General features: G+C 48.9%; 4 protein-coding genes, 1 long non-coding RNA gene and 1 pseudogene across 22 annotated transcripts in view; 3 read left to right on the top strand and 3 right to left on the bottom strand.

Annotated features, from left to right (window-relative positions):
- LOC147377811 (tubulin alpha-1D chain) overlaps nucleotides 1–4,286 on the top strand; it is a 6,017-nt gene extending 1,731 nt beyond the window's left edge. The window contains exons 2-4 of one of the 3 annotated variants that reach the window (XM_086338571.1): nucleotides 1,834–2,056; nucleotides 2,364–2,512; nucleotides 3,255–4,286. In XM_086338571.1, the coding sequence (XP_086194697.1) occupies nucleotides 1,834–2,056; nucleotides 2,364–2,512; nucleotides 3,255–4,238 (1,356 nt within the window). In that variant the 3' untranslated portion in view covers nucleotides 4,239–4,286. Of the gene's footprint in view, nucleotides 1–1,833; nucleotides 2,057–2,093; nucleotides 2,513–3,254 lie in introns of all 3 variants that reach the window. The other 2 variants (XM_086338583.1, XM_086338594.1) reach the window with 2 other exon arrangements.
- A 1,762-nt stretch (nucleotides 4,287–6,048) lies between these two features.
- LOC147377810 (uncharacterized) lies at nucleotides 6,049–8,618 on the top strand. Its single transcript, XR_015141697.1, has 3 exons — nucleotides 6,049–6,188; nucleotides 6,548–6,665; nucleotides 6,797–8,618. It is a non-coding gene; the product is annotated as an uncharacterized LOC147377810 (long non-coding RNA).
- A 2,674-nt stretch (nucleotides 8,619–11,292) lies between these two features.
- On the top strand, nucleotides 11,293–18,791 carry DNAJB2 (DnaJ heat shock protein family (Hsp40) member B2). Of its 15 annotated transcripts, none has more exons than XR_015141625.1 (10): nucleotides 11,293–11,407; nucleotides 11,844–11,945; nucleotides 12,623–12,732; nucleotides 13,807–13,860; nucleotides 14,043–14,165; nucleotides 15,032–15,124; nucleotides 15,331–15,433; nucleotides 15,622–15,692; nucleotides 16,538–17,636; nucleotides 17,845–18,791. XR_015141625.1 is itself a non-coding variant. In XM_086338672.1 (10 exons), the coding sequence occupies exons 2-10, from the start codon at nucleotides 11,881–11,883 to the stop codon at nucleotides 17,853–17,855; spliced, it is 837 nt and encodes a 278-aa protein (XP_086194798.1). In that variant the 5' UTR covers nucleotides 11,293–11,407; nucleotides 11,844–11,880; the 3' UTR covers nucleotides 17,856–18,791. The 15 variants fall into 15 exon arrangements, 11 of the variants coding, with proteins under 11 accessions (XP_086194798.1, XP_086194812.1, XP_086194743.1 ...); XM_086338672.1 differs by having other exon boundaries at nucleotides 16,538–16,744; XR_015141622.1 differs by lacking the exon at nucleotides 11,293–11,407 and adding an exon at nucleotides 11,475–11,524.
- Nucleotides 18,792–20,665: 1,874 nt separating this feature from the next.
- PTPRN (protein tyrosine phosphatase receptor type N) lies at nucleotides 20,666–40,091 on the bottom strand. The gene is made up of 23 exons (XM_086338560.1): nucleotides 39,857–40,091; nucleotides 38,363–38,413; nucleotides 37,984–38,097; nucleotides 35,093–35,189; nucleotides 33,847–34,108; nucleotides 33,410–33,764; nucleotides 32,853–32,984; nucleotides 31,602–31,636; nucleotides 30,654–30,928; nucleotides 30,355–30,441; nucleotides 29,967–30,046; nucleotides 29,708–29,772; nucleotides 28,837–29,055; nucleotides 28,226–28,426; nucleotides 27,978–28,125; nucleotides 27,754–27,827; nucleotides 27,467–27,544; nucleotides 27,225–27,344; nucleotides 25,818–25,984; nucleotides 22,531–22,584; nucleotides 21,806–21,870; nucleotides 21,524–21,597; nucleotides 20,666–21,315 (listed from the first exon to the last, which is right to left on the bottom strand). Exons 1-23 carry the CDS (start codon nucleotides 39,969–39,971, stop codon nucleotides 21,244–21,246), a joined length of 2,940 nt encoding a protein of 979 aa, XP_086194686.1. The 5' UTR covers nucleotides 39,972–40,091; the 3' UTR covers nucleotides 20,666–21,243.
- Nucleotides 40,092–43,008: 2,917 nt separating this feature from the next.
- LOC147377807 (glyceraldehyde-3-phosphate dehydrogenase pseudogene) lies at nucleotides 43,009–44,080 on the bottom strand (annotated as a pseudogene).
- Nucleotides 44,081–54,667: 10,587 nt separating this feature from the next.
- RESP18 (regulated endocrine specific protein 18) lies at nucleotides 54,668–64,615 on the bottom strand. Of its 2 annotated transcripts, XM_086338556.1 has the most exons (7): nucleotides 64,559–64,615; nucleotides 60,039–60,174; nucleotides 58,033–58,137; nucleotides 56,864–56,996; nucleotides 56,597–56,636; nucleotides 56,386–56,475; nucleotides 54,668–54,823 (listed from the first exon to the last, which is right to left on the bottom strand). In XM_086338556.1, exons 1-7 carry the CDS (start codon nucleotides 64,613–64,615, stop codon nucleotides 54,773–54,775), a joined length of 612 nt encoding a protein of 203 aa, XP_086194682.1. In that variant the 3' UTR covers nucleotides 54,668–54,772. The 2 variants fall into 2 exon arrangements, with proteins under 2 accessions (XP_086194682.1, XP_086194672.1); XM_086338546.1 differs by lacking the exon at nucleotides 64,559–64,615 and having other exon boundaries at nucleotides 60,039–60,284.
- Nucleotides 64,616–66,640: the final 2,025 nt, after the last annotated feature.

The following is a 66,640-nucleotide window of genomic DNA, read 5'->3' as shown; positions in this document are numbered from 1 at the left end:
ATTCTAGGAGGGGGCTCTTATTATTGTCATTTCTCATGGAAGATGCCCTCAGAAGACTCTTGCTTGAGGCAAGTGGGGAAGTTATGGGGCTGGGATACAGATGGTCTCTGTATTAATCCCAGTCATCCAAAAAAATCACAAGAAGTTAAGGCCCTTGTATCATATTTACAAAATCAGAGAAGTGTTCAATTTGTGAAGAAAGCATCTTCTTTAAAAAAAATTCTGAAATATTTCAGATATGCAAAAAGGTATAAAGGATAATATGATGAACACCTGCTACCCAGCTTAAGCAATAGAATCCTCTGACTGCATTCACTTCCCTCCTGTACCAAACAAAACCATTATTCCAAATTGGGTGTTAATATTTCCTTTGCTTTTTTTATTTTTGTAACACATTCCAAGAATATATAGCAAACATAAAAATGTATCTGTAGATGATGCATACAAGTTGAAGATTCACATAAATAGTATCATGTCATGATTCCTCTTAATTTTCTTCTTTTCTGGTAAGAATGTTTTGGAGTAAGATTCTTTCTTGTATTCACCCATGCCCACTTCTGAATCATTCTTTATCTACTTTCTCCTGTTGAGGGCCTTCTAATTGGCTTCCGTCGCTATGGTGCTATGACTGTTCCTGCACCTGTTTTCTTGTGTACCTGTGTGAGAATTTCTCTAGAGCAAGAGCATCTTCAGCTTTTCTGATATTGCTAAATCACTTTCCAAGACAGATGCATCACTTTGGGCTTCTAGCAGCAGTGTGAGAATTCTCATGTCTCCACAACTGCCACATGATTAAGCCTTAAAGCTTGGGGAAATTTGGTGGGTGTGCTTGAGTTTTCTGTTTTTCTTTTTTTATTTTATGGCTATCCAATGGGACTGGCAGGAACTTAGTTCCCCATCATGGACTGAACCCTGACCCTCATCAGTGAAAGTACAGAGTCCTAATTACCGGATGGCCAGGGAATTCCTTCATTTTGTTTTTAAGGTCTGCCATAAACACTTCTCAAAGGGAGCAGGAAGAAACACTCTGGGATCCCACTTCCCACACTGTCACATATCTTAATCATATAAAAGTCTCCCTTTCCTAGACAGTGAGCTTCTTAAGCACAGGGACCAGGTGTTAAGTGTTATGAATTTCCAGTATCTGCACAACATCAGGCACATAATGGAGGCTCAATACAAGATGAAGTAAGTGAGTCAAGTCTCTCTGATGCTCATGGGTGCTCCCCAGAGCAGAGACCTTTCTCTTTTCTAGGACCAAGCGGGTTACCCCAGTCCTGCTTCAGGGGCAAGAGTTCTTTGACCACCAGCCTTGAACCATGTGAGGAAGAACTTTCCTCCCAGACTCTCTTCACTCCAGAACCACACATAGCCAAGAGGAAAGAACAGCACACACACATCCATTCCAGGCCCACGTTCCCCTTCTTCACTGGCATTTCTAACTGTAAAGTGAATCCAGAGTTCTTTCTGCTCTTATAAACCTCATCCTTGTCTCTCAGCCCTGAAACCTCACTTGGTTCTTGCTTTTCTTATTAATGGATGCTACTTTCTTTCTGGATGTGAGTCGGTTGACTGTTGTGCTCTGGCAGACTCATCTGAGCCCCTCAATGTTCCTTAAGATGCTTAGTCACTGAGAAGGACTCTATAATCTTAGAAATGGTCACATCTTCTGCTTCCCCTGAGGGTTTTATCCGCACCCTACATCCCCCGGGAGATGGGGCACAGAGAGCAAAGTCTAGGAACTTCTGCTCTCAGCTGGAGAACCACTCAAGGAAGGAAGGCAGGAATCATGTCCAGACATGATACCCTTCTCTCTGCCCTTTGCCCACTCAGCGTGAGTGCATCTCAGTCCACGTGGGGCAGGCCGGCGTGCAGATTGGCAATGCCTGCTGGGAGCTCTACTGCTTGGAACATGGGATCCAACCAGATGGGCAGATGCCCAGTGACAAGACCATCGGGGGAGGGGACGACTCCTTCAACACCTTCTTTAGTGAAACTGGGGCTGGAAAACATGTGCCGAGGGCGGTGTTTGTGGATCTGGAGCCCACTGTGATCGGTGAGTGATGATCAGGCCCTGTCACGCCTTGTCCCAGGTACCCCGGCAAGTCATTCTCCATAACTGGAGAGCCCTGGAGTTGTGGTTTCCAGTTGCTGCAGCCAATCAGAACTCCAGATCTGCTATCACTCAGCTCCAGAGTCTCAAGGTCACCACACATCCCTTTCCTTTTTATTGACGTACCCTTAAAGCCAAGAGCAATAGCGACTGCCTGAATGGGCCTGGTGACCCCACCCCTTCTGTGTACCCTGGGGCTCTGGGAGCCAGGCTGCAAGGGGCAGGGCACCTACAATTCTGTCCATTGCAGATGAGGTTCGGACGGGCACGTACCGCCAGCTCTTCCATCCAGAGCAGCTCATCACTGGCAAAGAGGACGCTGCCAATAACTATGCCCGAGGCCACTACACCATCGGAAAAGAGCTCATTGACCTGGTGCTGGACCGGATTCGGAAGCTGGTGAGAGAAGGGTTGAGGGCTGGGAAGGGAAATTTGCATTCCTGTCGTGAAGTGATCTGGAGGCCAGATGAAGAAGGGCAGTTTCCATCCTTGGGAGAGTCTCCCAGACAAGAATTAAACACACAGGATCAGGACTAGTAAGGAGGGGAGGCAAAGGGTGGGTTCCAGTCCATAACTGGGTGTCCCCTTTATCTCCTACAGTAACTGGCCCAATGCTGTGCAGAGTGGCCACCAGTCGATTGGCTGCCTGGCCAAGCTATGAACGCCCATACGCAGTCCCAGATTGTCAGCCTGTATTGTAGGGATGTGGACAGAAGGCCCTGTGAAAAACAGGGATCCAAGTAACACCAGCCCAAGGCTCTCTGATCAACTTGGGCCTTCAGCAAGGATGTGGACCAGGTTTCTAGGTTGCTGATCTCAGTAAAGAAGCCCTCCAGAGACATCAGAAGTTAGATCAGGAGGCGGGCATGGGTAGGAAACCAGGTGGAATTGGAAAGTTATGATAATAAATGACTGTTGGCACAAGAGTAAAGAGAAATGTCTGTGGAAGGTCTCGGGAGGTTTGAGAGAGGAGGAGGGGGAAGGAGAGGAGAGTGGGACTGCCATATCAGAGCCTATATTTTGCCCCTGGAAAAGTCTTCCAAGGATTTTATGAAACTTTTGGGGAAATCGCAAAGAGCACAAGCTGGTTCTTTGCTGTTGGTCAGTAGTGCTTCAGATCCCACGTTTCTCTTCGCTCTAGGCTGACCAGTGCACGGGACTCCAAGGGTTCCTCATCTTCCACAGCTTTGGAGGGGGCACTGGCTCTGGCTTCACCTCACTGCTGATGGAGCGGCTCTCTGTTGACTATGGCAAGAAATCCAAGCTGGAGTTCTCCATCTACCCAGCCCCCCAGGTGTCCACGGCCGTGGTTGAGCCCTACAACTCCATCCTGACCACCCACACCACCCTGGAGCACTCAGATTGTGCCTTCATGGTGGACAACGAGGCCATCTATGACATCTGTCGCCGCAACCTGGACATCGAGCGTCCAACTTACACCAACCTCAACCGCCTCATCGGCCAGATTGTCTCCTCCATCACAGCCTCCCTGCGCTTTGACGGTGCCCTCAACGTGGACCTGACCGAGTTCCAGACCAACCTGGTGCCCTACCCTCGCATCCACTTCCCCCTGGCCACCTATGCACCAGTCATCTCTGCAGAGAAGGCCTACCATGAGCAGCTGTCAGTGGCAGAGATCACCAACGCCTGCTTCGAGCCTGCCAACCAGATGGTGAAGTGTGATCCCCGCCACGGCAAGTACATGGCCTGCTGCCTGCTGTACCGTGGAGATGTGGTGCCCAAGGACGTCAACGCCGCAATTGCTACCATCAAGACCAAGCGTACAATCCAGTTTGTGGACTGGTGCCCCACGGGCTTCAAGGTCGGTATCAACTACCAGCCCCCCACTGTGGTGCCCGGGGGAGACCTGGCCAAGGTGCAGCGTGCCGTGTGCATGCTGAGCAACACGACCGCCATCGCTGAGGCCTGGGCCCGCCTGGACCACAAGTTCGACCTGATGTATGCCAAGAGGGCGTTTGTGCACTGGTACGTGGGCGAGGGCATGGAGGAGGGTGAGTTCTCCGAGGCCCGGGAGGACATGGCTGCCCTGGAGAAGGATTATGAGGAGGTGGGCATGGATAGTGTGGAGGGGGAGGGAGAAGAGGAGGAGGGGGATGAATACTAGCAGAATCCTTTGTGTCTGTCCTAAATAAAGTGCTGTGGCCTCATTGTCTCCCAAATGTCTTTTTCTCTTGGGAAAACCACTGGGGGTGGGTTCCTTCATAAGAGATAAGAAGGCTAGTATCTTAGCCTGGGTTCCCCAGAAAGCAGATCTGACTTCAGATTTCATTCCAGGGAGCAGAATGAAGGCTGAGGTGGGTAAAGCAGAGAAGGAGGGAGAATTCATCCTGGAGAGGATGTAGCGGGATAAATGGCATCTTAGAACCATTCCTTGGGAGATTGGGCAGGAGAGGAGGTGAGGGTGGGGAATTTCTACACTGGCTCCATTCTCGCCTTGGTTAAACCTTCCCCGCATCAAGCTTTAACTCGCCTGTACTTCCAGGTTGCACACACTTGGGCGGCAGGGTCAACAGGGAAGACCTGGGGGCAGGAGGTGAGGCGCTGTTAAGTTGTGAAGCTGGTCTGAGCCACACAGGGCTGCAACAAGAGCCTGGTTGAGGCCAGGAGATTCGACATGGTGTCTGACAGAGGTGTCTGACAGAGCTGGTGCTCACTAGCGCCCCTTCTGTCCTCTTCAGGCAGGAGGTTTGAGTGAAGAGAGGTAGAGAGTCCAGAAGCTGGCATTAAGGAAGAATGGTGGCACAGTGGCAGCAACCGTGGAGCAATGGCTGGGGGTCAAGAGGGAGCCTACCTCCCTGAAATCATCATCTAACTCATCACTTTTAGATAAAGACAAACGACCTGTCTTCAAACCTATGCCACAAGCACAACTTCCAACCGGACGACTGCCCCCAAATCCTTGTGTGTAGATTTTCTGTAATGCCTTCTGGGCTGGAGGGATGGTTTGATCACTGGAGGTCTAAAACTAGGGCAACCCCCACCCCTACTGCAGCCCCAGAGATGCAGTGCCTAGTGTTGTCCTTGGCACTGTCCTCCCTGCAGCCTCCCTTTCCCAGGCTTGGATGCTGGCAAGGAAATCCCAAAATCAGCAAAGCCAGGAAGCTGCTATCACCCTTAGGGCTGGAAGAATCAAGGTATGAGATGATGATGCCAGAGCTTTGGAGCCAAGATCACCAGGTGACATCTGGAGCCACAGTAGAGCTACTCAGAGGGACCAGGAGCGGGGAGGAGGGTGGGTGTTTGTCAGGGTCTTCCCTGGTGGACTTAGACAGTAAAGAATCCACCTGCAATGCAGGAGACATGGGTTTGATCCCTGGGTCAGGAAGATACCCTGGAGAAGGGAATGGCTACCCACTCCAGTATTCCTGCCTGGAGAATTCCATGGACAGAGGAGCCTGGCGGGCTACAATCCATGGGGTTGCGAACAGTAGGACTGCTGCTGCTGCTGCTAAGTCGCTTCAGTCGTGTCCGACTCTGTGCGACCCCATAGACCATGACTGAGCAAATAACACTATACTATACCAGAGCCATGCAGGAGACGCAGCATCACCTGAGTTACTTTCTGATTTTGACGGGAAGAGAAACAGACTGGCTTCGCCTTTCCTTACACCCTCAATCGCCAGCCAGTGGTTCCCACTGGGTGAACCGAGACACGCACTAGTTGGTAAGAGAAGACCTAGGAAAAAGGGGGTGCAGCCTATGAGATACAAACCAGGGCAGGAAAGGTGGGTGATTCTCAGAACGGGGTGAATAAAACACATACCTCCACACACCTGCACCTGGGCCTAGCCCAGGAGGCCACTCAGGTAAAACTGGAAAGGCAGTGACTCCTCCCCTTCCCCATATGGTCCCCCTCACCTGTCCCTGTCACTCTTGTCTCTTGTCTCAATAATTATTTTGTAATTAGAGGATGGAGTGGTGGCACCACGATGGTGAGAAGTTTAGAGCAGAAAACAGGCACACCCGGCCCAACAGTTTCCTCCCTCTATTTTGCAATGATTTTCTCAGAGACAGAAAGGATTCTCAATGCCTCTCTGAGGATTTCAGCTGACAGGTAAGCTCTGTCCTGGGAAGACAGAGGCCTGCAATTGTGTGTCTACTTGTGCGATGGGCTTCGGAGAATCATTTAATTATTCTGAAACCCATTTTGGCTGAATAGCTAGCTCAGCTGTATCCTCCAGTCTGCTTTTATTGATTTTTTTTCCCCTCTAAAAGGGCTGAATTTCAAATCTCTATCCTGTGTCTTTCTATCGACTGGATTCAAACTTGGGGAGGGAAGAGGGGTTATTTGAGGAGCTTTTAAAACCCAAGAAAAATTGTTGTTTATTAAGCACCTATTATATACTAGGCCCCACATTCATACTATCTTTTTGATTTTTTTAATTAATGATTTTTTATTGGTCACCCCTCAAGGCTTACGGGATCTTAGTTCCCTGACCAGGGATCAAACCTGTGCCCCTGCAGTAGAAGCATGGAATTCTAACCATGGGATCACCAGGGAATGCCCAATACTACCTTCTTTAATCCTGAGGTAAATATAATTATTGTACCCACTGGACTGGAAGGTCCATGGGAACAAGGCCTATTCTTCTCTCAGGATCTAGAATGCTGCCTGACACATATTAGATTCTCAAATCTGTTTAATGAATGCCTCTTTTATAGATGTGGTGACAGAGGCCTGGAGAAGTCACGTGACTTGCACAAGGCTACTCAGCGAGGAAGTGGAGAAGTGGGGATTGAAACCTGGGTCAGTCTGGCCAAAACTGCTGCCTCCTCTTCCTCGGTGTTCTCTCCTCCCACCTGCAATAGATCGGGGCACCACTCCAGAGGTCACCTCGTCTAGACCTGCCAGGTCCCCGGTGCCCAGACGGTGACTCAGCTGCCTCGAAGGCAGGGAGGGGGTGACGCTTGACACTCCCTTGCCCAGGCACCGTGGGAGAGGGCGCGGGGGGCTGGTGCAGGGACCCAGCTTCCAGGGCTGAACAAGGGCCAAGGCGTCTCTGGGGCCAAGCTTCAAAAGCTCCCCACAACTGACATCCAATAGGTGAGGGAAGGCCCTGAGAAAGGTGAGGTCTTCACCTGCCAACATGGCTGGGCATCCACAGAGGTGGCCAGGCTCCCCTCCTGATGGCTGTACCAGCCAGCCCACTCTGGGCAGTTGGAGGACCACCTCCTCTCGGATCTGGTGAGGCCTCCCAGTTAGTAACTCTGTCGGCAAGTTCTGGCAGGCTTAGGTTGGGCTGGGTGTGGGTGTGGGAGGTGGCAACCCAGATCTCCATGGGGTAGCTGGGAGTGCCCATCTAGCCTGGCTCCTGAGGACTCCCTCAGTGTAGGGGAATGCTTTCATCCCCGAGGCTTCTAAAGCCAGGGTACAATTACCTCCTGAAAGCAGACACAAGAGACAGAGCCCCAACTTTGGATTCCACCCAACACATTTCCTCCCTTACCTCTGATGTGTCAGGAACATGCCTGCCTCCAAAGTTGCATTCCCTTCTAGCCTCCCTCCCCCTGCTTGCCTCACTGTTGCCATTCCTTCCAGTTTAGGTCACAGTCACCCAGAACCCATCCAGCTCCGAGACCTCTCCTTCCTCTAGAGTCTCTCTCTTCTGTCTCTATTGCTCATTTGATACTTGGCATGGATCGCCTTGTAGCGTAACACTCAGCTTCTTTCTGATATCCCATTTCCCCAACTAGATTTTAAAAGATTACATGTGTATTTGACCAGTTATTATGTACACACACTTCAGAATTCAAAAGGTACCAAAGAGATTTACAAACAGCAAAAATAAGTCCCCTTCATTTATTCCCCTCTTGGCAGCCATCATTGTTCATGCTTTTTGTTATTATGGTATTTCCTTCCAGACTGCTGAAGTGTGCACACTAATGTATACTAATGTGTGCACACATTTAAATATACTTTGTTCTACATCTTGTTTTTTCACTTAACAATAACATAGCATTACATATAGATATGCCTCATTCTTTTTGGTGACAATATAGTATTCCATAGTGCATTGTATCATTACTTATTTAACCAGTCTGCTATTAATGGTGTAGTATTTAGGTTATTTCTAATTCTTTGCTATTGAAAAGAATGCTGCAACACTTGCACATACTTTTTTGCATATATGTACAACTACAGATTACTACAATTGGCATTACTGGGTCAAAGGGCACACACCTTTAATTTAGATATATACCTCATACTGCTCTCTTTAAAACTTATATCCAAATTACCCCTCCCACTACCAATATATGAGACCTCCTGTGCTCACAGCCTTTCCCATATAATGTACACTTTTTGATCTGCATCAATCATCTGAGGAGTGAAAGTATTTTCTTGCAGCTTTCCTTTATAATTCTCTTACTATGAATGAGTTTGAACAGCTTTCCATATTTAAAAATCAGTACTTTCTCTTCTGTGAACTGTCTTTGCTGTGCCCGTTGCCCATTTAAAAATTACATTGCTCGTCTTTGCTCATAAGTTTGTTGGAATCCTTTGTGAACAAAGGAAATTAACCCTTTGCTTGCTACTCGTGTTCCACATAATTCCCTTCAGCTGTCGTTTGTCTGTGCCCCAACAAGGTTTTCATCTCCCTCAGTACAGGGACTGAAACTTAAATCTCTTTATATTCCTAGTCTTAACATAATACCACATACATGGTAAGTGCTAGACAAAAGTCTGTTGAGATAAGAGAAGTAAAAAGAAAGAGATTTGGAAGACTTTGGAGTGACCTAATCAAGAAAAGCTATGACAAACTTAGACAGCATGTTAAAAAGCAGAGACATTACTTTGCCATCAAAGGTCCGTCTAGTCAAAACTATGGTTTTTCCAGTAGTCATGTGTGGATGTGAGAGTTGGACTATAAAGAAAGCTTAGCACCGAAGAACTGATGCCTTTGAACTGTGGAGAAGACTCTTGCGAGTCCATTGGACTGCAAGGAAATCAAACCAGTCAATCCTAAAGGAAATGAGTCCTGAATATTCACTGGAAAGACTGATGCTGAAGCTGAAACTACAATACTTTGGCCACCTGATGTGAAGAACTGACACATTGGAAAAGACCCTGATGCTGGGAGGGATTGGAGGCAGGAAGAGAAGGGGATGACAGAGGATGAGATGGCTGGATGGCATCACCGACTCGATGGACCTGAGTTTGAGCAAGCTTTGGGAGTTGGTGATGGACAGGGAAGCCTGGCATGCTGCAGTCCATAGGGTCGCAAAGAGTCGGACATGACTGAATGACTGAACTGATTGAACCTAATTGATTCCTTCCTCTTATACCAAGGTCAGTCAAGACTGGAAACAGTAGAAACTCTGGCAAAAAAAAACAACAACAGGAAATCATCCACCCAATCCCACCCCCATCCAACACACACACACACACACACATATAACTGGAGAGATACTGGGTAGCATACAGTATCGATACAAGGGCTGCCAAATAAGACTCTGCAAACAGGTAGCCATCAAGGGAAGTTGGGCAGTCTGTACCACAGTCAAGGTCAGGGCATGGGACAGACTGCCTAAAAGACCCCTGTCCCCTCCATTCACTGCAGAGAGGCCTCCTCCCACCCAGGCATTGAGGTTGACATTCCCTCCTCCAGACACTAGAGGCCACTGCTGGCTCTACTGCCACCGCTGTAGAAATGAATTCTCAACTGCCCCTGCTTCTCTGTGACTTGTTCCAGATTGCAGATTCCCAGTTGGCCCTCCCGACTGGCAGAGTGTCTGGCTTTTGCCTGCGCCCTTGGAGCCAGGGAGTCTGGGAGAGAAAGTGTCAGGTTTTGTGGCAAGTAGTGGCCTGCTTCCCATCAAAGCCTACACAGTGGGAATTCACCAGGTGTAGGTAGGTAGGAGGCTCAGAGACTGTGAGCAGCCAGCAAAACTGGACAAATGCACTCCAGGCTCTGCTTTCATGTCTGGCTCAAGCCCTTCTCTTTGATGAAAGTATTTCTGGGTCACCCAGCTTAAAATACTGGATTCACATAACCATTATTGTTCAGCCTGTAATGATGCCAGAGTTTTTGTACTAAGAGCCTGTGCTGTGTGCCTAGTAGTGTCTGACTCTTTGCGACCCCATGGACTGTAACCTGCCAGCTCCTCTGTTTATGGAATTTTCCAGGCAAGAATACTGGAGTGGGTTGCCATTTCCTACTCCAGAGGATCTTCCCAACCCAGGGATCAAACCTGCATCTCTTGTGTCTCCTGCATTTGAAGGTGGATTCTTTCCCACCTGTACCACCTATTCACTATACCTCATGTGACTTTCAAAGAGCCCTAGGCATTACCTGTATTAAGGGAGAAAAAAAACGAGTCCTTAGAAGTTTTCCTGTCACACAGTAGCACCAGGTTGCAAAACCAGGTCTGTCTGTTTCCAAAGCCTTGGGTTTTCCTAGTGGTTTATACTGCTGGGCTGGTATCTTAGGTTGGAGCTCTGTTAAGTTAGGGACTGGGCCACAGTCTTCTTTTTACATCCTGGCAGCATCTACAATATATAAGATACTCAATTAATGTTTGTGCATTGGCCTGGATAGCAAGTGGAAGCCAGTTCTAGAAGGTTCTCTCAATTTCCCATGAGGCCATGGGCTAGAAATCACTTTAAAATGGAAGAGGTCTACTCAGGATCAGTTTGGAAAGAAAAACCTCGAATCTGGGGAATTTCCTCTCTTTCTGCCCCCCCCCCCAAATGTGTCAAAACCGTTAACAACATGTTCCCATCTGTTCATTATTTAATCATCCAACGGATTATTTTTGAATCCCACTAACTGTCCTTAATACTCTAGTGAGAGAGAGAAAAAAAAAAAAGGACATAATCTCTACCCTCCGAAATTGACATCCTAGTTAGGGAGGTGAATGTCAGTCAAATAAACAAATGCTAATCTGTATCTCTGACCAGTGTGAGGAAATATGCCAAGAACAGCTATGAGAGGCAGGTCTGACCTACTCAGGAAAATTGGGCGGCCTCTTTTGACGATGGGGCTGGAGCAGGGATCTGAAGAAAGGGGAGGATTTAGGCCCCGAGGGGAGTCTATGGGCCCTTGAGGTGGCGATTTTCCCCGAGTCACCGAGCCTGTCTGTAGGAAGGCCACAGAGGGGCCAGGGACTGGGAGGCTTGTTTGTTGGCGAATGCGTCACGCTTGAATGGAACCTGCCGCTGTCTCCCAGGTCCCATCTGGGGATGACGTTGTTCTGGTGCAAGCCCAAAATAGCCGGCTCCGCCTCCATCTCCCGGCAGCCCCTGCAGCAGCACGGCCCCAGTCCACCCCCCAGGTGACAGGCCGAGCCGGCCTCCTCTGGGTCTCTAGTAGTTTCCGTGCCGCTGACGCACGCTTGCGCGCACAGCTGGGCCGGCCGCGTCCTACGCAGCAGCCGCGAGCCGGGCAGCCGGTGCCAGACGGTTCCCGGAGGGGGGCAGGGGCGGGGCGCTGCAGGAGGCCAGGAACTCCTGGCGGAGGAGGTGCGGGCGGGGGGCCCCGGTTAGGCTGGGGGGCCCTTGGCGTTTGCGGGCTGCGATAGGGCGCCCCGGCTCTGAGTCCCGAGATAGCCGGTGGCACCCGCCTGCCAGGGCCGATAAGGCTGCCGGAGGGAGTCTAGTCACCGGCCGCGAGGAGAGCCAGCGGGCTCTGCAGCCCCCTGAGGGGGTCTTCAGCCCCAGGGAGGGGCTCTCGGTTCTTTCGGGTCTGACTCTACCTTCTCTACCCCGCAGCCCTCAAGGAGACCCGCCTGACGACTAACGAGTTGCCATGGCATCCTACTACGAGATCCTAGACGTACCGCGAAGTGCGTCCGCTGATGACATCAAAAAGGCGTAAGTGCCTCCGCCGTGCATCAGAAAGCCACTCACCCCACCCCACCCCCCCAGCCACCACCCCCGGGCCCTTCAGAGGCAGTGCGGAGAGAGCCAGGTCCTTAGAAAGGACTGGGGTGGGGTTGGAGGCTTCCTCAGAGAGTGACCCCCTGTAGGGAGGAAGGAAACCCCTGGATGAATAGGGGAAAATGTGTAGGCAGAAGTTCTGTTTAGGAGCTGCAGTGTGGGCTTTTTTTCCAGTGCACCCTCCCGTCCTTTCCCTCAGTCTTCACTCCTACCCCATCCCCCAGCGTCTTAAGTGTGGGCTTTCTGAGCATGCAGTGCAGACATGCTCAAGCACTGAGACCAGGAGGGACCAGCGGCCTCTGTACCCTCCATGGACACGTGTAGCAACCCCAGACCAAGCTAGCCCCAGGGAAGGGTTAGGGCTGGGACTTTCTCCCTCTCAGGTTATCATCTGCTGATGCAAGTATGTAGTCCTAGCACTGGCTGCAGAGGGGAGAGAGAGGGACTCCATTAAAACACTGCTGCAGAGGCAGCCCTAGCAGCTGGGACTGACCTGGATCTGAGTGGTGGAAGGGCCATGGTGCGCTAACAGGAAATGGGTCATTGTGTTTCCGTGTGGGAAGTGCCTGCCTTTGTCCCCTGACCTTCCCCTCTGAACCCACTTCCTGCAGGTATAGGAAGAAGGCATTACAGTGGCACCCAGACAAGAACCCAGATAATAAAGAGTTTGCTGAGAAGAAGTTCAAGGAGGTGGCCGAGGCGTATGAAGTGCTGTCCGACAGTAAGGGCCAGGGTCAGGGGTCAGGGCAGGCCAGCACCTGTCACTCCCACTTCATGCCCATCACATTGCTTCCCAAAGCCATGCTGCCACCACCCTCGTCACCTCCATGCCTCTTTCAACCTGGCAATTAAGTGCTCCTCTATCACAGGGACTCTGGAATTCTTTGTTTCAGTTGAGAGGAGCACCTACTCTGTGCCAAGCACCCTTTTATTTTTCCCCTGATCCCCTGTCTCAGTGTCTGTTCCCCAGGGTCTGATAGTTGCGGCATACGTCCTGATAAGGGGAAGGAAGCAAGGCAGGGAACCAAGGTATGCTGAGCCTTCTCTGAGCCAGGCCTTAGGGGGTGTAATCTCCATGAGTCTTCATAGCCATTCTTCAAGACAGGATTTATCATCCCATTTGGCAGGCAAGAAAACTGAGGCTGAGAGAAGTGGGGTAACTTGCTCAAGGAATATGACTCCAGGTCTTTCATTCATTAATTCAAAAAATATTCACTGAGTGCTCAAGGTACCAGGCTCTTGTTGGGCAGAGGAACAATGAAGGACAAATAGGCTATGTCCTTGCCCTGATGGGTTTATCACAGTCTGGTCAGGAAAGATGGACATTAACCAAGTAAATGCAGAGACAAGGTTATTCTAAAGGAATAATAGGGTGATGTGATAGGGAATAGGGAATCACAGGCACCAACTTTTGTTAGGTAGTCACGGAAGGTCTCTGTGACATTTAGGTTAAAGCCCTGATTAATGATAACATAGTGATCATTAGTTAACATTTATGAAGCACTGAGTGTCAGGGACTGTGCTAGGCAGTTTAGGTGGATTATCTCATTTAATCCTTGCAGCTATGAGATCGGTGCTGTTATTGTGTCCATTTTACAGATGGGAAGGATCCCTTGTGTGAAGGGCTGAGCTGCTGCTAAAACCATGGCCATGTTCATGTCCCCTGTTCACCCTCCTGCCCCCCAAGTGTCAGTCTCTGGACAGTCTTCAGACGGGCCTAGCCTGGAATTTGGGGGTGGGGGGAGGTGGCCGTCATCCCAGAGGAAGGGAGAAATGATCCAGTCTCTCTTTTCAGAGCATAAGCGTGAGATCTACGACCTCTATGGCCGGGAAGGGCTGACTGGGGCAGGTAGGTGGAGCGGGGACACCCCGGGACAGAAGTGGGTCAGGGAGAAACAGGGAGGCCAGTCTTCTGCAGTGGATTCTTGCTCTCACTCCAGGCTCCTGGAGTCTCCGAGCCTCGGGTGGGGTTCCCTCACTCAGGGCAGGGTGCCTGCCCTGAGCCCTCTCCCCATGCTGCCTTTCCTCCAGGAACCGGCCCGTCTCGCGAGGAAGCTGGTAGTGGCGGACCTGGCTTCACCTTCACCTTCCGCAGCCCAGAGGAGGTCTTCCGGGAATTCTTCGGGAGTGGAGACCCTTTTGCAGAGCTCTTTGGTGAGTGGACTTGGTGGGCGTCTGACGAGCTGGACGTCTCCCTCCAGGCCCACCCTCCATCAGCCGGGAGGCCTTAGGCAGGAGCTGAGAGGGAAACAGAATTCCACAGACAGAAGACTTTGTGGGGGTGGATCCAAGTGAGCGCTGGGACAGAATCTCACACATGCCAGAACCCTCGTGACCTTATAGTGACACTTCAGAGACTCGCCTTACGTAAATGATAACAACAGTAATTCATTGTTAAACCTCCACAGTGACAGCCATGCAAGCAAGACTCAGAACATCATGGGACAGTGATAATGCCATTACAAACAACAATAGACGCTACCTATTTGAATGGTTAAATGAACCCTGGGAGATAGATAACTTTATCCCCACTTAGAGATGAGAGAACTGAGGCACATTCAGATAACTTGCTTAGAGTCCCACAGCAGATGGCAGAGCGTCTGCCTGACATCACACCAGGCTTATGCCTAAAACTGAAGGAGATGTTCCTTCTGCCCGCCTTCCTGTATTAACGGTGGCCGCAATTGACCAGGGAACTTTTTCATATATAACACTAAAAATGAATTTGATTTATAAATCAGTCCAAGCTGAAATGTACCCAGTTGCTTAGCAGCTTCTATTTCAAGACTAAGATTAAGCAGGGTTCAGGGTCTTCTTTGGTGGTCCAGTGACTTAAGACTCTGTGCTCCCAATGCAGGGGACTGGGGTTCAGTCCCTGGTCAGGGAACTAGATCCCACATGCCATAACTTACACCCAGTGCAGACAAATAAATGTTTAAAAAAAAAAGAAAGGTTCACACAGTGGGGGGCGGGGGAGGATCTTTTCACCAGATGATGGTTCATCTGCTTACTCATTGCAGATGACCTGGGCCCCTTCTCAGAGCTTCAGAACCGGGGTTCCCGACACTCGGGCCCTTTCTTCACCTTCTCTTCCTCCTTTCCTGGGCACTCTGGTAAGTGCCATTCTTTCCCATGCATGCAAGCGTTTGGAGTCCTGGAGCCCCTTACCTCAGCTTGTTGTTCTCCCACGCCTTCTCTCTCATGTCTCCAGAGCCCTGCCTCACAGAGGTTCTCGGCCCTTTGTGAGCACAGCCTGCCTGCCGAGTGCAGCCTCTGTCTAATGCCCCCTCCTCCCCCACCCCCCTTGTCCCGATGCCAGATTTCTCCTCCTCGTCTTTCTCCTTCAGTCCTGGGGCTGGTGCTTTTCGCTCCGTCTCTACGTCCACCACCTTTGTCCAAGGACGCCGCATCACCACACGCAGGTGAGGGCTGCTTCTGGGACCATGCCAGGGCTGGAGGGTGAAGTGGCAGTGGGGGGGCTGCAGACAACTCGAGAGGCAGCTCCCTGAGGGCAGAGTCCAGTACGTCTTGTCCAGTGCAGCGCAGAGCCCGGACAGACTCCCGCAGGATTCAGGCCCGCCTGCCCAGTGAACCGTGCTGTCTCCCACAGGATCATGGAGAACGGGCAGGAGCGGGTAGAAGTGGAGGAGGATGGGCAGCTGAAGTCCGTCACAATCAATGGTGAGGAAGGGCCCAGCCACTGATCCCTGGCAGGAAGCCCGAGGCCCCAGAGCCCCCTCCCCAACCTACTCCTCTCTGTACTCCCCTAGGCCAGGGAGGCCAGACTGGCACGATCGGAGATGGTGATCCAGGGAAGGGGTAGGGGGGCCGGGACACAGAATCGTGGGCTCTCAGAGTGCCCGCTAGTCACCATTGTCATGAGTTGGGATGTCTGGAGTTTGCAGAGCACATGACTAGTTTCAAAGCCCTTGTACACACACCACCATATCCCCAATATTCTTACAGGAACCAGGGGAAAGCAGGGCAGTTTGCACTCGCCCTACTTTTCATTTGCAGAGATGGAGCCTGAGCATAGCTAAACGGTCCTAACTCCTGGGCAGCCCCACGCCCGAGGCTTTGACCTACTTAGTGAAGGGTGAAGCCAGGAATGAAACTACAGGATGCAGGGTTCCTGGGGCTGACCTCTTCTTCCCACAATGCCATGCGGTACAGGATGGTCACCTTTTGGTGCCCGCTGACTCTGGGAGCTCTGTGTGCTAATAAGGGCACTTCACAAGCTGTCTTATTTAATCACTGGAACCATTTGACAGTGTAGGCACTCTTGTCATTCCCATTTTATGGATGAGGAAAGGGAGGCTTAGTGAGATTGAATAATTTGCCCAAAGAGACAGCTTGTACCTGCTGAAGCTGAATAACTGGCCATGCTCATAACCATGCTAGGTTTCAAAATGCATGCACCCCCACTTCCAGAGGAGGGGCTGAGAGTGGCCAGAGTGCATGAGGCCACCTGGCAGGCTTCCTGCGGCCTGGATCAAAGGGCCTCATGGTGGCTGTGACTCCTGCAGGTATCCCAGACGACCTGGCCCTGGGCTTGGAGCTGAGCCGTCGTGAGCAGCAGCAGTCTGTCACCTCCAGGTCAGGGGCCACGCAGGTCCGGCAGACCCCTGTGTCACGACCCCTTGACGGCAGCCTCTCTGAAGAGGACGAGGACCTGCAGCTTGCCATGGCCTACAGCCTGTCAGAGATGGAGGCAGCTGGGAAGAAACCAGCAGGTGGGCGGGGGGCACAGCGGCGACGGCAGGGGCAGCCCAAGGCCCAGAACCACGATCCAGGCGTACGGGAGCCCCATGAGGGTGCAAGGGGTGACACAGCCAAGCCCAGCCCCTCTCCGGAGGAGAAGGCCACACGCTGCCTCATCCTCTGATCACCAGGCCCAGCCCACCCAATTCAGGGGCACTGGGAGTCCTGGTCAGAGAAGGGCATGGCCTGAGTTGCAGGAGACCCTCTCCACCTCGGTGCCCCCTCCCAGGTCCACCCCTCCCTCCAGCGTGGATTTGCTGTGCTCAGCCCACGGCTGAAAGGTCCCTGGTGAAGTCCAGGGTGGGGGGACCTCAGGGCAGCGGGAGGGCCTGAGGAGCCAGGATGAACTTAATTCTTATTAGACGGGGAGTTTCTAAGGGGCATTAGTGGCTTGGGTCGGGCCTTCATGCCCAGGCCTTCTGCCACCTGTGTTGCTGAGTGATGTCAAGGAAGGAGGACTTGGCCTGAGGTTCTCTGAGCCAGAGTGGGCAGCCACAGCTCTCCTGGTCTGCTGCAGACACCCCTACCCCGGTTTCCGCGCGCAGTGTTGAGCTCTGACGTCTCTGTTGCTTCCCTCCTGGTGCTGCTTCTCCTCCCTTGCACTCTTCTCTCTGCAATTCCCCGCGAGCTACATCGCTTGCTTTCACTGCCTCCTGCCTGGCTGGGACTCCCTTCTTCCTTTTCCCCAGAAGGCCTCTTTGTGGCGAGGAAGATGCTGTGGCCCGTAGGGCCATAAGGTCTTCCGGGGAGGCTAGCTGGGTGGGGCGGGAGCCTCTCGGCCCGTCCAGATTCAGAACCGGAGCCTACTCCTCCTCCCTTCCTCTTGCTGCCTCAGCCTGCCCCCAGCCTCCGGACTAGCCAGAGGTGAGGCTGGCTAACCCTGGAGAGGGGGGATAGGGCCAGGGTGCCCCAGGAGGGAGGTCTAGGAGGGACCACACCCCATCCTCCCGCACCATGCATCAGGGCTCAGGGAGAGGCCACAGGGCTAGCCCAGGGCTGCATGCTTAGCTCTGCCCTCCACAGCTTGCGGCTGATCCTCTCTCCTGTCACCCCACCCCTGCTCTCTCCCCAGATGTGTTCTGAGCTGGATGTCCGGGACCCAGAGTTGCTGCACAGTTCCAACAGGACAGCGCCCAACCCTGTGCACTGGGAGGGGATCCTCCATCCCTCTCCCTCACCCGTGCTGAGCATAGAGCCGGGCCTGGGCGGTGGGCGGGGGCCGGGTGGGAGGTAGGCTTAGCCTGTAAACGCTTCCCAGGGTGTTTGGTGCTGTTTCCTAGGGACTACAAGTCCCAGAATGCAATGCACCTCGCCTCCTTTCTGTTAGATCATGCTTGGGGGAAGTGGTGTGCAGTTAACTGAGCTGTGCATCTTGGGATATGTAGTTCCAGCTCTGGTCGGCCTGTTAACTCATTGTGAGATGGGGACATCTTGTCATTTGATTTGTCCCTGGCAGGGGTGGCAAGAATGTGGATGAAGGGGGAATGGTCTGAGCTTCGTTTCCCCTGATACATCTTGCTAGCGCTGGGGTTAGAGTGTACAAATCAAAGCCCTGAGGCATCTGGGAGAGGTTATTTTCCTGTGGGCAGTCCTGGGGTCTGAGAATGAGCCAGGGCGGATTGGCTGAGCAGGGCATGGTCTCAAGAGGGCTGATGGGCATGGGCTGGTGAGAGCTTGGAAGGTGGAAGGCCACCCTAGCGCTCTGGGGTGTGTGTGTGTGTGTGTGTGTGTGTGTGTGTGTGTGTGGCTGGAATCAGCATGCGATGGGTGCTCCGGGCATGCTGCTGCTTGTATGGCTCCTTTGGCCTCTGACCCTGCTGCCCATTCTTTCTCTCCAACACCACAGAAGCTGCCTCTCCTCCTCCCTCCCTGGGGAGCCCAGTGGCCGGGGAGGGAAGTGGTGGAGCCGGGGTGTTGCCAGCCCCTGTGCCGTTGAGTCTCAGTGACCTATCAAAGCCAGCTGGGCTGAGCTCAGACCAAGAGGGAAACACTGGAAGTCAATAAAGCTGAGTTTCGAGAGCTTGGTGGTGTGCTGTGTCCTGTGTGCTTCCTTCCCACCGGCCAACCCTGTGGGGCCAGCGGGTGACACACCTCCCTTTATTTCTCAGGCATCCAGAGGTCGCAAGCCTTCCCGGCTGACAGCAGAAGTCCCCTCTTTGACTAGGCGGCCCTCCCCTAATATGGTGTGGAATCCCAGGCCGTGCTCACATGCCTCACCTCTGGGGGCCCCACAGCGGGCTTTCACAGGCAGCTGTTGTTCTCCGAATGCAGGACCCCACCACCCAACTACTGCAGGGTCTGCAAGCACAGCTAGGACCAGATCTGACTGGACTGAAAGCTGAGGCCAACAGAAAGCCAGAGACATGTGGTGAAACACCTCTCCAAACCTCCTCCCGAGGCCCAGAGACTGAGCACCCCCTCCACAGGTCCTCTTAGCTTATGGCTAGCATCCAGTGTCAGAAGCCTGCCTCTCTTGCATGGAGTGGCGTAAGTCTGCCCCATGCAGGGTCCAGGGCCCAGGGAGGTGAAAACTAGGTACCTCCCCCATCCTGTCTCTTCAGACACCTGCAGAGATGCCCTCCCAGCCACAGGACAAGCACTTTTCCATCCTCATGCAGGGCAGTGTGGTTCGCCTCCAACTCTCTCTTCCATTTGGGGGTAAGCACTGGGCTTCATCCTCAATGGCCAAAGGACCTATATTGTATTTTCCTCCAAACAAGGAAGCGGCATGCCCTGAAAGGAATTTCAGGCCTCTGTCTTGAGAGAGAGAGAATCTGTTGGAAGTTTCTGCCCACTTCCAGCCTTTTTGATGACCAACAGTGGTGTTGAGCTGCAGCAGAGCACAGGTGAGGGGTGGGGGCCAGAGGTCCACTCACTGTCCCTTCTCTCTCTGAGCAGGACAGGTGGTACTTGCCCATCTTTCATGTGGGGGCCTGAGCCTTGGGCTTCCCTGGAGGCTCAGATGGTAAATAATTTTGCCTGCAATGCAGGAGACACAGGTTTGATCCCCGGGTCAGGAAGATCCCCTGGAGAAAGAAATGGCAACCCACTCCAGTATTCTTGCCTGGAAAATTCCATGAACAGAGGAGCCTGGTGGGCTACAGTCCATGGGGTCGTGAAGAGCTGGAAAGGACTGAGTGACCAACACTTTGACTTTCTGAGCCTTGGCAAGGTGAGGTGGCCCTAATTCCTGAGTAGCTCCAGGCTCAAGGCTGTTTTTGCCTCATTTCTGTGTGTACCACTGTTGTCCAAGGAACACGCGGATGGAGTCTCCTCTGAGGCCATACAGAGTGGGGGCATTCCAGGGGAATGGGGAGAAAGTGCCCTTTGCCCCGAGGTGAATGAATGTTGTGACATCTCACAGGCCTAGTCTGTGAGTCGTTACCAGAGTTTAGCTAATTCTGCTTAAGCTGTGGTGAGCACTTGGCCTGTATCACCTCATTTAGTCCTAACCTCCATCCTGCATGATGTATATTATTCCTGAGGCCGAAGGGTGCGAAGCTGCTGCCCTAGAACTGAGAGGAGATGCAGCAAAGAGGCCAAGCATGCCTGTGTTGGAATCCCAACTCCACCACTTAACTAGTTGTGGTACCTCAGGCAAGTTCTGTGCAGTCTGTCTGTCTGTAAAATGGGGCTAATTGGTAGCGTGTCCTGAAGATTAAACCAGTTAATGGTTGTCAAGCACCTTGGAGGCTATCAGACATGTAGGAAGTACAGCATAAAAACTACTGCCCGATTGTCATTTGCTTCCATGCAAGCCTTGAAGAGCCTGACTCCACCGCCCGGCTCTCCCATAATTGTCTGCACCTCCTGAAATGCAGCAGGGCCTGCTCCAGGCTGAGGCTGGGACTGAAGCCTGGAAGCAAAGCAGAGAAATGCGTAGGAGGTCTGGGTTGCAGCTGCACACACGACACACTAACTTTATTCACATTGATACAAAAGTAGATTTTTCCAGAAATGTTCTCTTGTGCCAGGGGGAGCGAGTTGAGTGGCACGTGGCAGAAGGGTGAGGGGAGGGGGCAGGAGGGGCAAGGGCCACAGTGTGGGTCATGGAGGCAGGACAGCGGGCAGCAGGGGCTAGGGGAGGAGGATGATCTGGGCATGGTGGCCCCTCTGCCCCATTCTAGCCACACTGGAGGGCGGAGGGCGTCCACACAGACATATTGGGAGCATCCAGAGTGGCGGGAAATGGGGGTCAGGGAACTTGGACAGGAGGAAATTGTGGGTAGAATTTGGTGCCCATGACTTTCCTCTCCTTCTGACTGGCTGCCAGCTCCCCCAGGGGACACCAGGGGTTCCTGTATGCCCCATCTTGCTTCCCCTTCCTTACACGCTCCTCTTGGAAGGGCTGGACATGCCCAGGAGGGGCCAAGGTGGCGGGTGTGGTGGTGAGAGCGAGTGCACAGATAGATGCTCACACAGGCAAGGAGGGAGTGGAGGCTGGGCTGCCCACCGAGGGGCTCCAGGGGTCTCACTGGGGCAAGGCCTTGAGGATGGCATTTACCTCCTCCGCCACAGCTGTCAGGGCAAACTCAAACTGGTCCTGGGGAAGGGTAGAGGGAGGAGGGTTATGGGGAGGCCCGGCCTCTGCTCCTGCCCTGGGATGGGGGGGTGGGCTTTGGGGCGGTTACTTGGGGGAGAAGGAGGGAGCCCTCCTTGGGGAGATTTGGAGGCAGGCAGGAGAGGCAGGCCACTGCAACTTTCCCTGGGGAAAGGTCATGGCTAGGGTAGGTGTAGAGAGAAACAGTCACCTTAGAGCGAACAAGGCCAGGCCGCTGGTCACGGACATGCTCCAGGGTGGCAGCAATGTCGATCTCCTTCACTCCTGGTGGGAGGGGTGTGGGGATACACAGATGCTCAGAGGGTGTCCAGAGGAGGGTAGGACCCAGAAAGCCTAGGGCATCTTGGGATGGGAGGCTCAGAGGATTACCTGGGGGTGTGGCGACCTGCCCTCCACGAACTCCTGTGACCCCAGGGGCTGGGGAGACTCTAATCTGGGGCTGGGCTGGGGACATGGTGGGGAGGGGCCTTACCTTTTGCCATGCGGTTCAGTACCATGTCGATGAGGATGTAGGTGCCTGTCCTCCCTGCACCATCACTGCAGTAGGAGATGGTGACAGGCTGAGCTGGGGACCCAGCAGGAAGGGGGAGGGGAGGGGACATGGAGGCTTGGGGTAGAGACGGTGGTGGAGCCATTAGGGTTAGCTGCGGGGTTGGATGGCATGACTGAGCCGAGGATTAGGGATGGGGTCATAGCTCTTGGGTCCTGGGAATTGGGCCTTGAGTGGGGAGCCTGTGACTCATGGGGTGTCTCTTGGGCAATGAGCCAACTGAAAAGGAGAGCCCTGGCTCCACCCTGAGGTGGAGGCAGTGAGAGGGAATGGGAATAGCCATTTCCAGCCACTGGGCAGGCTTTCCTTCAGCCAACGTCTTATGTAAATGGCAAGATGGTAAATATTTTCAACTTTGTGGGCCACATATAGCCTCTGTCGTGTGTTCTTTTTTTTCCTTCAACTATTTAAAAATGGGGACATCATTCTTAGCTCATGGGCCAATAAGAAAATAGATGGTATGCTGAATTTGGCCCGTGGGCTGTTGTTTGCTAGTATCAAGGGGACAGTCAAACAGTGTGCTTGGGAGATGCACACGGAGAGCAGGACCGGAGAGGGGTGGGAACCAGGATGTGCCCCCTTCAGGGCCCCCTGGCTTGGGCCTGGCCTGTCCCCCCACCCCCCACCCCCTCCAATCGCATACGCACCTGCAGTGCACGATGATGGGGCAGGAGCGGCCCCGGTAGCACTTGTTCACCTTCCTGCAACAAGAAATGGGCATGAGGCCAGGGGGCACCAGCAGAGGCAAAGGGGAGCTGAGACACACACCTGTGGGCTTGTCTTCCTTTTCTCCCCACCTGCCCAGGGCTGAGGAGGGAAGACGGCTGGACGGAGGAGTTGTGGCTGGAGGCCAAGAACCAGAGATGGCGTTGGGGGGCACTGGGCTTGCCTTGTCACTATGGGCCTAGGCTATGCACCTGGAACAACTGATAAATCAGTTGCTCTGATTTATCAGATAAAACCTGATAAATCAGATCAACCGATAAAAACCTTTCAAGCCCCAGTTTTCTTACCTGTAAAACGGGTATGATAGTAATAGTAACCTCCTTCTTAGGGTTCTTATTACATGGATTATGAGATAATCCATATAAAGGACTAAGTGCTAAATCTGGCACACAGTAGGTGCTCATTAAATGATGGCACTATTAAAGATAAAATGTCATAATATTAACAGTCTCCCCTGCCTGAAGTTCAGGGAGGATAGGTGTTCAGGTGACTTCAAGAGTGTCAGAGCACACTATTGCTCTGCCCCTGGGTGTTCCCCTCCCACCCAGGCTCCTTGTGGTCCTCACCAGCAGTGAGGTCTGGTTGTAGCTCTGGGTGCAGAGTTCCTCTGGTGAGGGGATGACAACCCCTCAGCTCTGAATATACTGCCGCCCACTGTCTCCCTGGATAAGTCTTACCCCAGCACAGGTGCTCTGTGATTGGGTCATATTCAGACTATGGGTCCACCTGGACCTCAGACTCTGCTTCTTGGACCACAGCTCAGCAAGGAGCAGGTGGGTTCTCCCTCTCTCATGGCCCAGTCTAACCTGCCCTTGTTCCTTATGACATTCCTGACTTGAGAGTCACTTGCAGACTCCTGATACTCCCAAAGGACAAGGGCAAGGGAAAACCTTTTGAGGGGTTATTAGAGCATTTCAGAGGAGCTTGGAACTTAGTGGTCTCCCAGTCTGGTACCCCCAGACTTGCTGGGGCCAGGTGACTTGAATGGTTTTCTAGAAGTCCACGTGATTCCTTAGCGTATCGGCTGGTAGATCAGGGCTGGGGCTGAACAGAAGTTGTCACGGTGGCTCCCAATCAGTTAATAATAATGACAACAAATAGTACTTGGAATTAACAGAGCCTTTGCTATATGCTGGAGCTTCCCTGGTAGCTCAGCTGGTAAAGAATCCACCTGCAATGCAAGAGATCTGGATTCTATCCCTGAGTTGGGAAGATCCCTTAGAGAAGGGAAAGGCTACCCACTCCATTATTCTGGCCTGGAGAATCCCATGGACTGTATAGTCCAGGGGGTCACAAAGAGTCTGACACGACTGAGCAACTTTCACTTTTACTTTTGCTATGTACCTGGCACTTAAAGTAGATTTTATAGATTTCATGCTACTGATTTTTGTAACAATCCCTTAAGGTATGGGTCATCAATCTCATTTCACAGGTAAGAAAACAGATGGAGGTCAAGGAACTTGATCAGTCATTTTCTAAGACTTCAAAATTTATTTTGCCTTCCCTCTGATAGACCTTCACCAAAACATTATTTATTAAGCAGCAATTAATTTGTTCTGGGTGTCTAAGCCAATTGAGTTTACATAATTCCAGCCTGAAGCAAAGAAACATAACCTTTTCGCTTACCTGTGCAGCCTTAAAATAAGTCCATGCACTCATTTTATAAAGATTTTTAAATATGGAAAACAAAAATTACCCCTGATACCCTTGATGGTGCCTTCAAGAAGCCTGTACCTTAGGTTGCATGGACCCCAGTTAGAAACCATTGTCCTGAGGCTCAGAAACTACCCCCAGGTTCCTGCCCCAGTTCTGTTCCTCTGCTTTCTGCCCAGCACCTAGAGACCTCAGAGCGGCCCGGCAAGGGGCAGAGAAGCAGGAGGAAGCTGCAGTGTGGGTGAGGTCCCTGCCATGGCAGCAGGCTTCTCAGCCACCTCTCTGTGGAGGGAAGGCAGGGCACTCTGGAGGCCTGGACACGGTTTTAGCATCTGAAGAGGGCAAGTCCCCCTGTTGGTTTCCTGTCCCAGCCCCCACCTGGTTCCATGAGTCCCCAAGAGTCCAGAGATTCCCGCCCACCTGCAACTCCCTTTGATAGTATTTGTCCCTTCCCTGAATCTCCCCAGCCCCCAGCTCTCCCATCACCCTTCAGGGTGGTCCCTGGGCCACACGTCCTCATGTCCCATCCATGCAGCGGCCACACCTGCCAGTGATCACTTTTGTGACTATGCAACTGGAGTGAGAATACTAGCTGCAGATCACAAAAATGACGCTGGCAGCCGTGAGAGAGAGAGAGAAGAGGGAGGAGACAGAGAGGGGAGACAGAGCAACGGAGAGGCAGAGACATGTAGAGAAAGAGAGGAGGGGGGAGACAGAGACAAAGAGAGGCAGAGTAAATAGGCAGAGATGGGAGGGAGGTGAAGGAAACAGCTGAGAGATGAAACAGGGAGAGGTGCAGAGCGGGGAAATGTGGATGGAGTTGGGGAGTGAGACAGACTGTGAGACAGAACGATGGAGAGAGAGCTGAGGGGGAGAGGGAGGGTGGGGGAGAGAAAAGTGGGAAGGAAGGGAGAGAAAGAGGGAAAGAAATAAAAACAGAGGCAAAGAGATACAGAGGGTAAAGAAGGGGGAAGGCAGGGGGGAGTGAGAGAAAGCAGGGGGACAACAGACATAGAGACTGGACACCAGGAAACACAGGACAGGAGGAAATAGACAGCAAGGACCAAGGAGAAGGAGAGAGGGAGGGAGGGGGCTAGAAACAAGATGAGCCTTTCAGGGTATAGCGGGGCGGAGGGAGAAGAAGGTTATGGAGAAAGAGTGGGAGATAGAAAAAGAGGGCAAGAGAGAGGGAAGAGGCAGCCAGCCAGCAGAGAGAGCGAGCAGTCAGGAGCTGGACCACAGCAATGGACGGATGGGCACAGCGAGACAGAGCGTCAGTCTTGGTTTGGGGGGTGGTGTTCGGAAGGGGACGCCAGGAGGTCAGAGTCAGTCCTGGTTTGGGGGTGTCTAGAAGGGGACACCAGCAGACCAGAAGCTGAGGCTCCAGGTCGGGCGAGAGGGCCTGCCTCTCCTGACCTGGGGCCCCAGGAGGAGCTGATAGGCTGCAGGGAGGCGCCAGAGCCCGGCTCCCGGCCCCCTTGCTCCTAGGCTGCTCTCTCCCGGGCTTCTGGGAGCCTTCCTCGGGCCGCCCCACCTCCCAGGGGTGCCGGCTCACCTGCGGAAGTCCAGGAGGGGCCGGGTGGAGGCCGGGGTGCCCTCTGCCGGCCAGCTGAGGAAGTGGAACTGCGTGAGCGTGCGCGTCTCCTGGGTCTGCACGTTCTTCAGGTAGAAGCTCCGCACCAGGAAGTCCTCGCACCAGATGTGCTCCGACACCAGGTTCACCTGCGAGGGTGGGCGCGCAGGCCTGAGCGCGGCAGGGCCTCTCCAAATCCTCCCGGCCTCCCAGGCCAGTCAGGAAGCTCACTCAGCTGTCCCCAAGAACCCTAGCCATCTGTGTCTAGGACTTATGGACTGCTCAGGACAACTGGAGGCTTTTCCACCTAGACACAACTAGTCTTTTTGGCCGCATAGCGGGACCATAGCTCCCCGACTACGGATCGAACCTGTGCCCCCTGCAGTGGCAGCTCGGATTCTTAACCATTGGACCCTCCGGGAAGTCCTGTGTGCTTCCTGAAATCAGTGTCTCCTTCCTCTTTTGTGCAAAGACTAGCACAGTGTCTGTGTTACACACCATAAACTTTGATAAAATTCTGTATTTTCATTTGATTTTTTTCTTTAACCCCAAGCAGGACCAATTTTTAAAGCTTAAAATGAGAAAGTATTGTGTGCTCATCTAATGCTGAAAATTTGTTATCCAGAGCTCATTTAGAGACAAGAAGCTTCTGTTGTGCAAATAACATCTCTTGTTTTATTGGGGGGGGGGGGTCACTTCCTATTGGTCAGGAATGTTTCTTCTTCCTCTACTTTGTCTCTGCCCAGACCACCCCCAGTGTTTTTCTATTTTTCATAAGCAACATGTGTGATTGGCAGCATTTCTTTCTTTGCTTTGGCCTCCAGGAAACTCAGATCTAAACTAGACTCAATAAAAGTAGGACTAAGTCTTGGTCTTCGAGTATACTTATCTTCCCTGTCTCAAAACTGTACTCCTGGCTCTTAGCTTCTTACCTTAGTTTCAGTGGTTTTATAGTTTTATATCTGTACCTTTCATCATAGGTCCCTACAAGTGCTTTTCAGCCCTAGACTAGACACACACATACACACATGTATATGCATATATGTATGTATGTGAATGCTTTCCTGGTGGCTCAGACAGTAAAGAATCCACCTGCAATGCAGGAGACCTGGGTTCAATTCTTGGGTTAGAAAGATGCCCTGGAGAAGGGCATGGCAGCCCACTCCAGTATTCTTGCCTGGAGAATCCCCACGGATAGAGGAGACTTGCGGGCTACAGTCCTTGGGGTCTCAAAGAGTTGGACACGACTGAGTGAGTAAGCACAGCACAGCATGTGTGAATATGTGTAATACATGGATGTTTATATACATATACAGTCGCACATGTATGAAGGGTGCACCGCCCACTTTCCCCACCCCCATTTTCTCCTGGCCGTGGGGTTCTGCTGACCTCATATACGTGGTAGAGGGAGGAACCCTCGTCCGGCCAGTAGCGATCACACTGCTTGACACCATCCTCCACCAGCGGGGTCAGCATGACGATGACAGTGCAGCCACTCTCCCACACCATCTAGGGACAGATGATGTCTAGCACCCAGGTAAGCTCCATTCTAACCTCCCTGGGACCTGGTTGGCCCTGGCTGCCCACAAGGGACCCCGGTCCCTGGAGACACCCTCCCTCCAAAAGCCCACCTGCCAGAAGTCTGCAATGGTATGCGACAGCGGTCCCTGTGTGGCTATGTAGGCTGGCATCCGAGGGTCGTGCTCAATCTGGGGGCAGGGAAAATACATCATGAACCAGAATAGGAAATGCCATTATGGAGAGGTCTGGTCAAAGGGAGCAGGCCAGGGTCTGGGGGAGCCTCAGAACTCCCGTTTCCATGCCAGATATCAGGCCCACAATTCCAGGGCCTTGGGGAGCGGGAAATGGAGTCTATAGGGGCAGGATGAATATGGGGGAGGAGATGGGAGCCACTCACAATGGGGCTGGCATTGATGTAATCACTCCGAGAAGGGCTGCTCTCCACCTTCAGCTTGATGCGAGCATGGTCATCTGCACAGACCCCAACCCCACCCCAGAAACCCCTCTGGTCACTGGGGTCCTGGCACCTCTGCCACTCAGCCTCAGCCAGGAGCCCAGCCCCTACCCCAAGCCCTCCGGACTCCCAGCAGACAGAAGGCTGGGCCAACAGGACTCACTCACAGGGTAGGAAGTCAGGGTGGCGGTTCTTTTTGATGTTGCCCTCACCCTGGGCAGTGGCACAGGTGTTGGGCTCCGCCTGGTAGGCACACAGGGCCTGCCACTCCTTGGCCAGGCGGTCCCTGTTCCGAAGGTGGTCCTCCATGTAGGCCTGCAAGGACACCACAGCCTGGCGCCGGCCCCCACTGCCAGCCCTGCCCCTCCCACCACCCGGTCCCCTCCCTGCCTCTGGGCCCATGCCCCATCCTGACCAGAATCATGTGTCCCGTGGAGATGTCCATGTTGGCTTGGGCGGGCTCCTCACACCAGGACGGGGTGCTGCTGTGGGAGCTGGGGCTGGCCTGGGCAGCATCGCTGAACTGTGAGGACACGCTGCTCACCCGAGAGGGCTCGGGTGGACCCTCCGCCCTGTTGAACAGGGACTTTGTAGCCATATGCTGGCGGCATAGATCCTGCAGAAGAAGGACAGGGCAGGATCCATGTTCTCCTGAAGCCTTTTCAACAGAGTCCTTAGGATGGTCCTGGATTGCTTTTGAATGAAACCTGTCTCCTCTGGGGTGGGGTCTTCTGCCCTGGGTCTTCTGCCTCATCCTTTCCAGGGCTGTTCTGCTTGTGTGGCCCATGACAACTTCAGATATTACAGAGCAGAATCCAGAACCCCCTGAATGGTGGTATTGGGGAGAACTTCAGGAACCACCTGTTCTCAATTCCCATCCATTCAAAATGCCCCCACGACATCCCCTTGCTGGGGCTTCTCCAGCCCCTGCCTGGATATCCAACTCCCTGCCCTCATCTTACATGAGACCCAGACTCCTGAGCCCCTTCCATTCCCTTTCATCAACAAGCTTCTGGGGCTGCACACCTGGTACTCAAAGGTCGTGTCACCATGGGCCCCCTCGGGTCCCAGGGCGGCCAGGCGCTCCTTGTCCCGCTGTCGTGCATGCTGCCGCACACACAGAGCCACTGCCAGGGCCACGAGCAGCCCAGCCACACCCGCCAGGGCCACCAGAGTAAGAAGCACGGACCGCATGGGAGAAGTGCTGTGGGCCGGTCGGGGAAGGATGGCGGCTGCCTCCTCCCTCTGTGGGAACAAGGTTAGAATCAAGGTGGGCAGTGGTGGTGCGGGGAGACTTAGGAGCTGCTCCTCACTCCTGTCCCACACCCCACTCCCTGCTAGGATATCTCCTGGGGAAAAGCTGAGAGGCAGGGACATGGTGGTACAGGCAGAGGGACTCAAGTAGACCCAAGATCCCTCTTTCTCAATCCCCATGGGACCAACTCAACCACATTGTACTGCCAGAGACTTAGTGGGTGACTCTCCCTAGGAGTTTTTGTATTAAAAAATGGATGTAGAGAAGTATAGAGACCCAGGAAGTCAAATAGTAGAACATGAGGCATCAGTGTTGGATGCATAATAGAAGCATATTTTGAGTTCAAAGTCCTTTCTGTGTAATGTTTTCCCTTGGAATCTGAGACTTTGCTCTAGCATATCTATGGACGGCTGGGCCACCTCAGGTAGTTCTTCCAGGTGAGCTGGCTGCCTATAGAAGGCTGATCCTACAGGGAGCTGGAGCCACTGGGGCCATCTGCTGGTTGGAAAGAAAACTGCATGGAGGAGGGCTGCTTCAGCAAAGGTGGTGTATTTCAGCTCCTGTTCTGCCAAGACTGCCTTCATTTCTGGTGGGCAGCATCAGCCAGCGGGGACTTTGACTGATTCTTCAGTTATCTCATACCTGTCCCACTCCTGTCTGCAAGATCTGGAGCCCTGTCTGTGCTTCCAGTTCAGACTTCACCAACCCTGCAGGGAGGACGGAGGTCAGATCCTCTCCAGCCCCAATATGGTCTCCACCCCATGCCATGCAATGCCCCGTGGCAGGCCGGGCCCATATGGCCCGGGTCTGGGAATATTCCTGGGTCTGGGAATGTTTCAAGGAGAGCATCAGCCACCGGTCTGGGTCTATACAACTAGGGCTAGGGTGAAGAAGTAATTACCCGCTTGCTGGGTCACATCAGCCAAAGACAGGTTCTGTTCATTGTGCCGGATGCGGAAGGTAAGGGCTGGTCCCACGACACTGCCGAATAGGAGGTATATTACTGCCTCACCCATCACAGATCCCAGATTCAAAATGAGAGATCTGCTCTGGTCCTCTCCCTATTAGAGGATGGGGCTGAAACCCATGCCATACGAGGATGTTTCAGGAGGGAAGATACTGGACAGGCCAGCAGCAGGGCAAAGTGTGGCTGTACCTTCAATGAAGCTGGAAACATCTGTGACCTGACCTCGGCCCCTTACCTGGAGTTTGTCTTCCCCTCCTCCCTTGAGCCCCCTAGGCCCCACCCCCTTCAAGCTACCTGCCGCCCCAGCCAGATTGAGCCCCACCTGATGTTGATGAAGCTGCCCGAGGACATGTGCACGTGCTCAGCCAGGATCTCCAGCAGCCTCACTCCTGCAGCCAGACTCAAGGGCCTGGAGTTGCAGAGCCGGTAGAGGAAGGAAAGTGGGGACCCTCTTGGCCACTTTCTTGAAACACCCTCCAAGGGTGTCAAGACATCCAGAGGTGCAGAGCAGTCCCCCCCACCCCCATCTACTTCACATCTGCGTTTCTGCTCTCTGCCTCCCAAGGCAGGCCAGCCCAACCCCCAAGGGAACAAGAGGCTGCCCCGCGTGGGAGCCCTTACTTCTGGTCGGTGACAATGTAGCCGTATTCCTCTGCTGATGGCCGAGTGGAGGGCTGCCCCGCCACGGTGGGCTGGCTCTGGCCCAGCGGGCTTTTCTTCTCTACCAGGACTGGAGTGGCGGGGGGGCCAGCAGCTTTCGGGGGCTCAGAGGATCCGGTGCTCAGCTCCTTCTGGGCTTTATTGGAGGTGGAACTGCCAGTGGGGGATCCAGGCAGGGAGGGCATTGGGGGTGGAGGCTCTGCTGGGTCTTCGCCCTGAACCTGCTCCTCCATTGTCTGTTTAGAAGAGAGGATAGAGGTAAGGTCTCTAACAGTGAAGGGGTTAAGGAAAGGGGGTCTACAATCTGGACCCTGAGTTCCCATAGGGGTGCTTATGACTGTTTCTCTTTCTATCCCCAGACCCAGGTCAGCATTGGGTACTGAGAGGGCATCCAGGAAAGTGAGCCAAGTGGATGAATGAATGAATGAATAAAGGGCTGAATGAATGATTATTCATGATAAGTAATAATTGACAGAATGGGGCTGGAGTGGGGAGAAATTCCAGAGTGAGGAAAGCTGGAGTTAGGGGAGAAGATGAACAGGCAGCCAGTGCTTTTTCGACTTTTGTTTAGCCACACAATCTTAGAAATCCAACGTGTGAAACGGACAGAGCCTCAAGCTGTAGGGCAGTCAGGAGCCTGCCTGCTCCCTTCCCTCCCTTCGCCTAAGGATCTCATTTCAAGAGCAAGGTCTGACACGACTGCAGTGAAAAAAAAGCATGAATCAAGAATTCTCGCTTCTGGTCCCAGCTCTGCCTTCAGCCTGAGGTGAGACTTTAAACAATGACTTGCAGCCTCCGGGCCTCTGTTGAAGGGTCAGAGAATACAGATTCTGGGTCCTGAGCCTGAGATTTAGATTTCAGCTAAGGGCGTTTGCTGCCTTACGGGTCAGGGAGGTGTTGCAAACTCACTTTCTTGATGTCAGCTCCAACGTTTACAGCTCCTCCTGTAGAGACAGGAAAAACAAAACTCTGGGCAAAGGGCCAAGGCCAAGGTCCACACAACGCAGGTAGGAGAAAGGGCTGGTAGCTCTGAGTCTGTGGCATCTGCTATGGGCTCTCCCCGCAGTCAGTAACCAAGGCTGTTGTTGAGTTCATCCTAAGCATGGCCTCATGCCTCTGAGTGTGTTAGTCCCTCAGTCATGTCTGACTCTTTGTGACTGCAGAGACTGTAGCCTACCAGGCTCCTCTGTCCATGGGATTCGCCAAGCAAGAATACTGGACTGGATTTCCATGCTCTTCTCCAGGGTATCTTCCTGACTCAGGGATTGAACCCACTTCTTTTGTTTCTCCTGCATTGGCAGGTGGATTCCTTACCACTGTACCACCTGGGAAGCCCCATGCTTCTGGGCTTCTGCATCATGGGCTCAGTTACTTCAGTTGTATTCGCCTCTTTGTGACCCCATGAACTATATCCCGCCAGGCTCCACGGGATTCTGGAGCGGGATGCTGTGCCCTCCTCTATATCTTCCCAACCCAGAGATCAAAGCCACATCTCTTATGTCTCCTGCATTGGTAGGCAGGTTCTTTACCACTAGCACCACCTGGGGAAGTCCCTTCTGCTTCATGCATGCACGCTCAGTCACTTCAGTCGTAACTGATTCTTTGTGACCCCACGGACCATAGCCCACCAGGCTCCTCCACCCGTGGGATTTTCCAGGCAAGAACACTGGAGTGGGATTGCCATTTCCTTCTCCAGGGGATCTTCCCAACCCAGGGATGGAACCCGGGTCTCCCACATTGCAGGCAGACTCTTTACCTTCTGAGCAACCATTGCTTGATCAACTCCTCCCTATTTTTGGCCACATCCCTCAAAGCTATTCTTTGCACAGTCCTCTCTTACCTGTCAATTAGTGGCTTCTTGGCAATGACCTTAGGTCATCAGCATCTTCTGCCTAGCCTTCCCAGTGCCTCCAGATCCCCAGCTCACACCCTCATTGGCTTCTTTCCCCATTACTTCCATCTCCCAGTCCTTTCCGGCTCTAACTCCTCAGCTCACCACCTCACCCCTTGCTTCCTGACCGTGGCTGTCAATGACTCCGTGTCTCAAACCAACTCCCTCCCCTGAGCTTGGCCCTTCCCCTCTAGACTGTTTCTTGTGGCCTTGAGAAGTGGGGCAAGAGGCCTCTGTGGGGTTGGCAGTCTCTCTGCCCTGACACTCACCTGGATTTTGTCTGGCACCCTTGGGCAGCAGCTGCAGCAGGGTCGAGAGGGTAGAGAGCTGCTCTGGGGTCAGCTGATGCAGCTCCACACCATAGCCCGCCAGCACAGCGGCCACTCTCTGCAGAGTCACATCTGCTGGGAGCCAGACACGGAGCTCAGGACTGGTGCCAGGATGAACTTACGGGATGAGTTTGCAGGTGGGTGGGGACCCCCACATTTAGGAACTTTTCAAACACCAGGACACGGATGCCCTCCCCTTCCCATCTTTGTCCACACTTTGGGGGAAAGCCCTTCAGGTGTCAAGACCAAACTTCAGGCCCAGTAGGGACTCCTCGATTCCCTAGCTGGAGAAGGCATGTCAGCTCCACCCACTACTGTATCCTCAATGCCTACTTATGCCTGGCAGAGAGCAGGCAGTCAGTAGGCATTAGTTGAGTGTACAGATGACTTTAAGGACAAATTAACAAGTGCATGCATAGTCAGGACAGACCCCCCCGTCTCTGCCCCTGCAGAAAGCAGCCCCATAGGCATGGAGTGGATGCTGAGGCCACGGTTACCTGGCTGCTCTGCTGGGGCGGGAGGTTTCTCCTCACGACCCTCTAGTCCTTCCTCCTCATAGCCCTCCGAGGAGTCCCCTGCCCGGCTGCTGCCCCCTGGCTCTGGCAGCCTTGGTGCCCTGGTCCTGCTGGGCACTTGTGACTCCTGGGCCAGGTAGAACAGCTCTGACTCCTGGAAAAGCTGAGCAGGTGGAGGCCCTGGAGGGTCCCCATAGGAGTGGCCAGGGTGAGCCCCAAACATGCCCTTGGAGCCAGCTCGGCTGAGGAAGGCAGGGGCTTCAGCCTTGGGCAGGGGGTCAACACTGACCATTCCTGGGGAGCTCTCTGAGCCCCGGGAGCCATCGCGGGAGCCAAACTGTAGGAAACCAGAGATTGGGATAAGAGCAGATGTCAGCATGGGGATTAGGGTTGGGAGGGGGCCAGTGTCTAGAGCTCACCTGATGGAACAGGTAGGGCTGCAGCAGGGCAGGTTCATAACTCAGGGCAGGATGCGGGGGCTGTGGGGGCAGCAGCAGATGCTCCAAGAGAGGGGGCAGCAGCTCAGCCTGCAAAGGGGACAGGGGGGAGCCCGCCCCAGCTCTGCTCCCACCTACTGAAGGTCGAGGAAGCCGATGCTGCAGAGCTGGGGCGGAGCCAGTGGGGATGCCCTGTAAAAGCAGCTCCCCAGCGGGACCAGGTCTCCTGGGCACCAAGCCAGATCTGAGGAGGAAAGCAAAGTGTGTGTGTGTGGGTGTGGGTGGGTGTGTGCGCGCACGCGCGTGTGTGTGTGTGCATGTGTGTTGGTTGTGTGGGGCAACAGTGTACAGAATCTATGAGGCAGAGATGCTGGGGGCCAGGCAGGCTTAGCCTAAAGTAAACCTGATCTCTCAAGAGATGAGGTAGCCTCAGGAGAGGAGAGAGTAGCATGGAGAAGGGCCAGAGGTCTACACCTGGGTAGAGGTCATCACCTCCCTGGTAAGCGTGCCTGGGTCCCTGAAACACAGCAGCAGAGCTGATGAAGCATGAAGCTAAGGACAGAAAAGGGGAGAGTGGGGAGCAGAGGAAGGGAGCTGGGAACTGCTCTAGAAGAACTGTGGCTGCAACTTGCCCCGTTGCCCCTGTGTGCACGTCCCCAAGCACACATCCAAACATTCAGTGCCGTGTCCCGTCCTACCCAACTCTGCCTTCTTCACCTGGTATCATCCTCTGAGCCCCAAGCCCTCATTTACTTTCCTTTGCTTTACAGAGCCTGAATGATGCCTTCAGAGCCCCTAACCATAATAGGAAGATGGTACCTCTTACCATGTAGTAATAAAACTGAACATTAAACAGCCTCAGTCTGACAAAATTCTAATCTGTTCCATGATGACTGCTTTGATGCTTCTTTTAAAATACCAAATGTCCAAATGTTTCAAAGTAGTCTTTAACATTGTGAATCAACTATGCTATGATAAAAATTTTAAGAAAAGACTTTATCCGGCAAAAAAAAAAAAATCCCCCAGTTTTGAATGCCCTTGTTTTGCTAGATCCCCAGGGATGAGCTCAGCTCATGTTGGGCATGTGGGAATATCAATTGACCACTCCAGAGCCTTTTTCACCCATGCCCCAGCCTGCTGGTCTCTGTACATACTTTCCTCTCTCCATCAGGAGGACCACAGATGCACCAGCCTTGCAATGCTAGAGCTGATGACAAATGATGCCTACCTGTCCCTTGGATGAGGCTCAGGGGGGCGAAGCCTGGGGATACGCTCCATCTCCTGGGAGATCACATACTGGGTGAGGTCATCATGCCAGGACAGTCCTTCCAGGGAGAGAAAAGAGTGAGATGGAGATTGTCCCTCAGGCTTGGGACAGTCTGAGGGCTCAGTAACAGGGGCCAGTGCAGATCAAAACTGCACCCTCTACCCTGCAGTGTACTGAACTGGGAAGAGCCCAGGAGCAGTGGAGGGGGTCCAGAAACCTGGTGGGTGATCTGAGTTGTCCTTTCCGCCTCCCCCCACCGCACCCCCAGGTGCAAATCTGGAAGTGAGACTGCTTCCGGTGAGACTGGGTTTAAATCCTCTGCCACTTACTAACTGTATGTCCTTAGCTGAACCTCTGTGAGCCTTAGTGCTCTTATCTGGAGAATGGGGCTTTATACCTCCTAAAATTGTTGTGATAGTTAAAACACAATATAAAATGGTTAGAATAGTACCTGACACATTATGAGTATTCAATAAATGCTATCATTATTACTCTCATCAATATTATTATTCACCTTATTTTTATTGATCCTGAACCTTAGTTTTCTTTATTTGTGGTGGTGGTGGTTTAAGTGGGAATAACGTATACTTTATGGGTCTGTTCAGTTCAGTTCAGTAGTAAAGATTAAATGCAATCAGGGACTTAAAAATGCTTGGAAACCTTCAAAGCACTTATACACCTGTTTTAAGCCTTCATTATCATCATCTTATCCTGAAGGCAGATCTGTTTGACCATTTCCCTCAATGAACTCTGCTTGCAGGAAGTCAGTCATCTATTCTAAAAGGATAACCTCCTATTCTCCAGTCCCACCTACTCCCATTCCTTTTTGCTTGCTTCTGGATTAATACTCATATTGCTTTTAACTCATATCATGGGATCTATACCTGCCTTTTTGCCTATTAACATAAGATGAACTATCTGTGTTTCTATAAAAGGCCAATCCTCCACTTGGGCACTAGATTTCATCCCCTGCTAACCTACTCAAGAACATCTTCCCCACAATTCTCCCCTTTTTCCTATATCATTGTTTTCTCCTGTTGTCTACTGAATTATTCCCATTCATATACAAACACAATGCAATTTCTTCCATGTTATAATAAAAATACTGTTTGAATCCCACATTCCCCTCCAGCTGTCACCCCATTTTTTTGTAGCAAGACTCTTTGAAAGTGTTATCTCTGCTGGCTGTATCCACTTCCTTTCCTTCCATTCCCTCTTACCCACTCTATTCAGGATTTTTCCCCCCAACTACTCTACTAAAACTATCATCAAGATCACCAGTGGCTTCTGTATATCTAAATCTAGGGTTACTCTGGAGAAGGAAATGGCAACCCACTCCAGTATTCTTGCCTGGTAAATCCCGTGGGAAAGGAAAAATAAATAAATAAATCTAGGGTCAGTTCTCAGATCTCATCTTACTTAAGCTACCACCATCATTTGACACTGTTGATCACTCCTTCCACCTTGATACACTCTCACTTAGCTTCTAGGACACCAAACACTCTTGTTTCTCCTTCTACCCCATTGGGTCTCCCTTCTCAGCCTCTCTTGTTGATTCCCCTCCTTCTCCTGGTCCTCTTAATAGAATTCTTTAGGGTTTTTCTTCATATTGACTCAATCTCTTGACTATTTCATCCATCTCATGGGTTTAATTACCATCTATACACCAAAGAATTCCAAATTTATATCTCTACTTCAGACTTCTCTCTCTCTTTCAAAACCCAATCTTATATACTCAACTTTCCATTCTAATTGAGTGGACATCTTAACTCAGTATAATCAAAACTGAGCCCTGCCCCTTCCCCAAGTTTATACTTCTGAATAGTTAATATTTTAATGTTTAGTATTTCTGTTTGTACCATTGATTCCCTACATCCTATTCTCAACACAGCAGCAAGAGTGATCCTTTTAAAGTAGAAGTGATATCAAGTACCCCTATGCTCGAACCTTGTGATGGTTTCCTCTTTTACTCAGAGTATGGTCAGAGTCCACACATTCTCCTATAAAATCTTAGAACATCATTACCTACCTGACTGCATCTTCTGCTCTGCCTCTGCATCACTCCTCTACAGCCTTCTGTAGAGGTGTTTTCCATGGTGTTCCTCAAACTCATGCTTAGGGCTTTTGTTCTAGATCCTTGGCCAACCAAAATACTCTTTCCTAAGATAACCTTCTGGAAAACATCCACACCTCCTTGATGTATTTATTCAAATTTCATAGCCTCACTAAGATCTATCTTGACCACTCATTTTAATAGTATGGCTTCCTACCTCACCATTTCTGATCCCTTTATCTTGCTGTAATTGTTTTTTTCCATGGCACTTATCCCCTTCTAACATACTAGTATTTTCTAATTTATATAATGTAGCACCTCCCTTCATCTCCTGAATATAAACCCTAGTAGGCAGAGATCTTCATTTCACCCCTTGATAAATCCTAAACACCTAAAACTATGTTTGCCACATAGAACTACCCAATAAATGAATGAATTTATTTGCATGAATGAATTGAATGAGTGGGGTGTTCTCCTGGCTGAGGACCCCAGGATTACCTCTGGAATACTCAGTCAGTTCCAGAGAGTGGGCTGATCTCAAAGAGATGAATGCTGGCCTCTTCCAGTGGCTTCTTCCAGAAGCCTTCTCTGGATTCCTCCAGAGAATCTAAGTGTGAACAGTGTATCTCTAGGGTTCTACTCCCACTCCTGTCTCCAGTAAGGTCTGGGAAGTTGAGGCTCCACAGTCGGTGTGATAGGAATGTCCCATGAGAGAAAACCTGGAGTCAGATGGTCCCTCCCTTCCCCATTTCATCTAACCAAGTTACAGCCTCTCTCCTCCAGTGCATCTAGACCTCACCTTGGGACATGAGCTGCCGGAGCACACCTTGTAAGCGTTGAAGAACTGGGGATGTGACTTGCAAAAGGGGCCGGGCTTGCCCCACTCCCACCTGGCACTGTCCAAACAAGCCATCTAAGAGCACAAAAGTGGTGTCAGCAGAGGGCTTGGACAAGAGGCCTTCCAAAGTCCAGGTTGCAAATAGACAGCTCTGTCTCTATCTCCTCTTTTGGCTTCAGAGGGCTTTGCTCCTCCAGGTCATCCCCCCTTCTCTCCAAGTGCAATTCCTCTTCTGACTTCCAGGCACCCCCCCCCCCCACACACACACACTACTGTCTCACTGTGTACCCTCCCCCCACCCCCCAACCGACTTGTAAGTCTTATGTTCGGTTTCACTCACCCTGAATACAGACTTCAAGATGAGAGCAGAGTCTGCGGTCAAACAGACAGCCTGTAGAGAACAGGTGAGCAGAGAGGCTCAGATACCCCTATGCATACAGTGGTCAGATGGATGAACAGGCTAGGGAAGGGGGAAGCAGATGGGATCCAGTCTTTCATTCTAAGGAAGGCTTTAAGCTGAGAGGAGAGGAGGGAAGAGGCCTCCTCTTCTTAAGAGGGGACTCTGGCTTTGGATTTCAAAGATCTGCAAGTTTGGATTCTTTCCTTAAAAGCCTCAGTTTGTTTAACTAAGTAATGGGGAGAAGAAGCCCTTCAGGTGCATGGGGATGGTGATGGTGGAGAATCATAAACTTCTACTCTGATAGAATTACTGCGGGGTAGTTTATGTCCAAATTCAGAGGGAAAAGGGACTTTCCTTCCCAAATCTCCAAAAGTATCTTATGCTGGCCTGGGACTCAGAAGAGATGGGAACCCTAGCACACTTCCGCTTCGCATGGGAAAGGGTGGAATGGCTCTAAGGCAGTGCTCCCCACACTGTCCCTCTAAGTTCGGGGCCCTAGCGCTGTTGGCGCTGTTCGCGGTGCTGAAGCTCTGAGCCCGGCGCCTCTGAGGGTTTGCCTGGAAGCAGTTATGGGGGAGGGAAGGGCGACCGAGTGAGGAGCCTTTAAAAGACTTGACCTCTCCGCCATTCCAGCCTTCATCTTCCACCCTAACCAACCCGCAGCGCCACAGGAAGTACCTTGCCCTGGCCTCCAAGCCCGATGGGGACGGAGGGCGTCAGACTGCGAGCTTGCGCCCCTTCCCCCACGCGCCCCTGGCCCCTACCCTCCCCCTGCCCATGAGTCAGCGCTGACTGTCTCCGTCCGCTCAGATGTGAGTCAGCACCAGGCCTGACTGTGGGGAGGGGGCGGGAGACGACCCCTCCTTCTTCACCCTCTTTGGCCCCCTTCCCCAGCCGTCTGCTTCTTATGGGAGATCAGATTACAGCGATCAGCCTCTCCACGCTAAGAGAGAAACCCTGGCCCTTCCCTTGGCCTGATCCTCTACGGAAATATGGGACCCCAGAGCTCGTGGGCCCGACTTCTACTGCCTGGAAATCAGGGTTCTCTCTCCTTCCTTCCCCTCCTCCACCCCTCAGCGCCGCCACTTTTTGGCGCCTCGGGGACACTTCCTTCTCTTGTATCCCGTCTCTAGGTCCCTCTGTCCACACGCACCCTCATTCCTTCTCCCCAAACCCCAAACTTGCCCTGAGCCCTCTTCTCTTAGGTCCCGCCCCCGGGTTCCCAGCCCCACCTCCAGGCCTACGCCCCTTTCCTCGCAGACGCCCTCTCTTCTCTCTCCGCTCACCGGGCCTCCCCCTACCCCACTCCACACACACCTTCCAGCCGAGGTTCCGACCTTCGTGATACTTCCCATTCCCTCCCCTCCACACCCCCAGCACACCCCACCGAGTTCTGCTCTCGGCACCCGCCCCCACCCCCCATTTCCTCCTGACCGTGGGCACTAATGGCGTTGCAGCCTCCCGGGCGGCTGCCCAGCAACAGCAGACAGAGTAGCACCCGGAGACCACCCGATCCCCCGGGACCCCCAGGCCTCCCCGGGAGCCGCATCCTTCCCGGCTCGGCTCTCCAGCCCGGCAGCCAGAGCCGCAGCGACGCCAGCCCGAGCCTGCCAGCGGGGCCGAGGCGGGGCCTGCCACTCCCCACCCACCGAGGCGGGGTCTACACGCCCCTCTCGCCGTAACTCTGCCAACCCCAGGCGGCTGGTGACGACATTCCCACCCCCCGCTCTGGCGTAGATTTGCGTCATTCATGGCGTAAAAGCGCAGTCTTCGTGGGGCTCCTACTTATCCCAGCCCTCCTACACCCAACTGTAGGTGCCTCTTTAGAATTTTCGCTTGGCCTCAACTTGACATATTCTTCTCCCCAAGGGCCACTGCCTCTATCACCCAGTCTCAGGGTTGGCAGGAAGGGTTCCCGTTGGGTGGGGACCAGGAAGGATAAGTGATAAGGATAACCTTAAGATGTGGAGCATAAAAGTGAATAGAATGTGTCCTCTTTCGCATCTCAATTAATGATTTCTCTGTCACTAAGATCATGGCATCCGGTGCCATGACTTCATGGCAAATGGATGGGGAAAAAATGGAAACAGTGAGAGACTTTATTTTGGGGGGCTCCAAAATCACTGCAGATGGTGACTGCAGCCATGAAATTAAAAGACGCTTGCTCCTTGGAAGAAGAGCTATGACCAACCTAGGCAGCATATTAAAAGGCAGAGACATTACTTGACCAACAAAGGTCCACCTAGTCAAAGCTATGGTTTTTCCAGTAGTCATGTATGCATGTGAGAGTTGGGCTATAAAGTTGAGCACCGAAGAACTGATGCTTTTGAACTGTGGTGTTGGAGAAGACTCTTGAGAGTCCCTTGGACTGCAAGGAGATTCATCCAGTCAATCTTAAAGGAAATCAGTTGTGAATATTCATTGGAAGGACTGATGCTGAAGCTGAAACTCCAGTACTTTGGCCACCTGATGCAAAGAACTGACTCACTGGAAAAGACCATGGTGCTGGGAAAGACTGAAGGTGGGAGGAGAAGGGGATGACAGAGGATGAGATGGTTGGATGGCATCACCGACTCGATGGACATGAGTTTGAGTATGCCCCGGGAGTTGGTGATGGACAGGGAAGCCTAGCATGCTGCAGTCCATGGGGTTGCAAAGAGTGGGACACAACTGAGCGACTGAACTGACTGACTGACTGTCATCCTTAAGAGCAGGAATGGTTACACATGTGTGCTTGGACTCCAGTTTTAGAAATACCATCTACTAGGGGTATAAGTTTGGGCAAGATGTTTAACCTCTCTACTCCCAAGTTTCCTGGTCTGTGAAATGAAGGTACCAGTAGTACGAGGTGGCTGTGAAGACTGAGAGAATTACACTCATGTGGCTCACTTAGAACAGCCATTGTACTAAACACTGGATAGGTACTGGCTTTTTTTTTTTTTTGTTAGCCTTGCCTCACCTTTCTTTCACCCCCTTCCATGGCTGGTCTATTAAAATCTTATGGTTTCTGCTTGAAAAATATATCTCCCATCATCCCACTTCTCTCCATGCTCATGGTCCTACCCCAACCAATGTGCTCTTTCATGACTATTGCAGTAATCATCTAACTAGACTTTTGCTTCCATTCTTGTCACCCAATAAGCTTGGGAGTGAGCTTTCTAAAGTTCAAAATTGATCACTTTACCCTCTTGCTTTTCAGTAAAACTTCTCCAAAATACAAAAAAATAAATAAAAAGATAAAGAAGATAGTGGTGCATAGTAAATAGTCATATACTCATCACCTAGACTTAACAGTTATTATTTTGCTATATTTACTTCTTTTTAATACTTAAAAGTAAACAATAGACATTGTATAGTGAAAGTTGCTCAGTTGTGTCCTGACTCTTTGTGACCCCAAGGACTGTAGCCTGCTAGGCTCTTCTGTCCATGGGATTCTCCAGGCAAGAATACTGGAGTTGGTTGCCATGCCTTTCTCCACGGGATCTTCCCAACCGAGGGACTGAAGCCAGGTCTCCCACATTGCAGGCAGATTCTTTACCACCTGAGCCACCAGGGAAGCCCAACAATACTGGAGTGGGTAGTCTATTCTTCTTCCAGGGGATCTTCCCAGCCCAGGAATCAAACCGGGGTCTCCTGCATTGCAGGTGAATTCTTTACCAGCTGAGCTACTAGGGAAGCCCAAGTTCCCTTCTAAATATTTCAACATGCATCTCCAAGAAATAAGGATATTTTCCTATACCACCAAATTGCCATTGTGACCTAACAAAATTAAAGTAATTTCTAAATAGCATTTCATACTCAGTTCATATTGAAATGTCTCAAACCATTTCCAAAAATGTCCTTTTTCCGCTGTTTCGTTCAAAATAGCAGTCAATCAAAGACCACCATTGTATTTGGTTATATTTCTTAATTCTCTTTAATAATTTTAGCATAAACAGTGCTTTCCTCGCCACCCCTCCCCCCATTTTTGACAGTTTCTTGTGGAAGAGATCAGGTCAGGTTTTCTAACTCCTCACCTTCCGGATTTGTCTGTTTCCTCATGACATGTTTCCCTGTATTTCCCCTGTATGTATACTGTGTAGCCCCTGTATTTCTGGAAAATAGGAGTTAAGTCTTGATTGGATCAGGTAAAAATATTTTAAAATTCACAGGTGGTGCTACATGATTCCAATTACATTATTTCAGGAAGTGCATAGTGTGTGGCTGTCTCACTATTAGTGATGCTAAAATTTATCACTGATTTAAGGTAGAGACAGCCAGATCTCTATGGTAAAGTTACATTTTTCTCTTGTGACCAGTATGGATGCAATCTGTCAAAAAATATTTTGGTGCTGTGAGAATATCTAGTCCCCCATCAACTTTTCACCTAATTGTTTTGCCATTCATTGATGATCCTTGACTAAAATCATGATTTTCTATCATTCATTTTTTTGGGGGGTGCATATAGGGTACTTTTATTGATGGTACACAACAAGGCAGGGCTCCCTAAGCCCCTCCCCTTCCTCAGGGCCTTGGGGATGGAAACGTGTGGAGGTCGGGAGATTCTCAGTGTGGTGGAGGATCGAGGTGGAGCAGGACTCCCCAGCAGCTGAGGAACTCTCTCTTCCTCTCATATTCCTGCTGGGGCTGGGGATCCGGGGACCTCACTCCTTGGAGGCCATGTGGACCATGAGGTCCACCACCCTGTTGCTGTAGCCGAATTCATTGTCGTACCAGGAAATGAGCTTGACAAAGTGGTCATTGAGGGCAATGCCAGCCCCAGCATCGAAGGTAGAGAGTGACTGTCGCTGTTGAAGTCACAGGAGACAACCTGGTCCTGAGTGTAGCCTAGAATGCCCTCGAGAGGGCCCTCTGACGTCTGCTTCACCACCTTCTTGATCTCATCATACTTGGCAGGTTTCTCCAGGTGGTAGGTCAGATCCACAACTAACACATTGGGGGTGGGGATGCAGAAGGCCATGCCAGTGAGCTTCCTGTTGAGCTCAGGGATGACCTTGCCCACAGCCTTGGCAGCGCCAGTAGAAGCAGGGATGATGTTCTGGGCAGCCCCTCCGCCATCATGTCACAGCTTCCCGGAGGGGCCATCCACAGTCTTCTGGGTGACAGTGATGGCGTGGAAAGTGGTCATAAGTCCCTCCACGATGCCAAAGTGGTCATGGATGACCTTGGCCGGGGGGCCAAGCAGTTGGTGGTGCAGGAGGCATTGCTGACAATCTTGAGGTTGTTGTTATACTTCTCGTGGTTCATGCCCAGCACAAACATGGGGGCATCGGCAGAAGGTGCAGAGATGATGACACTCTTGGCACCACCCTTCAAGTGAGCCCCAGCCTTCTCCATGGTAGTGAAGACCCCAGTGGACTCCACCACATACTCAGCACCAGCATCACCCCACTTGATGTTGGCAGGATCTCGCTCCTGGAAGATGGTGACGGCCTTTCCATTGATGATGAGCTTCCCGTTCTCTGCCTTGACTGTGCTGTGGAACTTGCCGTGGGTGGTATCATACTGGAACATGTAGACTATGTAGTGAAGGTCAATGAAGGGGTCATTGATGGCGACGACATCCACTTTGCCAGAATTAAAAGCGGCCCTGGTGACCAGGCGCCCGATGTGGCCAAATCCATTCACTCCGACCCTCACCATCTTGTCTCAGGGATGTGGCTGGCACAGCACAGAAGTTACGGCTATCTGTCGAACAGGCAGGAGCAGAGAGCTGTCTATCATTCTTTTAACCGATCTTATTTCCTTTAGCTGATCTTATTTCATAAAGAAGAATTCAGAATTCAGAAGGTAGTCTCTTCTCTTTAACTCTTCATTTGCAGAGTAATGAGTTGGTATAACAGTTACTGTCAAGGGTGGCAAATAAGTTTCTAAACATATTTGTTATCACTTTTCTTGTTTGAGCATTACTATGGAAGTATGGATTTTTATATATTCAATGTGTATCAGTCAATCACAGTAATATAAAAATTGTCCTGAAGTAAGTGAAAGCCTTTTAAAACTGGCTCTTGTTTCCTCTTGAAACATCCCATTAATCACTTAAAGCTCCTTTCCTTGCTTTGTATTATAGAATAATATATTTGTAGACAATTTTTATATTACTGTTTAGAAACTTATTTGCCACCCGAGCTGACTCATTTGAAAAGACCCTGATGCTGGGAAAGATTGAAGGCAGGAGGAGAAGGGGACGACAGAGGGTGAGATAGTTGGATGGCATCACCAACTCGATGGACATGGGTTTGGGTGGACTCCGGAAGCTGGTGATGGACAGGGAGGCCTGGTGTGCTGCAGTTCATGGGATCACAGAGTCAGACATGACTGAGTGACTGAACTGAATTGAAGATGTGTTAATCTTTTTTATTCCTTGCCCCAGACATGGAAGCAGCCATTCCTCCAGATATTTGGTAGCTTTTAGTAAAGACTGATTTTAGGGACCATAATGTGGGTCCTAGGGGTCATAATGACTACTGAGATGATTGATGTTGCTCCTAGGTCCTTTCAGTGCATAGACTTAGGATATAAAGATACACTCACACATATACACACACCTCACTCACACTATTTCCAATTAAAATTTAGCTGTGATTTTTACTGACCTCTTAATTTTATACCTGTATCTCTTTATTATACTGAAAAATTTGGTTTCTAATAACACCAACACAATCATTTATATGTTTGATCCTACAATATGCACACAATAACTCACAAATAATATAAATATTACTCTCCTAATAAAACAGCGAATATACCTAAGACTTTGGGTAGTTTATTTTGTCCTTATAACCCCTAGGGTTCAGTTCAGTTCAGTTCAGCCACTCAGTCATGTCTGACTCTTTGCAACCCCATGAATTGCAGCACACCAGGCCCCCCTGTCCATCACCAACTCCTGGAGTTCACTCAGACTCACGTCCATGGAGTCAGTGATGCCATCCAGCCATCTCATCCTCTGTTGTCCCCTTCTCCTCCTGCCCCCAATACCTCCCAGCATCACAGTCTTTCCCAATGAGTTAACTCTTCGCATGAGGTGGCCAAAGTATTGGAGTTTCAGCTTTAGCATCATTCCTTCTAAAGAACACCCAGGGCTGATCTTTAGAATGGACTGGTTGGATCTCCTTGCAGGCCGAGGGACTCTCAAGAGTCTTCTCCAACACCACAGTTCAAAAGCATCAATTCTTCGGCGCTCAGCTTTCTTCACAATCCAACTCTCACATCCATACATGACCACTAAAAAACCATAGCCTTGACTAGAAGGACCTTTGTTGGCAAAGTAATGTCTCTGCTTTTCAATATGCTATCTAGGTTGGTCATAGCTTTCCTTCCAAGGAGTAAGCGTCTTTTAATTTCATGGCTGCAATCACCATCTGCAGTGATTTTGGAGCCCCTCAAAATAAAGTCTGACACTGTTTCCACTGTTTCCCCATCTATTTCCCATGCCATCAAAATACTGTGTTCTAAAGTCATTTGAAATAATTCTTTTGTTTGTTTAGTCATTTTTTACCAATCTGATATATAATTTGGTTTGTTTATTTTCAGTATTAGGATTTGCTTTTTATTCTTACACTTTTATTTTTTGAATATGTAAAATATTTGCATTGTTTAAAGATCAAACTCACATAATAAAATATACTTCAGAAAGTCTTCTCTACACCATCCACAATTGCCCCTGCTATATCTATCACTTCACCCCATTTATTTCCTTTTTAAAAACTTTGTAAATTGTGAAACATAAAAAACAGAAAAATGCATAAAGCAAAAGGGAACAGCTCAATAAATCATTACAAAATGAACACCCATGTAATCCAGGTCAAGAAATTGAACATTTCTAGCACCCTAGAAGTCTCATTGTGTATACCAGATATTTCCTGTGATGTGCTCAAAAAAAAAAAAAAAAAAAAAAAGATTCTGTGGTTAAACCAGCTATCTTCTTGTTGTTAGAATGAGAGTCTTTATCTTTTGAGTTTCCTGCAACCCAGACAGAAGTGGAGCTCTTTCCTTTTGAAGGATAATTTTGCTAGTTATAGAATTCTAGGATGACTGTTATTTTCTTTCAGCACACTTAAGATATCATTTCTCTGTCTTCTGGCTTTTATTGCTGCTGTCTTAGAGTCAATTGTCAGACTAAATGTTGCTTTTTTGAAAGTAATCCTCTCCTCCACCAAATTCGCAGCTGCTTTAAATTTTTTTTCCTTTGTCTTTGCTTTCCTGCAGTTTCATCTTAGTTTTTGCTTTAGTTTTAGTTTTTTATTTTTTAATAGTTTGCTTGATATTTGTTGCCAATCTTGAATCAGTGTGTTGATATCTTTTAACAGCTCTGGAAACTTTTCAGCCGTAATCTTTTAAAATATTGCTTATGTCCTATTCTCTCTTCTCTTTCTGGGATTTCAAGTAAATGAATAGTGGACCTCTTCACTGAATGCTCTTGGTTTCTTATCCTTTCTTTCTACATTTTCCGCCCTTTGCCTCTTTGTATTTTTTGGAGGGATGGACCAAGTTTCTTGTGACCTATCTTCTAGTACACCAGTTCTGTTTCAGCAGTCTCTAATCCATTATTGAGTGCAGCACTTTCACAGCATCATCTTTCAGGATTTGAAATAGCTCAACTGGAATTCCATCACCTCCACTAGCTTTGTTCATAGTGATGCTTTCTAAGGCCCACTTGACTTCATACTCCAGGATGTCTGGCTCTAGGTGAGTGATCAGACCATTGTGATTATCTTGGTCGTGAAGATCTTTTTTGTACATCATGAGAAATGCTGGGCTGTAAGAAGCACAAGCTGGAATCAATATTGCTGGGAGAAATATCAATAACCTCAGATATGCAGATGACACCACCCTTATGGCAGAAAGTGAAGAGGAACTAAAAAGACTCTTGATGAAAGTGAAAGTGGAGAGTTGAAAAAGTTGGCTAAAGCTCAACATTCAGAAAACTAAGATCATGGCATCTGGTCCCATCACTTCATGGGAAATAGATGGGGAAACAGTGGAAACAGTGTCAGACTTTATTTTGGGGGGCTCCAAAATCACTGCAGATGGTGATTGCAGCCATGAAATTAAAAGACGCTTACTCCTTGGAAGAAAAGTTATTACCAACCTAGATAGCATATTGAAAAGCAGAGACATTACTTTGTCAATAAAGGTCCATCTAGTCAAGGCTATGGTTTTTCCAGTGGTCATGTATGGATTTGAGAGTTGGACTGTGAAGAAAGCTGAGTGCCAAAGAATTGATGCTTTTGAACTGTGGTGTTGGAGAAGACTCTTCAGAGTCCCTCGGCCTGCAAGGAGATCCAACCAGTCCATTCTAAAGGAGATCAGCCCTGGGATTTCTTTGGAAGGAATGATGCTGAAGCTGAAACTCCAGTACTTTGGCCACCTCATGAGAAGAGTCGACTCATTGGGAAAGACTGTGATGCTGGGAGGTATTGGGGGCAGGAGGAGAAGGGGACGACAGAGGATGAGATAGCTGGATGGCATCATCGACTCGATGGACGTGAGTTTGAGTGAACTCCAGGAGTTGATGATGGACAGGGAGGCCTGGCATGCTGCAGTTCATGGGGTCACAAAGAGTCAAACACGACTGAGCGACTGAACTGAACTGAACTGAATCCATTATATCTATTCAATTAATTTAAAATTTGGGTTCTCACATTTTTAAGGTTTTGAATTTTTATTTGATTCTCTTTCTTTTCAAAGAACCAATTTTGAGTTTTATTGATTTCTGTTTATTATTTTCTTGTTTTCAGTTTTTTTTGATTTCTGCTCTAATTTTTGTTATGTGTTTTCTTCTGCTTGCTTAAACTTCAATTGCTCTTCTTTATCTGGTTTCTTAAAGCGTGAACTTAATTTATTGATTTTAGATCATTCTTATTTTCTAATGTGTGTATCCAATGCTATAAATTTCCTTCTAAGTACTGCTTTCACTTCATGCCACAAATTGTGATAAATTACATTTTCATTTATTTCAAAATATTTTAAAATTTTTCTTGAGATTTCTTCTTTGGCCCATGGATCGTCTAGAGAGGTGTTTTCCATATATTTGGGGATTTTCTAGCTATCTTCCTGTTATTGATTTCTAGTTTAAGTCCATTGTGGTTGAAGAATGTATCTTATGATTTCTAGTCTTCTAAATTTGTTAAGGCATGCTTTACGGTGGTCTGTATTGATGAACAGTTCACATCAGCTTGAGAAGGATGCGTATTCTGCTGCTGTTGGATGGTATATTCTATACTTTTGAGTGAAAGTGATAGTCACTCAGCCATGTCCAACTCTTTATGACCCCATGGACATGGAATTTCCCAGGCAAGAATACTGGAGTGGATTGCCATTTTCTTTGCCAAAATGTTAATTAGATCAAATCAAATAATTGTTCTGTTCAGGTCATCTATATCCTTACTGATCTTCTGCGTGCTTGATCTATCAGTTTCTGACAGAGGAGTGTTGAAGTCTTCAATTATAAAAGCTAATTTTTCTATTTCTCCTTTCAGTTCTATCAGTTTTTGCCTCATGTATTTTGATATGTTTTATTCTTTAAAAAAAAATCTTCCAATATTACTTTCTGTGATTTCTAGATCCTTGTCAAAAATTACAATTTGGCATTTATATACTTAAACATGGTAAAGCACAGTTGCTTTGCTTTGGAAACATTGGATTGCAGTGAGTCTGTTTCTGTTATCTATTGTGCTGGGCTATGCTAAGTCACTTCATGTGTCTAACTCTTTGCGACCCCATGGATTGTAGCACACCAGGTTCCTCTGTCCTTGGGATTTTCCAGAACGCTGGAGTGGGTTGACAAGCCCTCTTCCAGGGGATCTTCCCAACCCAGGGATGAACCCAGCTCTCTTGCATTGCAGGTGGATTCTTTAGCACTGAGACACCAGGGAACCCCTATCTATCGTGCAGAGTATGGCATTTGAAAAGTTATTTGTAGAAATAATTTAAAGTCTTAGAGGATTTTAATTTACTTCTACAGGTGCCTAAAAGCACTAGTGATCTGGTATAACCTTAACCTTAATACATGTTGCAATCTGAGTAAGGGTAGATTGACTTCATTTTCTCCTTATTCCTAAAGTTTGCTTCTTGGTCCCAGATCAAAACAGGGAGCAGTTCTTCCTTTCAAGGGCTTGGACACTGATACCTGCTCCTCTAGCTCCACAGGCTATCTAAATCAGCTTTTTGTCTGCTTCTTAAAATGCAGTATTTCCCCAGGCCAAAGCAACTGTGAACATTGGGTTTACCACCTCTGGATTCTGTTCCTTTCCTGGATCTTGACCCGAGTGTATCACTTTTCAGTCTTTTGCTAGTTTCTTAATGCTTTTAAGAAGATTTTGGGTATTTTTACAACCAGCTTTTAAGGTATATCAGACACCATTTATTGCATCCTCCTGGGTTACCTTTTAACTGTAGCCATCACTGCAAGTCACCACCTACGTACAGATGTAAGCTGATAGCACTTGACCCACTAGCAGAAACAGGGCAGATCTTTTGTTTTTGGCCTGAGTCCTCTCTTTCACCACAGCTTTAGGTATCCATGGGAATCTGCTCAGACATTCTCATGCGAGAAAAACCTGAATGTATGAGGAGTTTAGCATCTTACAGAGAAACCTTTGATCTAATGGAAATTGGGCTATAGAATACTCTCCTTTTCTCTATCTCAGAGGACAGTTGTCAGGTACACTGTACTTGATGCCTGAGAGAGTCCCCACATTTCAGCCTTAGCATTCTCTCAGTCTTCATCTTGAAATCTAATCCTAATTTAAATCAGTTCAGTTCAGTTCAGTCGCTCCATCGTGTCCTACTCTTTGTGACCCCATGAATCGCAGCACGCCAGGCCTCCCTGTCCATCACCAACTCCCGGAGTTCACTCAGACTCACATCCATCGAGTCAGTGATGCCATCCAGCCATCTCATCCTCTGTTGTCCCCTTCTCCTCCTGCCCCCAATCCCTCCCAGCATCACAGTCTTTTCCAATGAGTCAACTCTTCGCATGAGGTGGCCAAAGTACTGGAGTTTTAGCTTTAGCATCATTCCTTCCAAAGAAATCCGAGGGCTGATCTCCTTCAGAATGGACTGGTTGGATCTCCTTGCAGGCCAAGGGACTCTCAAGAGTCTTCTCCAACACCACAGTTCAAAAGCATCAATTCTTCGGTGCTCAGCCTTCTTCACAGTCCAACTCTCACATCCATACATGACCACTGGAAAAACCATAGCCTTGACTACATGGGCCTTTGTCAGCAAAGTAATGTCTCTGCTTTTCAATATGCTATCTAGGTTGGTAATAACTTTCCTTCCAAGGAGTAAGCGTCTTTTAATTTCATGGCTGCAGTCACCATCTGCAGTGATTTTGGAGCCCCCCAAAATAAAGTCTGACACTGTTTCCACTGTTTCCCCATCTATTTCCCATGAAGTGATGGGACCAGATGCCATGATCTTAGTTTTCTGAATGTTGAGTAGCCAACTTTTTCAACTCTCCACTTTCACTTTCATCAAGAGGCTTTTTAGTTCTTCTTCACTTTCTGCCATAAGGGTGGTGTCATCTGCATATTGAGGGTATTGATATTTCTCCCAGCAATCTTGATTCCAGCTTGTGTTTCTTCCTAATTTACATGATCCCCAGGTAAACCCTTATTTCAGGCTTTGATTTGAGGAGGAACCAGATTAAGACAAATTTTCAGAAGGTCAGATAGTTTGAATTATCTAGTGAACTATTACCAGAAGAAGCAGAAATTGAGGGAAAAAAAATTTAGGAGATATTGCTAACATCTGTTGGATCATAGAAAAAGCAAGAGAATTCCAGAAAAATATCTACTTCTGCTTCACTGACTATGCTAAAGTCTTTGACTGTGTAGATCACAACAAACTATGCAATATTCTTAAAGACACAGGAATACCAGACCACCTTACCTGCCTCCTGATAAATCTGTATGCAGGTCAAGAAGCAACAGTTGGACCCGGACATGGAACAATGGACTGGTTCCAAATTGGGAAAAGAGTTCATCAAGGCTGTATATTGTCACCTTGATTATTTAACTTATATGCAGAGTACATCATGCAAAATGCCAGACTGGATGAAGCATAAGCTGGAATCAAGATTGTGGGGAAAAATATCAATAATCTCAGATATGCAGATGACACCACCCTTATGGCAGAAAGTCAAGAAGAACTAAAGAACCTCTTGATAAAAGTGAAAGAAGACAGTGTAAAAGCTGGCTTAAATTTCAACATTCAAAAAACTAAGATCATGGCATCTGGTCTCATCACTTCATGGCAAATAGATGGGGATACAAGGAAACAGTGACAGACTTTATCTTCTTGGGCTCCAAAATCACTGCAGATAGTGACTGCAGCCATGAAATTAAAAGACACTTGCTCCCTGGAAGAAAAGCTATGACCAACCTAGACAGCACATTAAAAAGCAGAGATATTATTTTGCTGACAAAGGTCCATCTAGTCAAAGTTATGGTTTTTCCAGTAGTCATGTATGGATGTGAGAGTTGGACTATAAAGAAAGCTGAGCATGGAAGAACTGATGCTTTTGAACTGTGGAGTTGGAGAAGACTCTTGAGAGTCCCTTGGACTGCAAGGAGATCAAACTAATCAATCCTAAATGAAATCAGTTGTGAATATTCATTGGAAGGACTGATGCTGAAGCTGTAATATTTTGGCCACCTGATGTGAAGAACCAACTGATTGGAAAAGACCCTGATGCTGGGAAAGATTGAAGGCAGGAGGAGAAGGGGATGGCAGAGGATGAGATGGTTGGGTGGCATCACTGAATCAATGGACATGAGTTTAAGCAAGCTCTAGGAGTTTGTGAAGGACAGGGAAACCTGGCATGCTACAGCCCATGGGGTCACAAAGAGTTGGACACAACTGAGCAACTAAACTGAACAAAGGAGATATTGTAGTATACTTATATGTTGATGAAAATAATCAGGCATGCAGGCAATAAGTAATGGCTTAGGAGAACATTGCCGTTTTGATGTCCTTGAGTAGGCTTTTAGCTTTAAGCTTTAAGAGAACATCCATTTTTCTTCCCTGACCAACCATCCAGATGTCCATTATTCACTGAGACAGAACATCTCTAACAAAAACAAAAGTCACTTGAATTAGTTTCCTACGGCTGCTGAAACAAAGTATGACAAACTGGGGACTTAAATGATAGACATTTATTGTCTCACAGTTCTGGAGGCTAGAAGTCTAGAATCAACATGTTATGAGAGTTGGTTCCTTCTTGGGCTGTAAGGATCTACTCAGGGCCCCTCTCTTTGGCTTATTGGTGGCCATCTTCTCCCTGTATCTCTTCATGTCATCTCCCCTCTATGAATGTCTGTCTCCAATTTCCTCTTTTTGTAAGGAAGGTGATCATACTGGACTAGGGTCCACCCTAATGATCTCATCTTAAATTATTTACATCTATAACATTCTTATTTTCAAATAACATCATGTTCTGAGGTACAAGAGATTAGTACTTCAACATATGAGTTTTAGGGGGGACAGGATTCAACCCATAAGAATTGCCAAGGCTTATTAATTTATCCTTCAAACTATCTCTCTTATATGTCCTCTTTGACTCCAATTCAGGTCCTTATGTGGCATGCCACACTATTTCAGCAGTTCTTCTGGCATGTTTCCACCCCTTTCCCAGTCTCTAGTCCATCCTTACACAGAAATGTGAGATTGTTCTTCTTAAGCTCAGCTTTCATGGTGTCACTCCCTTGCTCAACAGACCTTCACTGGTTTCCCATTTTCTATCAAATTATATCATCCAAATCATATAACCTGCTCCTCTGCAATAAGAACTAAACTTACCTTCCTTTTTAAAAATACCCATCTTTTTCTCCCCAATTTCCTTCTTAGAAATAAAAAGGGAATGAATAAGGGGGACATGTGGGTAAGTGCAGGAGTTGCCCAGTTTAATGAGAACTAGGTACAAATGAATGCGACTGGTCTAGTGCTGGGTTTAGAAACATTTCCTGAACACACCAAGTAGAGGCGGAGAGAGAAAAAATAGCAGCATGACCATGACTCTGTGCCATCAAGAACTAGTCACTTAACTTCTCTGGGTTGCTTAATTGGATGAGATGTGTGGCCAAATCCCAGTTCTTCAGAGGAACAAAATCTTGTTATCTGCCCATGTGCTTACATCTGGGAATGTTAAATGAGTTTGAGAGTACCTTGAAAGTATAAAGCTTTGCAAATAGGACATTCTGATGTTTGACTGGGCTGAGTATGAATGATCAGATCACTCACTCCCTTGTAAGATTTTTAAGCTACCATTACTTTTCAGACAAAGATCTGTCTAGTCAAAGCTATGGTTTTTCCAGTAGTCATGTATGGATATGAGAGCTGGACCATAAAGAAGGCTGAGCACCAAAGAATTGATGCTTTTGAACTGTGGTGTTGGAGAAGACTTGAGAGTCCCTTGGACTGCAAGAAGATCCAACCAGTCAATCCTAAAGGAAATCAATCCTGAATATTCCTTGGAGGGACTGATGCTGAGGCTGAAGCTCCAAAACTTTGACCACCTGATGTGAAGAGCTGACTCATTGGAAAAGACCCTGATGCTGGGAAAGATTAAAGGCAGGAGGAGAAGGGGCTGACAGAGGTTGAGATGGTTGGCATCACCAACTCGATAGACATGACTTTGAGCAAGCTCTGGGAGTTGGTGATGGACAGGGAATACTGCGGTGCTGCAGTCCATGGGGTTGAAAAGAGTCAGACATGACTGAGCAACTGAACAAGCTACCAGGAGCAAACTGGGAAGAGTCAGCAAAATATCATTTAACGTGTGTACACTTTGATTGTAGCACCTGTGTGTTGATTTTTGGGAGCACAAAGAATGGGGCAGCCCTGGCAGGGGCTATAATATTGGAGGTGGAGACCCTTATAAAACAGCAGAGTCCAGGCCCGTCCAGGTTGGTGATGCCATCCAACCATCTCAACCTCTGTCGGCCCCTTTTCCTCTTGCCTTCAATCTTCCCCAGCCTCAGGGTCTTTTCCAGTGACATGGAAGGATGGGCAACTGGACCACACAGCATGGCTGGATACGTGTAAAGAAGGCTGCCATTCCAGCTGTGGTCCCACCCTTAGTATCCTCACTTCAGGAATGGTCACTGGAAGGAAAACAAGACAGAAGCACTCTCCAGCAGCACTGGGAAACTGTGCTCTCCTCACCCCAGTCACTGTTCTGGCCCCACCTCTCTCACATCCAAACCTGACCTGTCCTGCCTCAAGGAAAGTCACAGAGTGTTCGCATCAAAGTCACTTTATTGATCCAGGTTTTGATCATCCCGGAACTGCCCCTCTGGAGGGCAATGAGGAGGGCACTGGGGCAAAGAGGCTTCACATGAAGTCTCAGTCGGCGACAAGGTTGTGGCCCACAGTGGGGGGCGACTCAAAGAAGCCCTGAAACCAGAAACAGAAGATCGGAATCAGTACGTGGGGAGGTGGCCCCTCTCTCACCTACTCCTCCCCCAGATGCCTCTATAACAGCCTGATTTGAGTCAGCCCGCAATGACTCAGCCCATCAATTGAGGGCCTGTCACCTTTACTCCCACACAGAATTCACAGAGCTCTTGTCCCGTGGTTTTCCCTTGGGCTTGGGCTAGAGAAGAATGGCAGCGCCTTATTTGCTTTCACAAAAGCTCTCCAACAACCTGTTCTTCAAGGTGGGTCTGTCACTCAGCTCTGGGTGTGTGGAGCCAGCAAAAGATCTGGGCTTTGGAAGCACAGCTGCCATCCTATGAGTGGGAAGTGGTTTCCTAGGAGAGCATGAGGGGCTAGAAGCCCCCAGAGGTGCAGACTGCTTCTGGAGAGCCAGCTCCACAGCCAACACCTTTGTCTCCCCTAGACCAGATTGATCAGCTCCTTACAGGTCTCAGTGTTCACTCTCACTCTCCTTATAGTCCATCCCCGATATCACTGGCGTGGCCTCTTAATATCATACCACATTATAATATCCCCCTCCTCAGAATCTCCCAGTCAACTTGCCACCACACTTGGAATAAAATCCAAACTTTCACCAAGATCTATGAGCTGGTGTGTGGTCAACCCTGGACCTACTTCTCCAACCTAATCTTCTACCACTGACTTTCCCATCTGTTCCTCAGACATGCCATAGTATCCTTGTCTCCAGACATGTTCATTGTGTTGTCCTCTTCCTGGGAGGCCCTTCCTTCATATCTTCTGTTGGCTACCACCTTCTTGTAATTTAGGTCTTAGTCAAAAAAAAAAAAAAAAACTTTTGTCAATGTGGAGGTCTGATGTCTGGGGCAGCCCCATCCCCACTGCAGTGTCTGAGCAGAAAGAAGGGCAGGAGCTGTGCAATGGAAAGGATTAAGAATCAGGAGACCTCAGCCCAGTCTTGGGTCTGCCAATAACCTCCTATGCAACCCTGAGTAAGTTGCTGGACTAGCCTGGGCCTCAAAGTCTCAGATGTAAAGATAGATGGGAGGGCTAGATGGGTGTTTTCAACCTGGATTCTGAAGAGTTCAAGCCTCCTAAGGAGGTAACCCAGAGCCTTGCCCAGGTGACTTGCCCAGGGTACAAAGTAGAGCAAAGTCAGGAATTGCTGAAGTCTTCTGGACTCTCTCTCCTGTTCATCCAAAGAAGCTTTGCTATCACTTCCTGTATACAAGGGAGTGTGTGGAGAAAGGAGGACCTTTTACTCAATATTGAAAACTCTGCAGTTTTCCGTGTCTATTGTAAACTCAATGCCGATGCATGATTGTCTGCGATGATCATTAGAGATGCCTGGAACCTGCATCACGACCCCAATCTCTTACATGGATGTTCACTAGTAGTCTGAGAAAGGCAGGAAAGTGGGGGTACCCTTCAATTGGGAGAGATCTTTTCTTCAGCTTCTCTGTTCACAGCCCAATACCCACTCTCTCCTTCACACCTGCCTCCCTCCTTTAAACATGTCCTTGGCAATTCCAACCTCCCCTGAAAAAGCGAGAGCCTCTCACCTTGACTGGGTTAGCCACCTCATGTTTCAGAACCTTTGAAACCACTTTGGAGGTAAAGCATTGATCCTTGTTCACCTTGACCATTGGGCTCTGTGAGGAGGGAAGCCAGGAGTCAAGAAGGAGGTTGAAAAGGGTGTCAGGGCCCCAGAGAAAAAGAGATAGAACTCAAAGTCAGGGCTTTAGAAGTCTTGAGAAGACACATGAGTCTCACCTTGGGGAACAGGAGTCGAAGTTTCTCCTCTTGCTTGCCCCTAGAAGAGATGAGGATGACAAATGGGACCTAGGCTTGCCAGAACCCCTGTCCTCTGCCTTTGCAGGTCACTAAGGCTCATGGAATTTTCTCCTGCAGATCCAAGATAGGACCTCTGAATCATTCACAGAGTACTCCTGGCAGTTCTTTCCTGCAGTTTGAACACCCATTCCCTCCCTGCTCCATCCCTCCACTAGACGGCATGGGCTGACCACAGGCTTCACACACCTCACCCCCGGGGTTCTGGTGGGGAAGGCTGCTGGCCCACTCCTCACACATGGATCCTCAGGATGGAGTTTGCTGGTGTGACCCATTTTCTGGGTCATCACTTCCTGGGTCATGTCATCCTTCCAGAACAAATCTGCAGGGTGAAAGATGTGGTGAATTAACACCTGGGATGCTCTGACTGGCCCACTCCAGGGACCAGGGTGAAGCAAACACTCCCCCTTTCCCTCAAAGTAAGACAAAGAATCACAATTTGTGGAGAGAATTAAATGAGATGGCACATAAAAGTTGCTTAGCACAGTGCCTGGCATGTAATATATATTTGGCTAAGATTAGGACTGTACTTTTCTCATTAACTCATTTGATACTATTGTGAGGATTGAATGAGATTCGGGATGTGAAGAGTGCTGTGAAAACTCTAAGGCAGTGAGTGATCCCCAAACTTCAGGGTACATCAGAATCTTCTGCAAGGCTTGTTAAGCACAGATTGCTGTTCTTCCCTTCTAGAGTTCCTGATTCCGGAGGTCTGGGGTGAAGTTCATGAGTTAGCAATTTGAAGAAGTTTCCTGGTGATGCTGATACTACTGGTCTGAGGATGCATGTTGAGAATGACTGCGCTAAGGCATTACACACATATTAGACATCAGTAATGATAGTAGTAATATGAATTCTGGCCAGATTTCCTATCTGACTCTTCCCTCATTCATGAAAGTCTCCTCTAAGAAATGGTCAACCATCTGTCTTCAAAGGACTTCCCACTCCCTTCCTTCCTCTTTTGTATTTGTCATACAATTTATTATGCTTCCTACTCAGAGGTTTAAGTGTGTGTGTGTATGTATGTTTTCCTGGCTGAGAATTTAAAGATTCCTGGTTCTGGAAAAAATCTGCTAGTGCCTGGAGTTGGGGCTAGTCTCAAGGAATTAGATGCTGACCTTTTCCAGGGGCTTCTTCTAGAAGCCTGTGCTGGGCCCTTCCAGGGGTTTGAGGGCAAACAGCCTGCCCTTCCAGGTCCATCCCCATTCTGGTCTCTCCCCATTCTCCATGAAGTGAACATGATAGAGAGAGTCAAGTAGAGACATTAGGGGAAGAAAGCCTGTTCTCAGATCAAAAGCCCCTCACTATACCTCTGTATGTAACAAAGCCCCAGCCTTTCTTCTCTAGCTCTTACTCACCGTGGGGCGTAATCTGCTGGAGTAAAACTTGCAAGTGCTTGAAGACCGGGGTGGTAAATCCTGGGAGGGGCCAGAGCTGCCCCACTCCCACTTGGCTCTGACCATCTGAGGGCAAAAAAGTGGTGTGAGAAAGGATCTTGACTAGAAGCCTTCCAAATTCCAGTTGAAATAAAGCAGATTCCTTCCACTATCTCCCCTGGGTTCAATGGTCCCTGTCCCCCTCACCTGACCCCCTCCTCTTTTCAGGTCTTCCTTTTTATTCTTCCCTCCCCCCATCACCACCTTCCCTGTTTGTTAACCCCTGCCACCTCATTCACTTTTGGTAGCAACTTCCAGATAAGAGCCAAGCTTACAGGCAAAGAGCAGCCCATGGAGGGTGAGGTAAGCAGATATTCAAAAAGCCACACACATAAATGGATAATCAGGTGAACAGGTTGGGCATGGAAAGTGGGGGAATTGCATTTAGGGAAGGCTTTAAAGCCTGGAGGGGATTGAAGGGGACTGGAGTGTGGCTCAGTTGGTAAAGAATCATTCCATCCTTGGGTCAGGAAGACCCCTTGGAGGAGGAAATGGCAACCCACTCCTGTATTCTTGCCTGCATAATTCCATGGACAGAGGAGCCTGGTGGGCTATAATCCATGGGGTCGCAAAGAGCTGGACACAACTGAGTATGTGAGTACGCATGAGCACACACGCATGACAATTGGAGAGGAGTCCTGAAATCTTTAGAGGAAGAAAGTATTGGTATGCATAGGTTTTGAGTGTCTGGATCCTTGTCCTGAAGGCTAAAATTTGCCACTGGGCATATGGAAAGGCTAGGGGGATGGAGATAATCCCTAATGCTATACACTTTTCTCATTCCAAGTAGATGGGGTAGGGTTGGAGTCTGTCTTTTTTTTGTTTGCTTATTTCTTATTTCTTTTTTCTTTTTTTTTGAGTGTGGGGGTGTTGTTTGTTTTCGACGGTGGAATTACCATGAGTCATTATGGAAAGGAAATTCTCCTCCCTATTTAAATGGATTCTATTATTTCCCTGGCTTTGAGAAGGAGGAAAACGTCATACTAAGAAGGAATATAAGTTCTGGAAGGAGATATCGTTCTCTGGGGCAGCGTTCCCAGAACTGGCAGGGTGACCCGGACACCCTCAGTCAAACCTACAGGGGCACCTGGCGCTGTCCGCGGTGCTGAGCGGTGGCCAAATCCTGGCATGGAGGAAGCTCTGAGCTGTAAAGAGAGCTAGGCATCCCTAAGAAGCTTGAGGGTTCTACCCTCTCCCCACCCCCACCCACCGGGCCTCCTCCTACAGGTTTTCGTGAATTCTCTGCACTGGCCTCTAAACCCAAGAATCGGGCCATCAGAGCTGGCGCCAGCCTAGGAGTTTGCGGCGTCTGCCCGAAGCTCCGGGTGCTGGAATCCTCGAGTCTGCGCAGTCGGTCTCTGGCTGCTCAAATGTGAGTCAGCGATGGCGCAGTGAAGGGGGAGGAAGAAGATGGACCTTTTCGCCTCATCTTCTTTTCCCCCAGCCTAGCCCTCCCATTCTTCCCGGAAACTGGATCACAAATACCAGGCTCCAGGGGCTTACAAAGAAGTCTTGATTCATCTCTCGGCCCAGTCTTCTCCCAGGGCCCGGATACCCGGGATCCCTGCTCCTACTGTCCAGAGATCCTGGCCCCTGACTATCCCTGAGGCATAGGCATCTCTTCCCCCGCTCCTCGGCAAGTCTTGCTTCTCTTGTGGCCGCACATGCCAGTTTTACTTCCCTGAGCCCCTGTGTTTTCCGTCCTTTTTCCTAATTCCCAATCTTCCCCTGAGTCGGCTTCTCTTAGGTCCAGATCCCATACACCGAGCCCCATTCCAAGCCTGCGCGTCCTTCCGCGCACTTTTCTTTTCTTACCCCCTAAACACATTGTTTTCCTCCAAAGTTCCTAACCTTGAGGTCCCCAGACCCACTTCACTCAGAACCACTCTCTGGCCCTGCCCGCACCCCACCCCAGGTTTCCTCCTGACCGTGACCACTAACGTCGCTGGAGCCCCCCAGGCGGCTGTTCAGCAGCAAGAAGCAGACGAGCAGCCAGAGCCCCCGGAAGCCCCCGAGCCACGGCTGGCGCTGCATCCTCCCGGGCTTGCTGCGCTGGTTCCCCACCTAAGTCGAAGAGATGGCAGTCAGCTGTCGGAGGGACTGCGCCAGACTGTCGATTCCCACCCGCTGGCTAGCCAGACTGAATCTGCACAACCCTCCCTTGGCAGCTGGGCCAATCGCTGGCGGGCCCTGCCCCTGCCTACGCCTACCCAGCTCCTACCGGCCCCACAGCCACCCAAACCTAGGAGCCCACTCCTCTTTTAATAAAACAGATCCCAAGGACTACTGCCTCTATTCCCAGTCCCAAAGTTGGAGAGAGGGCTTGCATGTAAAATGCTGGTGTGAAATGCACCTGCCTCATAGATTTGTTGTGAGGGTTAAATATGTACAGCAACTGGATAGCTGGCATTCAATGAATCTAGTCTATTTTGATTTTCCTGATACTTACTTCACCCTTACCTACCTTAAAATCCCCAACCATCATGGGTTTGACCTGTTAAGTATATGCAAAACTATCTTCTCCACATCCACTGCCATCATCCTAGTTCAAATCACTGTACCCATTTTAATAGAGCTATTGCAATAACTAACCACTGAATAACTAACTGATCCATAGCTTCCACACTTTCTTAGTTACAGGCTAATATTTGAGCTTCCTAAGCTCTAGACATTTGAATATCTTTTTTATTAAACTTAAAATTTTATTATGAAAGTTTTCAAATATTAAAAATGAGAAGACTCAAATGAATAAACATGAAACATGAATATTCTTATCACCCAGACTTAAGAGTTATTAAGATTTTGTCACAATTGCTTCTTTTACTTGCTGAAGTGTTTAAGAGTAATTTACAGACACCATGACATTTCACTCCTAAATAATTCAATATACATCTTTTAGAATTAATGATATTTTTCTACATAGCCACAATACCATTATGATACCTATGGCAGGCTGAATAATGAACCCCAAAGATGTCCACGTCTGAATCCCTGAAATAGTGACCATGTTTTTTTACATAGAAAAAGGGACTTTGCAGGTGTGATTAGCCTTTGAAGATAGTTCACTTCAAATGGGGAGAATATGCTGGATTTTCTGAGTGTGTGCAACATCATCACAAAGGTCTTCACAGAGAGAAGCAGGAGGGTTAGAGTCAGTAGTGGAGGATATAACATTGGAAGCTAGGGGTTGGAGTGATTCAAGGAAGGGGCCAAGCCAAGGAATGCAAACAGCCTCTAGAAGCTGAAAAGGTAAGAATGTGTTTTCTCCCTTTAAACCTCCAGAAGGAGCAGAGACCTGCTGACATTTTATTTATTATCTTTAAAAATATTTATTTATTTATTTTTGGCTCTGCTGGGTCTTGGTTACTTCTTGTGGACTTCTCCTCGTTGCAGAGAGTGGGGTACTTTCTTCGTGCAGTGCCCAGTTTTCTCATAGTGGTAGCTTCTTTTGTTGTGGAGCACTGGCTCTAGGCATGTGGACTTCAGTAGTTGTGGCACATGGGCTTCACTGTCCCGTGGCATGTGGAATCTTCCAGACCAAGGATCAAACTGGTGTCCCCTGCATTGGCAGGCAGAATCTTAACACCTGGGCCACCAGGAAGTCCACACATTTTAATTTTAGACTTCTGACTTCCAGAAATATAAGATAACAAAATTGTTTTGGGGGCACTAAGTTTGATTTGCTGTGACTTGTTACACCAGCATTTGGAAATCAACACAATGTCTATTCCCTAATTAACACAATTCTCTAATACTTTCAGATGTGTGTGTGCTCACTTGCATCTGACTCTGTAGCCCCATGGACTGTGTAGCCCACCAGGCTAATCTGTCCATGGAATTTTCCAGGCAAGAATCTTGGAGTGTGTTGCCATTTATTTCTCCAAGGACATCTTCCCAACCCAGGGATCAAACTCATGTCTCCTGCATCATCCTGCACTGGCAGGCAGATTCTTTATCACAGAGCCAACTGGGAATCCCCAATACTTCCAGATACAACTCCTTTAACAGATGAATGGTGTGTGAATATTTTCTCCAACTCTGAGCATTTCATTTTAAATTTTTAATAGTGCTTTTTTTTTTGAAGAGCAAAATGTTTAATTTTGAGGAAATCTCATTTATTAAGTTTATCTTTTATGGCTAAAGCTTTTTTGGTTCTTGGAAATGTTTGCCTACCCCAAACTCACAAAGATTTTCTTCTATGTTTTCTTCCAAATATTTGGCAGACCACATAAAATCAATCAGAAAGCATTCTCTCTTTTGTTACGCTCTGAAAGAGTTTCAGTATGATTTTTTTGAAAGAAAAAATTAGAACTATCTTTATTGACAGATGACATGATCTGGATACAAATTATTTTATTCTTTAAATTTTGTATTGGGGTATAGCCGATTAACAATGTTGTGACAGTTTCAAGTGAACAGAGAAAGGACTCAGCTATACATATACATGTATCCATTCTCTCCCATTCCCCTCCTGTGAAGGTGCCACATAGCATTAAACAGAGTTCCATGTATTATACAGTAGGTCCTTGCTGGTTATTCATTTTAAATATAGCAGTGTGTATATGTCCACCCCAAACTCCCTAACTATTCCTCCGCCCCAACCCTTCCCCCTGGCAACCGTGTTTGTTTTCCAAGTCTGTGAGTCTCTTTCTGTTTTTTAAATAAGTACATTTGTATCTTTTTTTTTTTTTGGATTCCACACATAAGAGGGGTCATACGATATTTCTCCTTCTCTGTCTGACTTACTTCACTCAGTATGACAATCTCTAGGTCTATCCATGTTGCTGCAAATGGCATTATTTCATTCTTTTTTATGACTAATAGTCCACTGTATATATGTACCACCTCTTCTCTATCCATTCCTCTGTCAATGGACATTTAGGTTGCTTCCATGTCTTGGTTATTGTAAACAGTGCTGCAATGAACATTGGGATGCATGTATCATTTTGGATCATGTTTTCTTCCAGATATATGCCCAGGAATGGAACTGCAGGGTCATATGGTAGCTCTGGGCTTCCCAGGTGGCGCCAGTGGTAAAACAAAAACCAAAAAACAACTGCCTGCTAATGCAGTAGACTTGAGATGCAGGTTCAGTCCCTGGGTCGGGAAGATCCTCTGGAGGAGAACACAGCAACCTACTCCAGTATTCTTGCCTGGAGAATCCCATGGACAGAAGAGCCTGGCAGGCTACGGTCCATAAGGTTGCAGAGTCGGACATGAATGAAGCTACTTAGCATGTGTGCGTGCATGGTAGCTCTATTTTGAATATTTTAAGGAGCCTCCATACTGTCCTCCATAGTGGCTGTTCCAATTTACATTCCCACCAACAGTGTAGGAGGCTTCTCCACACTCTCTCCAGCAGAGTTTCTGTATGATTAATATTTTTCTGAGTGTATGGACTTAGAATTTCTTTGTGAGTAAGTTTTATTACAATTTTAATTTCTTTAGCTATTCAGATATTTTATTTCTTTTCACATCTCTTTTGGAAACTTGAATTTTTCAAAAAATTTATTCACAACATTTAAGCTATCACATTTGTTAGCATAAAGATATTCATATTTCTTTATTATCCTTTAAATAGCTGCAGAAATTTGAAGTGATTTCACTTTTTAAATTCCTGATTTTGATACTTTGTATTTTTCTGTCTTTTTACTCATCAGTGTAACTAGAGATAAATATTATTGATCATTTTAAAGAACTGACATTTGGTCTTATTGCTTTTTCTCTCTGGTTTGCCCGTTTTATTGATATCCATTCTTTATTATTATTTCCTTCTATTTTTTTTTGAGTTTCACTTATTGTTTCCTAACTTCTTGAGTTGGTAGCTTAGATCATTGATTTAAATGTTTTATTCTTTGCAATAAAGGCATGTAGATCTATACATTTCCCTTTAAGCATTAGTTTTTCATGTTTTGACTATCAATGATTAATGTTTTCTAATTTTTCTTGTGACTCTTTGGACCCATGGATTATTTAGAAGGATGTTGCTATAGGGGATTTTTAAAGGCTTTTTGGCTATTTACTTATTTTTTAAATTTCAATGTGGCCTGAGAACATACTTCATATGACTTAAAAATTTCAAAAACAGGCTGTCCTAGAACTGCCCCTGTAGATAGCAAGGTGGCTGGGGTGGGGAGGACAGAAATGCTTCAATTAGCTGCAAAGTTTTGCTTGGAGAAGGAAATAGTTCAAAGAAACCCTAAAATGGTAGGAAACATGGGATTCTCAATTTGTGTGTATATGTGCTATATCACTCCCCCTCTAAAATGTAAATTCCTCCTCCCGTAATAAAGAACAGGCTCTAATAACTGTCCTGATTTGTGCAAGCCCTGAGGCACAGTGAGTCAGCACCTGCCCCACAAACTGGCCTCACCTTGGCTTCTGTGTTTGATCTTTTCTCCAGCCCCTTGATTTTCCCTTTGTTTTAGAGCCAGTCAAGGACCCTCACCTGGAGAACAGCAGATTGTTGTTTGCAGACTACACCATGGTAACCAGTTCTTATCATGGGGCTCACTCAGTGCTGATATGTTACCCTAGCAACCGATCTGGGCGAAGGAAGCACAGTTGCCATGGTGACAGGAGTCAGAAGCTGTTCCCTTGGTGAGTGTGCAGGTCTGGATTCCCCCTGAGGCTCAAGCTCCTCTGGGTAGAGTTCATGGCCAGCTAGAGGTGCTCAGCCTTGTGCAATTGCCCAGTCCAAGCCTCCAGAGCATCCCTTGAGCTGAAACAATACTTCCTAGCAGATCTGTGTGTTCTACTCTTGCCCTCTCTCAGTACATTCTCCAACAGTGCTAGGATAGTCTTTTAAAAAAATTTACATCATCATTCTATTCATTTCCTTAAAACCTCTGGTGATTTTCTTCTGCCCTTTGTGTAAGAACTAGTATTCTTTACTATGACGTACAGGGACAGGAGAAAATGGACATCTTAGCTCAAGCAAAGAGAGAAAGTTTGCCCTTCCTCCATCTTTTTCTTCTATTAAGATCCTCTATGAATTGGATGATGCCTACCTGCATGGGTGGTCTTCTTTACCTTTTCTCTTTTTTTTTTTTTTTTGACTGTACAGGGTCTTCACTGCTGTGCTCAGGCTTCTCTTGTTTCAGGGCATGGGCTCTAGAGCATGCAGGCTCGCAGCTGCAACACTAGGACTCTCTAGTTGCCAGGCACAGGCTTAGTTGTCTCAGGGCATGTGGAATCTTAGTTCCCTGACCGGGAATTGAACTTGAATCCCCTTCATTGGAATTCTTTACTCAATCTACTGATTTCAAATTCTAATCTCTTCCAGAGACACTTTCACAGGGACACGTAGAAATAACGTTTTCCTAGCTGTCTGGGCATCCCTTCAGATCAGATCAGTCGCTCAGTCATGTCCGACTCTTTGCGACCCCATGAATCGCAGCACGCCAGGCCTCCCTGTCCATCACCAACTCCCAGAGTTCACTGAGACTCACATCCATCGAGTCAGTGATGCCATCCAGCCATCTCATCCTCTGTCATCCCCTTCTCCTCCTCCCTCCTCCAATCCCTCCCAGCATCAGTCTTTTCCAATGAGTCAACTCTTTGCATGAGGTGGCCAAAGTACTGGAGTTTCAGCTTTAGCATCATTCCTTCCAAAGAAATCCCAGGGCTGATCTCCTTCAGAATGGACTGGTTGGATCTCCTTGCAGGCCAAGGGACTCTCAAGAGTCTTCTCCAACACCACAGTTCAAAAGCATCAATTCTTCAGCACTCAGCCTTCTTCACAGTCCAACTCTCACATCCATACATGACCACAGGAAAAACCATAGCCTTGACTAGATGAACCTTTGTTGGCAAAGTAATGTCTCTGCTTTTGAACATGCTATCTAGGTTGGTCATAACTTTCCTTCCAAGGAGTAAGCGTCTTTTAATTTCATGGCTGCAGTCACCATCTGCAGTGATTTTGGAGCCCCCCAAAATAAAGTCTGACACTGTTTCCACTGTTTCCCCATCTAGTTCCCATGAAGTGATGGGACCAGATGCCATGATCTTCGTTTTCTGAATGTTGAGCTTTAAGCCAACTTTTTCACTCTCCACTTTCTCTTTCATCAAGAGGCTTTTTAGTTCCTCTTCACTTTCTGCCATAAGGATGGTGTCATCTGCATATCTGAGGTTATTGATATTTCTCCCTGCAATCTTGATTCCAGCTTGTGTTTCTTCCAGTCCAGCGTTTCTCATGATGTACTCTGCATATAAGTTAAATAAACAGGTTAACAATATACAGCCTTGACATACTCCTTTTCCTATTTGGAACCAGTCTGTTGTTCCATGTCCAGTTCTAACTGTTGCTTCCTGACCTGCATACAAATTTCTCAGGAGGCAGGTCAGGTGGTCTGGTATTCCCATCTCTTTCAGAATTTTCCACAGTTTATTGTGATCCACACAGTCAAAGGCTTTGGCATAGTCAATAAAGCAGAAATAGATGCCTTTCTGGAACTCTCTTGCTTTTTCCATGATCCAGCAGATGTTGGCAATTTGATCTGTGGTTCCTCTGCCTTTTCTAAAACCAGTT

This window comes from Bos grunniens, chromosome 2 (assembly GCF_055505025.1).
Source record: "Bos grunniens cultivar Pamir isolate PY7600 chromosome 2, Bosgru_T2T1.0, whole genome shotgun sequence".
Lineage (NCBI taxonomy): Eukaryota > Metazoa > Chordata > Mammalia > Artiodactyla > Bovidae > Bos > Bos grunniens.
The sequence above is the reverse complement of the archived record's forward strand: the minus strand, read 5'-3'. Positions and strand labels throughout refer to the sequence as shown.

What these genes read in the sequence shown, in the direction of transcription:
- RESP18 (XM_086338556.1), bottom strand. Translation starts at nt 64,615, where the DNA reads ATGATAAGAACTGGTTACCATGGTGTAGTCTGCAAACAACAATCTGCT. An exon ending in CAGCGACGTTAGTGGTCACG is followed by an intron (nt 58,138 to 60,038) that starts GTCAGGAGGAAA and finishes TTTTGCCCTCAG; the next exon opens with ATGGTCAGAGCCAAGTGGGA. An exon ending in TTCGACTCCTGTTCCCCAAG is followed by an intron (nt 56,476 to 56,596) that starts GTGAGACTCATG and finishes CCCTCCTCACAG; the next exon opens with AGCCCAATGGTCAAGGTGAA.
- DNAJB2 (XM_086338617.1), top strand. Translation starts at nt 11,881, where the DNA reads ATGGCATCCTACTACGAGATCCTAGACGTACCGCGAAGTGCGTCCGCT. An exon ending in GGAAGGGCTGACTGGGGCAG is followed by an intron (nt 13,861 to 14,042) that starts GTAGGTGGAGCG and finishes CCTTTCCTCCAG; the next exon opens with GAACCGGCCCGTCTCGCGAG. An exon ending in CGCCGCATCACCACACGCAG is followed by an intron (nt 15,434 to 15,621) that starts GTGAGGGCTGCT and finishes TGTCTCCCACAG; the next exon opens with GATCATGGAGAACGGGCAGG.
- PTPRN (XM_086338560.1), bottom strand. Translation starts at nt 39,971, where the DNA reads ATGCGGCTCCCGGGGAGGCCTGGGGGTCCCGGGGGATCGGGTGGTCTC. An exon ending in ACATCAATGCCAGCCCCATT is followed by an intron (nt 27,545 to 27,753) that starts GTGAGTGGCTCC and finishes CCCTGCCCCCAG; the next exon opens with ATTGAGCACGACCCTCGGAT. An exon ending in CCCCTCCTGGACTTCCGCAG is followed by an intron (nt 22,585 to 25,817) that starts GTGAGCCGGCAC and finishes TTCTTGTTGCAG; the next exon opens with GAAGGTGAACAAGTGCTACC.